Raw genomic sequence first — 72,089 nt, forward strand, 5'->3', positions numbered from 1 at the left:
GTCACTCTCTCAATTGATCAAATGTCATACGTCACCGCTTGAAGATTTGACGTTGAGAATCCTTTATGTAGTTAAGACGAAGCTGTGTCGTGATGATCGTACATGACTCCTGAGTGCTGAGTTTACTGGTAGTTGGATCAGAGTTGGATGGGGTGTGTCTCCTGCCCCAGACTACGTGCCATCTAAAAATAGATTTCATAAACAATTTCTACTATGCGGTTCTTGATTAACTAATAATCTATCTAAAATGGTTCACACAAATAATGCAGTTCATCTTTAATACTCTCATATTTGTATCCATTCTTACAAAGTTCTTCTATTTTAAGACTTCCAAGATTCTGACTTAAAGTGACACATTGTTCAAAGTTCAAAGATAAGACTTTACTCAATATAATTACTTAATTAATACATTTCAATTAAAGCTTTATCGTGACCTGTTTTATTGTCACACTTAGAAACATACACATTTATTTAATTACTTCCAAATCTCAAGATAATTATGAGAATTAACTCACCGTTGGTGCTCTTTATAAATGCTTGAGAGAATTCATCGTAATGAAGAATTTGCCTGTCATTACAATTGCAGGTCTTTCCTTTTGCCTTGAAATCACTTGAAAACAAACTCTTGAAATTAATAACTCATGTAGAGAAACTCATGTCGAAAAAAAGTCAAAGAGGCCCTTGGAAAAGGTACCTGTCTCCTCTATAGGCTAGGTGTGTCTGTCTCAAAAATCCTTACTACTTGCCCAGTGCAAGGAGCATGATTAAATCTAATTTGTATTTAACCACCTGGATATTTCCTTCAAACAATGCCCATCCTGGGCTGAATAAAACTAAGAATTTACTTTGAAAAGCCTTTCCTCGGCTGAAAGAAATGAGGTATGTATTCAAACTAGCTCCAATATTGTAGACAAACCACTTTCACACTATAAAGATTAACCTTGGTCACACCTAGTGCACACATGTCATAATGTGAAGACCCTTTCACACTCGAAATTTAATCTCTTCTTTATCTCCTATTACTAATCTTCACATACACCCCTATACAACACCACACGATGGCACTTCTACTTTCCTCCTGTATCCATAGAAACAAAATAAGTGAATACAATCTCACTTCCACTGTGACATTTTACCCCCCAATCTAAAATTGTATTCACTAATTTAGAAAGATAAGCATTAATTCGTCCTTTTTGCATCATATGCTTATTTTACAATAAAATTATCATTTAGGTCTCAAAAGAAAAATAAAAACACATATGTATCAAATGTACCAAATAACAAAATCTACTTTATCTTTTTCATGACACTGCTTTAATTTGTCATTTTCTTCATTAATTCTGAAAATAAATCCCAAATGAGCTTTATTCTGGGAATTTTATTTTTCACATTTGTTTCTCAACCTATTTTCAATTAACGTTAAGAAGACACTTTTTTTTAAACTTGTGTCATTTCCCGACGTTCCTTAATTTATTTACAAGCGGCTGAGGAGATCTGCCCCTACGTTATCACTACCTTTTATTGACACTAGTCGAAATCGATAGGGCTGCAAAGCTAGTGCCCATCGCATGACCATTGGGTTGGCTACTTTAGTACGATGAATGTACGTTAAGGACTGGTGATCGGTTTCGAGATCGAACTGGTTTCCATAGAGATATGTCTCAAACTTCTTGACGGCCCAAATGATCGCCAAACATTCTTTTTCGATCACGGCGTAATCCTTTTCACTATCCTTCAACTTTCTACTAGCATATGCGACTGGGAATTTCTCGTTAGCATGCTTTTGTAACAAAACGGCGCCTATGCCGTTGTCGGATGCATCTGTTCTCAACACAAATTTCTTTGTGAGGTCGGGAAGTCGTAATATGGGAAAATTACTCAATTTGGACTTGAGAGTATGGAAAGCTTGCTCTTCATTCTCTCCCCATATTACCTGATTTCGTTCACTGTTTTTCAACTTGTCAGTCAAGGGGGCGGCGATTGCCGAGTAGTTCGGAATGAACTTACGATAGTAATTTGTAGTACCTAGGAATGATCTCAACTGTTTCTTAGTTTGAGGCTTACTGATTTCGTTGATTGCAGTTACCTTCTGCGGTCTTGGTGCTAGTTCACCTTTACCTATGACATGTCCTAGGAATTCTACCTGTTCTTGAGCTACATGACACTTACTTGGTTTGGCAGTGAGGTTAGCAGCACGGAGTCGCTGGAAAAGCTCTTTCAGTGCCTGTACATGTTCTGACCAAGTGGAGGAATAGATTAGTATATCATCTATGTAATTGAGTGTTCCATGGAGACCCTCGAGGGCTTTCCTCATAAGTCTACTGAAAGTCGCCGGGGCATTGACTAAGCCAAACGGCATCATGGTGAACTGAAATAAACCATCGGGTGTTAGGAACGCAGTAAGGTGCTTGGCTGACTCTGACATGGGGACCTGCCAGTAGCCCTTACTGAGGTCTAATTTGGTGAAATACCTGGCATGTGATAACTTGGTGAAGAGTTCTTCTTGGTCAGGGATTGGTTCGGCGTCAAAGACTGTGATTTGATTGAGCCTGCGGTAATCAACGCAGAATCTGTTACTGCCATCCGGTTTCTTAACTAACACTATGGGAGAAGCAAATGGACTGTTAGAGGGTTCAATTACTCCAAGTGCAAGCATTTTCTGTACTTCATCTTTGACTGTCTGTCGGAGAGCGTGAGGAATGGGGTATGGTTTGCTCCTGCGTGGTTCATCCTCTGTCAGTTTGATGTCATGGTGACCTAGTGTAGTCCGGCCTGGAAGATCTGTAAGGGTATCTTGAAATTCAGTTAGTATTTGATTAATTTCTTTCCTTTGGGTAGAGGTTAGATCTTGGTTGATCGTCACATCGGCTACGGTTTCCTGTGAATCAAGAGGAAATGGTTGGAGTAAAGCTTTGTTAGAAAGAGATGTCTCTGTTGTATCCTCTTCGCATTCTATGACGGCGGTAGCAACTATCTCTGGTTCTGTGAGGGTCATTAGTGGGTGAGAAAGAGAACTTACCTCGTCTTGTCGTACGTTATACTTCTTCAGAAGGTTGATATGAAAGACCTTCGTCTTGCCATTCAGATCTATCCGGTAGTCAGATGCACCGATTTTGGCAATCACGTTGAAAGGTCCTTTCCACTGAAGGAGTAGTTTGCTTCGATCTGTGGGGAGTAAGAGAAGGACTTTGTCACCTGGTACAAAGGAACGTACCTTACTCTTCTTGTCGTACTGTTTCTTGTAGCGAGTAGCTGACTTCTGGAGTGATCGATGAGCTTCCTGGCATGTCTCTTCTAACCTGTTTCTTAATTCTAATACATACTCATATGTTGTCTTGGTTTCGGCTACGTCCACATTACCTGTCCATAGTTCTTTCAAGATCGCCATTGGTCCACGAACCTTCCTGCCGTAAAGAAGTTCGAAAGGAGAAAAGCCCAAGCTTTCCTGTGGAGATTCTCTAATGGCAAAAAGCAAAGGTTCAACGTACCTGTCCCAATCTGATGGACGTTCAGCGCACATGCGTTTCAGCATCTGTTTCAGTGTGCCGTTGAAACGTTCCACTAATCCATTGGCAATGGGATGATATGGTGAAGTGGTTATCTGTTTGATAGAGAGAAGTCTACTGATATGGTTCATTACTTCAGACGTAAACTGAGAGCCTTGATCAGTTAGCATTTCACTAGGAATACCTACTCTTGTGAATACACTTACTAAGGCTTCAGCTACCCGTTCAGCTTCGATACTTGGTAGTGGTATGGCCTCTGGATACCGAGTTGCGTAGTCTACGATGGTGAGGATGTATCTGTTCCGGCGTTCTGTCATGGGCTGTATTGGACCTACAATATCAACTGCAATACGTTGAAATGGAATTTCTATTAGTGGCATGGTACCGAGAGGAACCCTGGTTACTTTACCTTTCGGTAGGGTGCGTTGGCATACGTCACATGATTGACAATACCTGGTGACATCAGAGGTGATTCCTGGCCAAAAGAAATTGGTTAATATTTTGTCAGTAGTCTTCTTGGCACCTTGGTGGCCTCCAAATAAGGTTTCATGAGCTAGGCGCATCACTCGAGTTCGAAGTGACTTGGGCACAACTACCTGGTGGAAGACACTGTCATGTTCAACATTAGGGGAATGAAACTTGCGAAATAATATACCATCTCTGTAATAATAGGAAGAAGTTGCATTTCGATTATTAGTTTTCTCTTGTTGGGAATCTGCTAGTTCTCTAGCACGACGAAGTGATTCGTCAGTCTGCTGAGCGTCCTTAAGTTTCTCTGGAGTGACAACATCCTGTAAGGGTTTAGGAACTTTAAGTGGTCGAAGTGGTTTACCTTCATTCTTGACTTGATTCCTAGTTTGAACAGCATTTGCCTGTGTCGTTGGAGTCCAATTGAGGTCTGGGTGATCTGGAGGGAGGATGTCTTGCACGTTACCTAGAATAAGATCGTACAAGGGGTTCTTCATGCAAAGTACATCAATTGTTTTGACTAAGTAGGGTGTATCAACATGGATTCTTGCAACTGGAACTTTCCTTACAGTCCCATCTATTAAAATACATGTGGTTTCCTTACCTGTCATTTGTTCTGGAAGTACCAAACTTTGACGGATCACAGCACTGCTGCAGCCGCTGTCCCGAAGTACTGAGACCTGTTTATTTCCAACAATACCTTTTGTTACTGGCATTCGTTTATCTATATTTACTTTGCTATTACATGCGGCACTTACAATTGGAAGTGAATGACCACATTGAAGGGTGATGTGATCTTGGTTATCTGGCAAACAACAAGAATGGAGTGATTGCGGTGAATCATTTATCTCCATACATGATGCTACTGGGTCGAATCTAACATCTGTGTGGGATGATTGGTCATTTAAACTTGGTTGGCCTGGTAAGTATTCATAATTATTTGTCCTAAGCTCGTTGGGCACATAAGACATAGCATGACCTTGATCTGTCCTAAATGGTGGGGCTTCTGCAGACAGTGACCTAGATTGCTCTGGGTATGTCCTAAACTGCTGCATATGTGGACTTGCATTGCTATCAATAGTTTGGTTCATATTAGAAAAAGCAGCACCTAGTCTAGGTCGATTGTAATTACAATTCCTTGCGAAGTGTCCCGGTTTGTGACACAAATAACATGTCTTTGGCATGTTAGGACTGGTTTGAGTGTAGGTCATAGGTTTTACTGTACAATTTCTGGCTAAGTGTCCATTTCTGTGGCAATTGTAACATTCAATTGGTTGATTTGCGAAAGCACCTTTGGGTTCTGAGTTATAAATCTTACCTTCGGGTTTCTTTACAAATCTATCCTGGTTTCTGATTTGTCTAGAACCTGACTGAGTGAACATACCCCCACGGGCTGTTAAGTATTGTTCTGTTAGTTCAGCGGTAGTCTCTAAATCAGAAGGTTGTCTTTCCCTAAGGAAGAGTGACAGTTCTTTACTACAACCATCTACAAATTGTCCCTTTATTATGAGATCTCTCAACTCTACGAAATTCTCCTTTATTCCAGCTAACTTTATCCACCTATCAAAATACTTCCCAATTCTGGCTGCATATTGGTGACCAGTCTCACCCGCTTCTGGTTTACTAGTGAATAACTTATTCCGAAATCCCTCTGCTGTATAATCATATCTCTGCAGTAAGGCTGCCTTAAGTTCATCAAAGTCACTAGCATCCCTATCTGGTAAACGAGAATAAACATCTAGAGCCTTTCCACTCAAAAGGGCGCTTAAATTCATTGCCCAATCTTCTTTCTTCCAACCTTGCCCTATCGCATATCTCTCAAAACGATGCAAATACGCATCAATATCATCTTTTCCATCATTAAATGCTGGGAGTTTAGGGGTCCTAGCCGAACTTCGATTACTACTAGACTGACCTCCTGGGTCTGAAGTACCATCCTGCTTAGCCTTTGCTAATTCCAATTGTAGTTCTAATATCTCTTTCTCCTGTCTCTTCAATTCTAACAATTCCGCTCTCTCACCTCTCGCGTCTCTCTGAGCATCTTTCTGTTCTTTTTCTACATAATCTTGGAGTTCTTTTCCACTAAACCCAAGAGCTTGACCAACCCTCAAATATTTTTCTGGATCCATTTCAAACTTCCATACAAACAAAAATCTAACAAGGACTTTGGTTCAGACACACCAACCTTTACAAAACAATTCAAATTCTATCACTTCCTTAATCTGTAATGTTTACTACCTAATTCCTATGACTAATCCCTATAACTATAAATTTGCCTCAAGATTAATGAAAAACATTTTCATGTGACTGATGAGTGAATCTTAGCTCCCGGACATGCCCCCAAAAATTGTCACATGAAAATAACTATACTTTGCAAATTCACTCATCAAAGATAAACAAAAAAAAACTAACAGACTCAAAAGATCTATGTTCTATCACCAATACTGATGTATTTAATTATTCATAAGTCTTGTCTTGCTACCCTTTTCTTCTCAATACACCAGATTACAAACAAACATCAATCCAAAGTTTGTTTTACTATTCTTCTATGACTTTATAATATACCAGAGTACAAACCTAAAAAAAAATATATAACAATAAACTGATTTACGAAATGAACCTTTTTAAACTTGAAAAACGAACCGCATTATAACTCTCACAAACTAAGATGGATTTATAGTCTCTCAAAATGACACCGCTCAAAATCGTTCCAAATGTTTCATAGTTGTGTCACTCTCTCAATTGATCAAATGTCATACGTCACCGCTTGAAGATTTGACGTTGAGAATCCTTTATGTAGTTAAGACGAAGCTGTGTCGTGATGATCGTACATGACTCCTGAGTGCTGAGTTTACTGGTAGTTGGATCAGAGTTGGATGGGGTGTGTCTCCTGCCCCAGACTACGTGCCATCTAAAAATAGATTTCATAAACAATTTCTACTATGCGGTTCTTGATTAACTAATAATCTATCTAAAATGGTTCACACAAATAATGCAGTTCATCTTTAATACTCTCATATTTGTATCCATTCTTACAAAGTTCTTCTATTTTAAGACTTCCAAGATTCTGACTTAAAGTGACACATTGTTCAAAGTTCAAAGATAAGACTTTACTCAATATAATTACTTAATTAATACATTTCAATTAAAGCTTTATCGTGACCTGTTTTATTGTCACACTTAGAAACATACACATTTATTTAATTACTTCCAAATCTCAAGATAATTATGAGAATTAACTCACCGTTGGTGCTCTTTATAAATGCTTGAGAGAATTCATCGTAATGAAGAATTTGCCTGTCATTACAATTGCAGGTCTTTCCTTTTGCCTTGAAATCACTTGAAAACAAACTCTTGAAATTAATAACTCATGTAGAGAAACTCATGTCGAAAAAAAGTCAGAGAGGCCCTTGGAAAAGGTACCTGTCTCCTCTATAGGCTAGGTGTGTCTGTCTCAAAAATCCTTACTACTTGCCCAGTGCAAGGAGCATGATTAAATCTAATTTGTATTTAACCACCTGGATATTTCCTTCAAACAATGCCCATCCTGGGCTGAATAAAACTAAGAATTTACTTTGAAAAGCCTTTCCTCGGCTGAAAGAAATGAGGTATGTATTCAAACTAGCTCCAATATTGTAGACAAACCACTTTCACACTATAAAGATTAACCTTGGTCACACCTAGTGCACACATGTCATAATGTGAAGACCCTTTCACACTCGAAATTTAATCTCTTCTTTATCTCCTATTACTAATCTTCACATACACCCCTATACAACACCACACGATGGCACTTCTACTTTCCTCCTGTATCCATAGAAACAAAATAAGTGAATACAATCTCACTTCCACTGTGACACCTGTTTATAATGAAAATGAAGGATTTCAGTTTTGTTAAAGTCTGTGAAAAATATTAATAAAATGTAGGTTTTCTAAATTTCAAGGGAGGGGAGGGGGAGCAACTGCTACCACTTCGGCGCACGGTTCTGAATATAGTAAACATAATCTTCATTGTTATGCAGGGTGCCTTACTTTCACATTGGAGGGGTGATTTGGGAGAGTCGTTTGAAATTTCCAAAGTGCACGTTTTAACTGATTATTCATTTACCGTTTCGTAGTTTTTAACATGAACATTAATAATGTCCTGAAAAGATACATTTAGGGTCTCTGCCCTCTAGATACAGAATAGTGTCTGATACGCAAATTTAACATATATTCAAACGGTTTACTTATTTCTTTTTACTTCTGTATAAGAAATACTATTTTGAACTTTCAATGTATCATTATTTAAAGCATGAAAATAATTGTCCATGCATGCATTATTAGTAAGATAGATTATTGTAACAGTTTGCTCTATGGGCTCCCCTCGTCTCAAATTGGGCGTCTTCAGCGAATACAGAACGCATGTGCACGGCTGATTTGTAGTCAATCTAGATTTTCAAGGATCACCCCTGTCTTAAAGAATCTTCACTGGCTACCAGTTCGCCAACGAATATCATTCAAGATTTTATTAATCGTATACAAGGCACTAAGTGGCCAAGCCCCTAGTTATTTTTCTGAGCTTTTACAAAGAAAAGTTCACAGACACTCTCACTACCTGCGCAGTTCTCATGATAATTTGCTCCTTCATATCCCCTCTCATAAAACAAAAATAAATTTGGGAGATGGTGCTTTTGCCTGTGCAGCCCCCAAATTATGGAATGGTTTGCCGCATGTAATAAGATCCTGTCCATCATTAGAAACATTCAAACTTGAACTAAAAACATATCTGTTTGAATAATTCCCATACATCTTTTTACCCCCTTTTCTTATTTTGTTCTAAAGCATTTCACCGGCTCTTAATTGCAGGGAAGTAGAATATGAGCACATAGTTTCTGCGCTATATAAATCATTATATATTATTATCATATTATAATTGTTTGATTTTTGAGGTTGTGTATCCAATTTGTTAACGATACTGATCAAAGTAATTATTTTCTATTCGCAAAGAAACTGACTCTGCTAATAAAATCTTTAAATTTCCAGTCAAACATCAAATTTTATGCTGTTTAGTGAGTACCCCTACCAATTAAGACGAATTATAATACTTCTATGAATCATTTACCATCCATGCGGTGAATATTATCTTATTAGAAATTTTATGTTAAACATTAAATGTTAGGTCTGTAGCAAGGGTCAGCATATCAGTGTTCATAATACAATTGTAGTCTATTTATTTCAACAGTGGTCTATGTATATGTCTGTGTGATGTTATACTACTCTGGTGTTTCTCATATTGCTGAATTGATAATAAAAAAACGACAAGAACGTTAAAATCCCGTTTCATCATTTTTATTATGATGTTGTGCAGTAGCAGTGTTATGAAAGAATCAAGCTCTATGATCCGAGTGCAGGAGAATGTGAGAATGTGTTAACAAAAATAACGAAACGTTGTAAGTACCGTTATCAAAATATAAATAGAAAATAATAAAGTAAACACCCGTGTTGATAATCTATTGCTTAGAAATTTCTAGCGAAGAATAGACTAACGTTTCATATAGATACATGCGAGTTCGGAGTGGACATCAGATCGTTAAAACAGACAGAAGTACCCAATGTTTTTACTGGCCCTAATGTAAACAAATTAGTAACTCAAATGAAATACCTAGGAATTAGAATCAAATTCCTGTAACAATCGTAGAGAAAAAAAATTAAGCAAGACGTCACTTAACAGTACCCATTCAAGAGATTCAGACTACATGCATAAGTAAACCACAGCACTGGTATTTTATAAGAGTTTGATACAAAGCATGTTTGATTACCATGATTACTGTGGTGCAATTTGGGGAAACGAAGGAAAAGCACTAAGTGATCATAATGATAAAAAATAGATCCCTTGGGTTTATTTAGATGTGGACAGGATGTAGATATTATTTGAAATTTTATTTAATGAATTGGAAGTTAAATGAATAAACATCCTGTCAATATGTAGCAATGATGTACTTTGGACCTGGAAGCTGCGGATTCCTATGAATATTTTTCGCAAATAACCTTGGGTCACAAACTTAAAAATGATTTCACACAAGTTTTATAGGAGTGTTGCTTTTGTAGATAGGGTTATCGGGGAAGATGGGTGATCATGTCACATCGTTGGAATAGATGTTATGTACATGTATTTACGTCACAGTATCATAGCTTCCTCCCTCAGAGGATAATGAGGAATACACGTAAATTGAGTTGTCAAGATGGCCAGCTGAAGAGCAACAATGCATGTAAAGCAAATACACCAGCCTCTAAGATGGCGGCGCTACATGACGTCAATGTATAAGTTCTTAAGTCAAAAGACAAGTGGTGTCATAAGTCATTTCGAAGTTTGGTTGATTAGCAGTACTTTAAGTCCCAATGTCTAAGATTGCTTGTAGCTCTAAAAGAGTTTTTGTGTATTATTTTACGCCGATTGGCTACAGTGGCATGTTAATGGTGTTGATTAGGATCAATATGCTTTCGGAACATGTTCTCTGAAGTATCTCGGATTTATTGTGTATTGGAGCTCATCCCTAAGAGTCGTGTCGAGACATTTTTCTGCACGGAATCCTCAAAGCTCAACCTCAATTGTGATAGGGGAAAGAGCACACTCTATCGCTAGATCATTGAAATGCAGCAATACAGTCAATATAATCTATAGACAAAACATCGTACTTTCATTTTCGACCATTGACAAGACATTCAGTCGTACTGTTGTAATGTGTTTAACGGCATGGGCGACTGAAAGCAATCGATCAAATTCTCATCATATTCCTTCTATGTGTTAGGCACTCATCGATGATGTCTTCTAGAAACGAAATTTGTATCACAATCTGCAACTCTCTTTTGATATTGAATGTTTCCTTATTACTAGGATTTTAGATTGGTCAGTATCACCCTGATCTCAAATGGCTTACCATATTTGGTGCTTGTTTGCTGTTCTCTTCCTTGGTAATGGTAAGTCGAATTTAAAAGATTTAAATACATACATACTGGCTTGTAGCATTTCTCTTTTTAGTAAATAAAGGCTGTGAATATAATAAACAATATTTCACGAGGAAGTAATCCAGTATCCTGTAAGACCATTTGAATTGAGGAATTCATTTTCCCTCATAAAAAGCTTGCTATCATTCCTAATTACATTGTTTGATTTCATCTGAGAATGCGCATAATAGGCATATGCATCTATAGATGACGTATGAACTGCATTATTTATGAATGAATATAACGTTCACTGAGGGTAGAATCAGCAAAAGGCGAAATATACACGTACATGACGTATAATCAATATAATAATTTATGTATGATATAATTCAAAGTGCCCGAATGTAAACCAGCTCTTAGATTGTGGTCACTATTTATCGAAATGGTTTCTCTGTATACAGGTAAAAAAAAATGATTAAACAAATCTGCAGCAGAACTCGAAAAAAGTGCAATTGTGCATCCTTTTAGGTTAAATATAATGAAGGGTGCAACTCTGCACCTCTTGATAACCTAAAATTGATACCCATCTTGTAAAGTATACTATGAATTAGCAATTCGTCTGTTATTACCAATAATTGAAAATATGCCTTCCCAATCCATTTACAGGCTCCCGCTCTACCATATCTAGAGCCACGATTTCTTTTCAACCAAGTCAGACCCTACCCGTCAAAGGAGAAGATTTTACGATGACGTGCATCTATTCGCCTCCTACGTATGATCGTACGGTACATTGGACACACGGTGGCAGCCAGGTTGCTTATGAATCGTGCACTTCTGCGGGTAGCTGTACATCTAACATTCCCAATCTTATAAAATACAAGTTAATGGCAGATGACCGCAGCACATCGCTTACAATAATCAATTTGACTACTGGTGACAATGGGAGATACACATGCGATGTACTGTACCTACATGGACAACGTTCAGCGAATGAAATACTGGAAGTACTATATCCAGGTAAGAACAAAGGAGAGTGTAAAACATGTAAGCGACATTCAATTCAATGTTACTTAGATCGGGTTAATGAAAGATGAAAGAACATAAAAGACAACGTAAATGAAAGATCATACTATGAAATTTAATTCAAAGTCAAAAGGTTACACACTCAATAAATTTTGCAATCTTCTGATGAAAAATACAAGATAGTTCCATTTATTTTCGTTTATTGGTAAATCACCATTATGAAACGCTTAAAAAATAAATAAAAGAAATGAGATGAAATAAAAACGTGATTTTTACCAACATCTCTGAATATTTTATATTTTTGTTGCGAATTTCAAAAATATCAAAATCAAAGTCCTGCATATTTTCAAAATCTTGCAAGACATTCATCATCGTGGATGATATTGGTGCATTTCTATGTGGAAAATTTAAGGCAACAGCCAACCCAAAATCCCCATCCTACTACCGTAATTTCATACTTGTGCAATGCCGCTGATTCCTATTTGCTAGCTATAACACGTTTATTTTTATACGACTAAATGTCTGTCGTTACACATTCCTGTTGAGCAGTGTGTTTCTGATGAAAATTCTCAGATTAGCCATACTTAAGTGAAAAGATACACGACTATTTTTAAATAGAAATAAACTTCACTCTGTATAATAAAATCATTCCTGTCTCTTGGAAAAATGTTTAGTATAAAGTATACAGTTTCCATGAAGCCCAGTCAAGAGTGTATTCTCGTGTCCTTACCTCTGTCCATGCTATGGACAGCGCCAGTGCATTCCGGTAGTTCTTCACAATCTACTTAAGATAGCAATTGAGATCTATGCGTTGAAATGTTTGATCTCCCTTACCTCATAGCAAAGTGTTAAGTAATCAGTATGTTATACGATGCTGTATAAGAACGCCATAAAGATTACAAAAAAATAACCAGTCAATTATAATAATCATCGAAGCATATGAACAGCAAAGTGAGAAGACTTGTTGGACATGAGTTTTAAATATACCCTTTTTTGTCTTTAGTGTCACCATCAAGGGTCGTCATGACTGATACGCAATCGGGCTGGCAATACTTGGATAACACCAGTATAAGTGTAACTGCTGGAGAGCCGTTTGGTATCACATGTGAAGCATATCAGGCAAGGCCTCCTGTGGTACTGCAATGGGTAACAACTAAGGGCGTGTCAGCTGTTCATCACGATCAGTCGGATGTCATCCAAGATGGATCTTACATCTCTCGAAGAACTTTGATAATCACACCCACCAGGAACGATCATGGACAAATTCTTAGCTGTATTATATCACACCCAGAACTACAGAAAAATATTAGACGCTCAGTTAGTCTGAATGTTCATGGTATGAAACATTCATTAAATCATATACATGTATTGATGTCACAGTGAGTCTAAAAAAATATTAGATTTTTAGTCCTTGCTAAGTTTCTTAATATTCCATTTATGGAAAATAACCTAATAATTGAACCAATAATGCTGCAATATCACGTGCATTTCAGATCCATTTTCTAGTCCCCGAGTCCATTTAAATGTAATACGAACTGGCTGTTTCTAAACATCATTTTGCAGTAATCATGGTGATATGATATTGTACACAATATCTATTTATTTCTCATTTATTTAAACATCATTCAATTCCGAAACCGCTTTTCACAAAAGGGCATGTTCGTCTAGCATTCAATACTTCCTTTATATATCCCTCTTTATGTTCCTCTTATTTTATATCTTGCCATATTTACAGTTCTGCCGGCCAGTGTGCTGCTCTTTCCGACTGGAGGTAACCAGTCACTCTCAACAGTCCTATACGTTCAAGAAGATTCACTGACTTCAATCACCTGTAAAAGCATCGGGTCATTCCCAGCAACCGAACTATCATTTTGGCTTATAGTTGATGCCTTTGAGAGGACTCCGATCCTTGCAAATGTCTCGAGTAATAGGAGTATTTTAGACGACACTTTGTTTGACACTGAAAGTACCATTACCATAAGACCAGATGCCACGAAACATGGAATGCACATTGTATGTTCCTCGTATATGGAGGACGCCTTCTTTGTTAAATTACTGACAGCAAGACTAGTTGTTTACGGTGAGCTGTTATCCCTCAATGATTTTATTCTAACAATTAATATTTTTACGGTAGAATTGTTTAAAGAGTAAGATCATTCGATGGAAATTCATGTAGTATAATTTGCAAACCTGAGATGTATATTGCAATGTAGTTTCTCCCCTGTAGTTCTTTATGACACGAACTCTCTATTTCTGTTATTGACGATTTAACGTTTATTTTGTTTTATTCCCCCATAAACTGTCCGGGATATGTTCAAGACCATGCTTATTTCTTCAGCTGAAGTTTAACTATGACCAATGGCTTTATGTTTCTATGAAGGGCTACCGGTCGATGTCACAATATCTATCCCAGGTGACATGTTTGAAGGTGCAGAGACCAACATAACCTGTAGAGCTCTTAATGGATATCCTGCTCCTCTCATCCATTGGTACATCGGATCAAGAAACCTGACAGATAATTCATCGCTGGAGACTTCATTGAATGCAGCTGATCGATATGATGCTGAAAGCACTCTGACTCTGATACCGATGATGTTTGACCAAGAGGGGCGATGTCATTAATGAAACAATAATTTTTGGTGGATTATTCAGATATTGCCATAATAAGAAAACGGGTAAATGAAATTATAATCGTCAACAAAATGTAGATGGATAAAAGCAGTTTAAATCAACAATGCCCCATCGCTATGTTTAAACATGCTTTATCATGTCCACACGCATATTTTGTTCAAAGAAGGTCGGGAGTAAGGGAGCAAAGCGACCAAGCTTGTCATGGAGACATTTTTTGGCATTTCGCGCACACTTTTCGTAAATGTTGTGAAAATTGGAGTCAGTAAAAATGTGTCACTTTCGAAAATTTCGTGAGGGGGGGGGGGGAGGTCGCTACGTGCGGCTATGCACTTAATAAATATGAAAATGGCAAAATCTTGAAAACACCAAAAAAGAAACCCAACCCCCCAAAAATCGCCTTTGTTATACAGGCTACCTTACTCTTATAATGAAGGGTGAAAGTTTTTCTAAAAATTCAAGATGCATATTTTCATCTTTTTGTTTATTTTTATTTCGTAGTCTCTACATTTTGACCTAATGACTGACAAACCCATTCAATTTCAGATTATTTATTCAACCAATAATTCTAAACCTCAATTAACGTCTATGACGTCATGTTAATCATTTCAAAGAAAACATACACTTTCTAAATCTTACAAATACCATAAATAGTGTGCCAACGCCGGAAAACCCCTGAACAACAAATAACAATCTTTTTTTATTTGTTAAGAAGCTATGAAAACTACGTATTTACCATCTTTGCAGAGGCTTGAAAAAACAAAATCCAACATGGTCAATAAGTCACGGAATAAGAGATAATTTATATTCATTGGCGATTCGTGATTTATTAAAAAAAAATCATGAATTAATTTATTTTGCTCTTAATTTATCATTACTATTGATTTTATGCTAAATGATTTATACCTGATTTATTGTCTATATATGCTTGTTACATGTATGTTATATTATATTGTTATGTAGAAGAAAAATCAAATCAAACATAAATGTGAATAATCATACGTGCATAACAGGTTTGGCAACTCATTCGATTAGATGTGTGGTGAAAAATTTGGACATATATAATCATATTTGGTTTAGTAAAATAAAATCGTAAAATTAAAGAGGAGCCAATGTCTCAAAATTAGCTATATGCCGAAGCAGACTTTAAGGGACGAGGGAAAATTTGCATAATGACAGGACGAAATATGCTTTTGGGACACCCGATAAAAAGATAGACCTTTTGGCGGGGAAGTAGAAAGTGTCAGTACATTCATTATATTCATATATCTATATAAGTCATAATGACCTCTTAAATATATGTATATATATATATATATACGATGAAATAACGAAGAATGTCCCCCGTCACGGAAAGAAAATAATAATCAAACTAAATGAAGTATAGTCAAGGAATGCTCAAATATTTCAATATTTGAGCATCCTTTGACTATTCTCTATTTAGTTTGATTTTATATATATATATATATATATATATATATATATATATATAAATTAATGAGGCAAAGTGGTAATGCATTGCACTTAGTTTATTTGTTTAACTGAGTTTATTTTGAAGTCCAAATTTTCGACGTTAAACACACGTCTTCAGGGATACAACAAATTTCGCAGTGACAAGAACTGAAATAATAACATTCATGATTGTGGTAGTCATAGGACCGCGCACAAAACAGCATAATTATCATAATAATAAGAAAAATAATAAGAAAAAATATCGCGTGAGGACATCATTGTCACAATCACATATTATGACGCCACCACAATCATGAAACTGCAAGAATAGAATGGATAAAGGCTTATATATCAAGAAAATAAATTACGATTAAGGGAGGTGACAATCACCTCCTAAATCACTCTATATTGAAATCAACTGTTAATATGTATGGAGGAGAGTAGAGCAATAATAATAACAATAAACCTATGAGAAATTTTTGAAATTATTAATAAAAAAATGTATTTGTCCAGCCGAGACAGATCCTTGTTTAGGCCATACTGAAAATTTCGGCTATGAATAATGGCTCGAAGTTAAGCGAGTTTCCTTCCGCTGAAAATAAACCCTTTATGTGTCCACCCCCTTTACCCCCCCCCCCTCGCGGCTTATTAGGCATTTATGTGTCTGATTTGCCTTTTATGTGCTATGTGTTTGTTCTTGTTTTTTATTATGCAAGTTCCTTTCTCGTTTTGCCTTCGGAATTTCTTTACTATCCTTACATCCGCCATACCGTGGTGACCATTGTACCTTATAATCAGTTTTACGATTATCTATACTTTGCGCTTGCCATTATCTTTTCTGGTGTATAAGCATTTTATTTATAGTATCGCCAGAGATGAGTAATAAATGAACCTGACCCCCCCCCCCCCCAAAAAAAAAAAAAATGCACAAGCTTCATAATCGCAAGATATCTAAAACATTTTCATTTTTTATCTTTTACCTTCAGTTCAAAGGGAAAATGTTATGTACATGATTGGTTTAGTCAATTGTCCACTGACATTGATATGAAATTAGCAATGCGCCCTTCCCCCCAAAAAAAAATAAATAAATGAAAATAAAAATAAATAAAAAAATCACGACCAAGAAAAATAAAACAGTAAAAATGAAAATAAGTGAAAGGGGCAAGTGAAATATTATTCTGGTTTCATTTCAGTTTATATTTGTCACAAGATGGATGTCGCGTACCGGAGGAAGTTGTTGTAGTTTCTCAATTTGTTGTGATACTGTTTATGTTTTATCTTGTAATCGATTTTTATTAGATTTCGCGTACCGATTGAGGGCGCATTTTATTATGACTGATCATGGGAAGCGTGTCACTTGCCCATAGTTGTTGCTTAATTTCTTCAATTTGGTAATACGAGCCCAATGACGTGAGTAGTATTTGTTTATCTTGAAGTCTATTAGTTATGTTATCAGATAAGCCGAGTGTCATGCTGAAATATGGTTCTTAAGTAATGAAATTAACGTGTCAAAATTATGTAGGCCGAGTGAAGTAGTTCAAATGAAAACGCCGCATACGTGTATATGCATGCATTCCGTAAAGGAAAGCATACAGTCGTGCGTGGCGTAGTTGTGTTTCGAAGGCAAGCAACTTGAATTTGGCGCCTTTGGGCACGTGCTGAACGCATTGTTAATTGATATGTTAACATATGGAAGCAGTAATCATAGACGCCTTTTAAAGACGTATTTAGTTTACTAGGAGCAATTACCCGTGGCAGCACAGGGGGTAGGAGTCATTCTTCTTTATCAAGGTGTGTGTGTGGGGGGGGGGGCAGAGACATGTATGTACACCTAGACTGCCTATTTACACTGAAAGCCAAACAGTTTTTTGAGGAAATATATTTAAGTAACTGATTCATAGAATATTTCTCTTTCAATTAATATAGATATAAGGTTTAATCAAGTTTAGCATCTAGGTTTGAACTGGAGAAAGAAATTTAATAATCATGACACAGATCCATCTATTTTTTATAAAATTGGAAAATATATTAGAACACGATGCATTCAGCAAGCAGTCATACTACATTTGTGTTTTGTTAATCACCCAGAAATGAATAAAGTTTAACATTTGAATTGGCGAACATAATACTAAATATAGTTAATTTATTTGTAAATGAATTTAAGAGACATTTAAATTTTGTTTAATGTGTGTAGCAAGGAAAGAAAATACCAGTGTTACAAATGTGCAGAACTGAGAATATCTGATCAAATTTGCCCTTCAATAAAAGGGTTAATAGCAATTAACAAATAATAATAATTTTGGAGTTTTGGATCTTAGAACTGAGTTTATTGTCTGACTCAACCAAACAACTTCATCAGGTTGGAATTAGGATTTAATCCCTTACTGCGGCATCAACCATTCAAAATAAATGTTACGTTTTACGTCAAAATTTCTAACCACCGAACTGTGTGCAAGAGAGCAATGACACAACTTGGCCGTGTGCTTCAGGTAACGGAATCTGTTACAATATAGGATTAAATTTAAACGATGTGTTAGTGAAACTGGGCAGGTTGCTAGGTCATTGGATTGACCTATTTATCAATAATAATAATAATAATAATCCGCTTTTATATAGCGCTTAATCCATCGGAACGACGTTTCTAAGCGCTTTACAGATATATTATTACCCCGGTCATCGGATTCAATCAGTCATCAAGAAAATATATCTTTCTCAAAGATTCATCATGAAGGTTTTATCTCCCGATTTCACTGATGTTGACATAGATTCTAGGCCAACATATAATATTCTCATTTCATTCTCACCTGATCGGCAAGCAGGTGACAGGGAACTTATTAGTGAGAATTGTTTGTATGTCCAAGAAATCGAGAGACAAAACCTTTGTGATGAAGTTTTGCAACATGTACCGTCGCAAGAAATACCAAAATACACATTGGTCATTTCACGCGCTTGCGATACTGCCGCTGCAGAGTATAGGTGCAAGTGACGCGTGTAGCGGTATCCTCAGCGGTGCCTAGTATTGGATATAACCACACGCGTGTGGTCGCATGCATGTGGCTGTATACACTCCAAATGTGAACTGCCCTGTAATATTCATTGACAATACGATTATTACAAATATTAAAGAAATCTAACGGGTGATTTCTGTAAACTATGTCTAAAAACATGATTGACATTGATCATTAAAATTCTAACCATATATTATCCAATATTGAAATCCAAACATGGACACCTATCTGATCCATTGAAGTTTAAACTGCTAATGATCAGCATGATCGGTGGCCGCGGAACGGTTTTGAAGGGGGGGGGGGGGGACTCTGCATCCATACAAAGAATCATAATAATATGGTAATTTTAACGTTTTTGTTCACGGTTTGGGAAAAAGCGCGGGGGCTGAATTCCCATCAGCCCGTCCCCCGTTTCCGCGGCCGCTGATGCTGATGTTATTTCTAGTGTGTGTGCTTTATTTCAGATTGTAATTTTGAAAAAAAAATAGTTTATCACCAGCACCAGCTGTCAACGTCTAACTCGAACATTTTGAAATAGCAGTAATCTATACGATCGTGCTGCGAAGGGAAATGGCGACCTCTTGGACCATATCACTCAAGTCATAAATGTTAAACAGCACATCACGAAACCGAATCAGTTGAAAAGGAAACCAGTAGGACTCGTTTGACTTAATACCAGCGATTCTTTCCCAAAAGTGTATAGCATCAGGGAGTCTCATCAAGTTTGACTTGATAAGAGTATATTTGCCTTTGTTGGATTTCATGTCGTTCTGAAAGCAAGTCTTCGTACAGTCAGATTCGATATGACAAGCGCTTTTGAACATACTGTGGTTCTTGTTCTAACGCTCTTCAGTTGTGGTAGGTTTACGTCGGTATATCTGTATTTGACCCATTTTCCGTTAACGATTAAACGAGCACCGTAATTTATAAAAGGTTCTCTATGTGTACATTGTAAGTACCTTTACATGGCTATTACAACACATCTTCATGTGCTCACATTCCATATGCAAAGCGGCTTACTGACATTTTTTGGAGAACAATATCCTTCGATTCCTCTAGAGGATGACCAAAGGACAAAAATATTCCCAGCCATTATTAAATGGTGAGCATCTGGTGATATTTGCAACACCCCTCCTTCTGAATAGATACTCGTGGCCTCAATTAATTAATGATGCATTACAGTCATTAAATGAATAAATAGTGAAATAAATCGATAAGTGGATTAGAAATAAAAGAAGATGAAACGATTGAATGATCAGTGATATTAACAAATGAATAATTCATAATGATGCCCCTTAAACTCACTTAAAGCAAAATGTTTTGATTGCATAAGTTCAGGAGAAATGACGCCAAATGAAATATCTTAATTTCCAAAATATTATCTTTCAATCTCACAGAAACAGAAGGGTTTGGTGTGTTGATCAACAGAGGCAAGTATCTTCCAGTGATTGGCGAGGATTTTACATTGGTGTGCACGTACACACTACAAGCCAGAAATATGGAGATCACGTGGCAGAAGGATGGTGAATCACTGGCAACATGTGATTGTAGGGAAGATCGGTCCTGTGGGTTTACTGTTCTAGACCAATGGAAATTCAGCTTGGTGGCAGACGACTCCAGTGCTAATCTTACGATAAAACAACTGGTTGGTGAAGATAGCGGCCATTACAAATGTTCTGTTCGCCAAACTGCCTTTCCCTACATTACAGTATCAAGGAGCGTGCTCGTAACACCATTACTACCAGGTGCAGTAATAGTTTAAAAAATAATGACCAAATTCAAGTCAATCCAATTTGAACAATGAAATCTTTAGACTAGAAATAGTACATGCACGATATTTAGAAAATAATTAATCATACAGATTACTGAAGTATGTGAAACGCGATTAAACTCTGCTTAACTGAACGCTAAGAAAGGAAATAAACTAACAAAGCTAAACGAATTCATCAGCACACAACCCTTACAACCATGAAATACTTTTTATTATATAATATATGTAATGTGTTCATTCATAATTAGATAAAAGCTTTATCGACATCCACAAATACATGTATATACGTACTTTTATTCAATGTAACATACTTCAAGAATAGATAATGAATAATATATATGCTGTAGAAATCAAATCGCATATTTTGAAAGGAGCGTAGCTCTCAAAAATGAAAGAAAATGTCACACTCTTCGTCAGTGCCCATGATGTTACAAAAAAAGATAATTCAAGATTTGTTTCTTCAACAGTCGTGAAAAGACGTGTGTTCATTGGCATCCGGATTGTGAAGCTCATCTTTCTAAGAAATCAATAAACACACACACCCCACACACATTGAACCTATTTAAATTGTGAATAATTGTGTATAGCTCTAATAGTACCTCCTTTTCAATCTTCTTTCACAGCTTCGCCTTCAGTAATCATAGTTACCGATAGATCAAGCCGTCTTTGCTCCGATAACTCCACTAGAACGATACTGGCCGGGGAGCCAAATGTGCTAACATGTACAGCATCGCAAGCAAGACCTCCTGCAATCCTTAACTGGATTGTACCAGATGATCTTACTTCCAACCAACAAGATCAGACCGATGTCGTTAAAGGCAACAGCTACACGTCTCAAAAGGTTGTTACAATCACGCCCTCTGTGAATGATCAAGGAAAGCACATCAGCTGCTTTGCGTCACACCAAACACTCCAGAGTGATCGTCAGTGTATTGTATTCCTAAATGTTCACGGTATGTTAACGTAATTCATGAAAAAGAAAACCAAAAACAAAAGTGATTTTCATGACATTTTCCTGAGCAGTGCTGAGATTAGCAAATGATATTGTCCTGTTCAAATTAGTCTGTATTTTTTGTAATTCAATCCATGTTCTCCTATAAAATTTAACCCTTATCCATCGTTACACAAGACATGAAATGGTATTTGCTTTAAGCACAGACCGATTCAAATTGACATACCGTATATCGCAGATTCCCCCATCTTTATTTCACCTTTCCTATATAGTTCTTCCATCTAGCACGACAATCTTTCAATCTGGAAATGGCAAAGACTACCGGACATCACCAACATTTATTTATGTTCAAGAAGGTTCTTCGGCTTCAATCACCTGTCAAAGTATTCGATCACGACCGGCAGTTAAACTGACATGGAGCATTGACGACCCTGATATTCCTCCTAGAAATGAAAGTCTGTCGAAGACTCAAAATCCTGTAGACGGCAGTCTGTTTGATACCAAAAGTACTTTCAAGTTGCATCTGTATAGGAAGTATCAAGGGTTGATTCTCTGGTGCTATGTTTATCTAGGTGAAGATTTTGTCGAACGACAGTTTGTTACAATATCAACATATGGTACGTGGATATTTCATCTCTTATATATATATATACATGCATATATGTGTATGTCTCTGTTGGCATTTTACAGACGTGTCGGGACATTTACTAAAATAGTTCCTAAGCTATTATTAGCAGGGCTCGAACCTCGAGCCTTTCACCCCGTATCTTTCCACATTTTCTACCTTTTATTACAGACGCAAAACACAACAGTGCTGACCGCACAGAAACGGTGTTAGCGCTAACGACATGAACAATGCGCTAACAAATGCCCTATTACAACCGGTAATGTGGCAGCGATGCCCAATGTTTTAATCAATGCATTGCGTACACATTGAAATATGTTTTGACTCCACAATCCGAAAGATGTGACTGGGCATACTGTTAGCGCTCTATTAGGCTAACAACGCTTCTGTGCGGCCGGCACAAGGTCATTTTTTTAAATGCTTTGTACTGGAACTAATACTTTCAAAAACAAATACCAGGAGGTTTTTGTGCGCACGTGTGTGTGTGGTATTCATTGATTTAACAATTTGATTTCGTTTCGTTGAGGTTGATATATTAATGATCTTCTAGAACGGACGTTTTCGGAAAGCAAGATATGGTAATTGATTAGGCCGACATGTGTATTTTTCTGTAAAAATAAAGCTTCATCAAGCAGATAACCCATGTCCACTAATGATTTTCATGCTTTAATAGAACGTGTCACTTTTCCATTTCTCTTAACATGCTACAGCACCACCGGATGAGGTCGTTATGACTTTACCTGCTGAATTAAAAGAAGGGATAGAAGCCACCGTGATCTGCAAGGTTGCCAATGGGTACCCAGCTCCTTGCATTTATTGGTACATAGGATCAAGAAATGTGACAGGTCATTCATCCCTGAATATTAGTGAAAATGATGCAGGTCGATATGACGCTGAAAGTACTTTGACTTTCATACCAAAGAGGTTGGACCATGGGAAACATCTCCTATGCCTGGCAGTTCTACCTACATTATCCACCACTTGGTCTGTGAATGATAGCATGGTTTTATACATAACAGGTGCCTTGTTTTTCAGTATCGTATCAATATGATTTTCGATGTTTTCCAATTACATTTTTGAAGCAAGGAAGTCCATAGAGTGATGCAGAATGTAAGGATATGTTTGTAACTTTTGTGTAGTATCTTTCCGTTAACTTGATTTTTCGAACACCTATAGCTTATTCATGTACGACATAACTGCATATGTGTCACTTTAGTTATTCGTCTAACAAACACACACCTAATGATCAAACATTTTGAATTCATTCTTAATTGAATTTATCCAATAAGATAAATATAATCTACCTGTTTGGTCTATAGACTTTATACTTAAATAGACTACTTAGCTAACTATCAATTATTTTTAAATCAATTAACTTTAAACAGCAGTGAGACCCGATTCACCTTCTTGGTTCATAGTCAATCAAAACCAGACGACATCTTCGACTATCCTCGCAGCCTGAGAACCTAGGTGCGTCAGAGCTGGACATGCATAAATAATGTCGGTAGGTCGAATCAGCTTTCATTTTATTTCATTTTATTGGCATATTTCACAAAATGGATAACAGAATATCAACACAATGAAAACCAATGCATTTGATAGTAATGCTAAAGAATTCCGGGGGGTAAAATAATGAATTTCATTCATTCATTCCGGTTTATTGTACAAAATACTTCCTTGTTAAAACAGTTGGGAGACTGATACACACGAAGATTACAATGTATACATAAATTTCATTGTTACATAAGTGAAATGAAGTAGTCAAATAATATAACGTAACAATTAATTGATTGACGTTGGTATATTGCACTTTCAAGGTAATTCTAGATGTGAGCACGTTACAAATTTATTTCCAAAGATATTTATAAAAGCTATAATATGGTAATGATAACTGAAATGCATGCACTAAATTCAATAAACAAATCTATAAGTTGGGAGAAGGTTAAGATTGGGATATAAAATTAAATCGTAAAGTGGAAGGTTCACATTGAGAAATAAAAATGGAATTATGTTTTTAATATATATATTTTAATGCTAATGTAAGACATCTGACATACGGAAAAGGAGGCCTGGAGTACGGTAAATTGTATCATTATAGATTATATCATTATTGTCACTGTATATAAAAATATCGTCACTATATTTATTATTATAATCATTACCATTTAATAGTTATCATTTGCATAGAGATCAATATCGTTATCATAATCATCAAACACATAAGGCATGAAAAGCTAGATAAACTACATGATGTAGTATTATATTGCATGCATATCCAATTGGCCTACGTTTGAGTTAGATGTTATCAAAATTGATGAAAAGTGAATAAAAAAGAAACATCTATATTCAATTAAATCCTCAGGAATTAAAGAATTTTATATTCGTATTTAATTGTGATATTGTATACGGTGTTTAATAGCAGTAAGATTTCTTTTAATGTAAAAAGGTTTATGAATACGGAATTTATTCATTTATCAATAGTTAGAAACATCAAGTGTTAACTTATCTAGTAATTAAGCATATGAAATAAATAAAAAACGTGTGTGATTTCAAAAAAGGCAATTATATACTTTTTAGAGATAAACAGAGATGGATATTCTTGGCAAACACAATATACTGATTAATAGCATAAAACTACATGTTGGAATTTAGCATTCTAGTTAAGGAGGGAATCGCAGAGTTCTTGTATCGTTGGGTTTTGCAACGTGGCAAGTGGAGTAGATGAGCATTTCTTAATCCTGAACTACGATTAGAGATGCTTTGACGAGTGACCGGTAGCATGACACGGTGGCGATCAGATTTCAGGAGACCGCGTCCAAATCGCAAGAAGGTCATTCCTGCGCTCACACAACATAGTTAACTTAAAAAGAGCAAGCCGTTGTGCATATAAGAGGGGAGACGGGTACCCCGGGTACAATGAAACAAAGCGCACGTTTTTGGATCCGTTCAGTTTAATGACTAAGTTTATAACAATAAATGAAAATCTGCAATGAAGGAGACGGGACACACACAAATTCAGACTAAATTGTTTTGAGATAGCCAAAGATAATAAGGCAAAAGCATGAATCGGATTCACCAATACAGCATGATGGGAGCCATCTTACCCTGTATGCCCTCTACTTCTAGTGGATTAAATGGATTACACCACAAGATACCACGAGACTGTATTTATATTTACAAATATACAATGCATTGCTATGTGGAAATATTTATCAAACAACATACCTGTTTTCTAGTGATTTGCTGTAGCGCATAGACCGCAAAAAGGAATTCCATGTTGTCTGCAGTAATATCTGATAGGTTTGTAATATATATCGTATATACAGATCTCATCATAATGTTCCCCAGTTCTTTTCTTTTTTTTCTCTGCTGGTACTAGAAGCCATCACAGCCAACAAGTTGTGGAAATTAATTCGGTAGGAATAAAAAAACAATGTTTTATATTAAAATGACTGGTATGCAGTTGCGTTTAGCTAACATATGGGTAGACGTGACTTCCCTGATCTAAGTTTTTCAGGGGTCACCAAATGGATAAAATATTTCTATAGAAAAAAATGAATTTATCAAAGTCATCTCATAATAATCGCATGTGTCAAAGATTCAAGCAATGGTTGGTCATGTTGGTGTTATGGTTTGCACCAGCTGAAGATCAACAAGGCATGTAAGGAAAAGCCATGTAAGATGGCGTTGCGATGATGTCATTGCATAAGGTCATCCCGAAGGATATGCGTCGTGGCAGTTCTCTGGACGCCTTCCCAATCCATTGTATGCTCGGTTAAGCAACCTCGACATAAAACCGGCTATGGGGAAGGAACACACTCTGTCGTCCGAACAAATGCAGCTATATATATGATATATGAAATATCGCACTTTCATTTTCGACCGCTGACAACCTAAGACATTAAGTCGTACATGCACTTTTGAAATGTGCTTAACGGCATAGGCTAGCGAAAGTAAGGAATAAACCTCACCGTCATCATTATTACATCAATGTGTTTGAGACACATCGGGAATGTCTTAAAAACAATTTTTCTCACCTACTGCAACTATCTTACATTCTGATAATGAATGTTTCTTTGTTGCCAGGATCACTGGATTGGACATTATCACTCTGATCTAAAATGGCGTACCATATTTGGTGCATGTTTGCTCTTCTTGTGTTTGGCAAAGGTATGTCGAATTTGATTAAATTTGAATAAACTTGAATCTATACATATTGGCTTGTAGCGGGTTTTTTTCCTTCTCTTTGTAAAGGTAGGCTGTTAATAAAACTAAGAATATAGAAATAATGACTTCTTCCGTTACTGTATGATTATTTTCAGTGAGTTTAAGGTCAAAGCAGACTGCCGACAAAAAACATATTTTCCCATTCATGCTTGCCATTCGCAGGATCAAAAAAATATGGACTGTGTTACGCATTTAAGGTGCACGAAGGGTGTTATCCTTCGCAAAATGGTGCAACCTGTAGCAAAACGCGAACAAGTGCAAGTTTGAACCCCTTTTGTCACGTTTGAGTCAAATATGAACGTGAATCTTGAAGGGTGCAATTTGCAGCTCTTGATACTAGTCTAAAAAAGATGACGGTCTTGTAAAGTTCTATGGATTAGCAATACGTCTATCATTACCAATCATTGACAATATTCCTTACCAATCCATTTACAGGCTCCCCCTCTACCATGTCTACAGCCACGATATCTTTTCAACGAAGGCAGTTCCTACCTGTCAAAGGAGAAGATTTTACGATGAAGTGCACCTATTTCCCTCCTTCGAATGATCGCACTGTCAAGTGGAAACACGAAGAAACGCGAATTGCGTCTGAGTGGTGCACAACTGCGAGTGAATGTACACCCAATATTTCAAATCCTACAAAGTACAAGTTAATGGGTGATGACCGCAGCACATCGCTTACGATAATCAATTTGAACACTGGTGACAATGGGAGATACACATGCACTGTATTTAACCTACATGGAGAACGTTCAACGACTGAAATACTGAAAGTACTAACTCCAGGTAAGAACAAAAGGGAGGTTGGACAGCATGGGGGACATTTCATTCCACCTACCTAATATTGTTTTTGTTTAAGCACGCACGCTATTTTGCGACGCATAACATTTTAATCTTAGCAATTTTTAAATGATAACCATGTTCTTACAGAAAGATGAAAAAACCTATCCCTATGTAGTAGTTGCATTAACCACTATGAGCACGATGTTATAAAATCAAATATCTACGAATGGGTAGGCCTACTCATCCAGTATTGTACCATCATTCTTACCCACTGAAAAGAATTCGTTGTGAAAGCCCAAACCCATTTTACCTAGAGCTCATGACTATTCGCAGTTTAAAACAGTAAAAAAAAACAGTAATTTGAACAAGTATTCCAGTGAAAAATAAGGGTAATGCCGATTTTTAACAAGTGTGAAACCAAACTAGAATCCCGAACGCTAATCACAATCACGAAGTCAAATTCTTCTCCTGAAGGGAAATTCCAGTAAAATTTCACCCAAATTACGGTACAAATCTTCCGTGTGAAAGCTCCGGTGATTCTAAAGACGAATCCAAGATTAACGCGTGAAAAGGCTCATGATCAAACTGCAAAGATTCTATCGACGATGCTTTTTGTTCACCAAACATGTGAAAGATGATGTGATTGTAGATATTTTTAGTTTTACATAACCCCCGTCACCTCCTGCTTTCTGTATCATTTCATAAAACGGGCTCTTTCCGACGTGTTATTTGTAAGAAGTTGTTAAATATGAATACATAGACGGGGCATAAATGTATGTGGCAAGGTTAAACATAATATGAATAATATGACTGTTCTATTACTTTTTATTATTTATTTGTTTATTCAGCCCTTTGAAAATTTTGCATGAGTTCATACTCGCCAACAAGAAAATCATTCAGGGATTAATTATTTAAAAAATGAAATGGTAAGGAACTATTTGGGATGAGGGTGTTTATTTGTAATGTCCTGTGTTTTTCTCCAGTTCCACCCTCACGGGTTTTCATGTCTAACGCCCACTCGGGCCGGCAATACTTGAACAACGCCAATATAAGTATAACTGCTGGAGAGTCATTAAGCATCACCTGTGGAGCAAATAGGGCAAGGCCTCCCGCAGTACTGCAATGGCTAGTACCAGAGGACGTGACCGTTGTTCATCAGGATCAATCTGATGTCATTCAAGACGGATCTTACATCTCCAGGAAAGCCTTGACGATCACACCCACCAGAGATGACCACGGAAAGATTCTCAGCTGCATCGCATCACACCCGGAAATACAAAGGAGTCTTAGATCCTCAGTTCTTCTGAATGTTCATGGTATGTCTCTTTCAGGGAGTCAATACGTGTACACGTATTGAAATCAATCCTGGATTTTTCAGTCTTTGCAAAATTGTGTAACACTCAATTCATCCACAATAGCTTAAGCATTGGACAAAATATGCTAACACTTTACGTCGATTTAAGCTCCATTTCAATCTATTTACATGCATATCTACAAAATGACGAACCAGCTGTTTCCAAGCATCATTCCGCAGTCCACACGATTTTTATTTTTTTTATATTGAGATCATCTCTTGTTTATTTACACGCAGTATCATTAAGTTACAAAACTGCTTTCCACAAAGGGCCTGTCTGCATATCACACAATGCTTCATTCTTCGTTCTAGTACTTTCTCTTACGATTCTTCTCTTTTGCCATGCATACAGTTCCTCCTTCCAGTGTGCTGCTCTTTCTAACTGGAGGTAACCAGTCCCAATCAACAGTCTTATACGTTCAAGAAGGTTCACCGACTTCAATCACCTGTAAAAGTATTGGGTCATTCCCAGCAACTGAACTATCATTGTGGTTAGTTGGTGACTTTGGCAGGACTCCGATCCATGGAAATGTATCAAGTAATAGGAGCGTTTTAGACGACACTTTGTTTGACACTGAAAGTACCATTACCATTAGACCAGATGCCACGAACCATGGAATGCACATTGCATGTTCATCGAATATGGACGACGCTTATTTTTTTAATATACTGGCAGTTAGACTAATTGTTAATATGTCTATATGATGTAATATCACGCTTTTTTTCTCATATTGTTGGATTATTCAGCAAAAAAATAAAAACAAAACGGATATTTAAATAAAACCTGTCTCATCATTCTGGTTTGTCTGTTGTTGTGGATGGGGAGAGTTGACAAGAGTTACTCAAGTAATAAGTACCATTAAAAAAAACATAGAAAACATGTGAACACTCTTGTTAACAACCTCAGTGATGATCTTGCCACATTTAACTAAAGATTAGTGAAGAATAGATTGGCGGTGAATATAGACAAACGCAATTTTGTCTTGATTGGGAGTATACTCGATGTATTTTTATAGTACCTGATATAATAAAACGCATGTATTAAAATGTAAAGGTGTCGACCTCTGAGAAGGAGCAGCGATGAAGTCAGTAAATAAGGTCTTATTAAGTTAAATGGCAGGTGATGTAATAAGTAATTTCAAAGTTGTGTGTATGTGTGTGTAGGGGGAGGGGGTCTGACGAGGAGTTACTTAACTCGCATAGTGTCAGATTGGTTACAAGTTGATAATTTATTGTGTATCATTTAGTGCCGATTGGCGACAGTGGCATGTTAAGAGTTAGCGGTGTTGATTAGGATCAATATGAACTCTACACACAATAAATGTGTTAAGGAACAGTTTCACTGAGTCAACTATGATTGTGTACGTTTTGGAGCCCATCCTGAAGAGTATGTGTCCTGACGGTTCTCTGGAAGCCATCAAACTCCATTGTTTGTTATTAGTAGGTCAAGCAAATCTCAACCTCATATCGGATAAGAGAAAGAGCACACTCTGTCGCCAGATCAATGAAATGCCGCAATACACTTAATATGATTAATATACATAACATCGTACTTTCATTTTCGACCGTTGAAAACTTAAAACATCATGTCGTTCTTTCGTAACGTGCTTTAACGGCATGGATGATTGAAAGTAATCGAACAAATTTCATTGTCGTCACTATTGCCTCACTGTGTTCGGGACACACCGTGGATGTCTTCTAGAAACGAAATTTGTCTCACCTACTGTAGCTGTCTTACATTTTGATAATGAATGTTAACTTGTTACCAGGATTATTGAATTGGATGCTATCACTCTGATTTCAAATGGCATGCCATATTTGGTGCTTGTTTGCTCTTCTCTTCTTTGGTAATGGTAAGTCGATTTCATAAGATTAAACTCCATAGGCCTACATAATTGGCTCGTAGCATTTCTCTTTGTAGTAAATATAGGCTATGAATAAAGTAAACAATATTTTATTCTGTAAGAAAATTTGAAGTGAGGTTATGATCCACTGCATTCAGTCTGTCTGCAAATGCCCCCCCTCAACCCCCCCCCCCCCCGCTTCCTTCCATTCTTAATTCTGCTATTTGTCTCAGAATGCCCCAATGAGCTTATGAATTTGGAGAGGACGTATTAACTGCATAAAAAACGGAAACATTAGGTTCACAAAGGTAAAATCCGACAAAAGGGCATGGAACATGATAATGATTTGTATAAACTTTAACAAGGACCAATTGTAAGCCTGTTTAATTAATATGTGCTCATGATTCATCATCTAGAGCTGTATAAGTTTTTTTTTTAGTAGAAATGTATAATGAAAAAACAAAGAAATCTGCAGCAAAAAAAAAATAAAGTGAAAATTTGCACCCCTAGAGTAAAATATCCGTTCGAATCTTGAAGAGCTTACTTTGCACCTATTGATATTATAAAACAGATGCTATCATGTAAAGTACTATGGATAAGCAATGAATTAATCATTACAATGATTTTTAAAAGAATTCCTACCTACCCAAACCATTTGCAGGCTCGCCCTCTTCCTTGTCTTCAGGAACGATTTCTTTCCAACCAAGGTTGTCCCTACCCGTCAAAGGAGAAGATTTTACGATGACGTGCATCTACTCGCCTCCTTCGACTGGCCGCACCGTACATTGGAGACATGAGGGTATCCAGGTAGCTTATGAATCATGCACTCCTATGAGTATCTGTACAACTTCTATTTCCGATCCTTCAAAGTACAAGATATTGGGAGATGACCGCAGCACATCGCTTACAATAATCAATTTGACCACTGATGACAATGGGAGATACACATGCGGTGTTTTTAACACAGGTTGGCAACGTTCAGCGAATGAACACTTGGAAGCACTAAATCCAGGTAATAACGAAGGTGCAAAGCCATATTTTTCATTACCAATTAAACACAAATATTGAAATCAAATTCCTGCACACTTTCAGGATTGGTCTAATCATACGTTTCTCGCTAATGTGGCTTTTCGCGTATTTGTATGCTTATCAGGACAGTTTATTGCTACAGGAACCCATCATCCTCATCTCGTCAGTGTCATTTCATACAAGGGCCATGCTACCTATCTGCTTGTTATTATAAGAATATACACACGTTGAAATTCTTGTTAACGTTATCTATAAATTCTTGTTGAGATTTTTTTTTAAGGAAAATTCACAGATAAGTTTTACATGAAATGTTAAGACACACCACTCTATTTTGAAATAGGAGTAAACTTTACTCTCTATAGAATTATTAATATTTCTGGGAGAGAATATTACATATGAAATACATAATATGAACATGACATAAATCGAATATTGCAGTGCTTTTCACAATGCCACTGACATTCTTCAATGATACACAAAGTTTGTGATGAAAGCCATTCAAGAGGGCATTCTTGTAGCTTTACTACTGCCCATGTCAAGGGCAGCACTTGAACAATGCAGTCGTATAGGTATTCACTATCTACTGAAGATTTGTTGAACTATTAGATGTCCCTAGTATCAAAGAAAACTCGTGAGTTATAGTGTTAAAGACATGCAAAAGAAACTAATTAAGATTGCAAGAAAACCAATTAATGATATGAATAACTGAAGCATAAGACATGTAAGAACAGGAATTTAGAAGAATATTACATTTGGATTTTAATCCTGAATAAAAACGCTTTCTTTTCCTCCAGTTCCACCAGCAAGGGTCTTTGTATCTGATACCCAATCGGGCTGGCAATACTTGAACTACGCTAACATAAGTATAACTGCTGGAGATCCGTACATCATCACCTGTGGAGCAAATCGGGCAAGGCCTCCTGCAGTTCTGCAATGGCTAATACCAGACGATGTGACCGTTGTTAATCACGATCAGTCTGATGACATTCAAGACGGATATTACATCTCTCGTAAATCTTTGACAATCACACCCACCAGAAACGATCACGGAAAGATCATCAGCTGCATCGTATCACACCAAGATCTACAAAGGACTCTCAAATACTTAGTTACTCTAAATGTTCGTGGTATGTATTTCAACCTAGGTTTTCAGTATACTTGCTGTTTTTTGTAATACACTGTTAATCCAAAATAGTTTGAATAAGCTGACATTTTGCGTCGAACCAGGTGCTTCTAAGCACTATTTAGCATTTTAGGGATAATGAGTACATTCATTGACTAATCGTATCGTCTTCTGATTTTTGTTATTGCATGGTATCATGAAGTTTCTAAACTGCTTTCCGAAAAGGGCCTGTCTCATATCATACAATACTTCTTTCCACCTTCCTCCCTCTTTCCTCCCTCACCCTTTTTTTTCTAATTTTCTAATGCATACAGTTATGCCAGCCAGTGTGCTGCTCTTTCTAACTGGAGGTAACCAGTCCCAATCAACAGTCCTATACGTCCAAGAAGATTCACCGACTTCAATCACCTGTAAAAGCATCGGGTCATTCCCAGCGACCGAACTATCATTTTGGTTAGTTGGCGACCTTGACAGGACTTCGATCCCTGCAAATGTATCAAGTTATAGGAGTGTTTTAGACGACACTTTATTTGACACTGAAAGTACCATAACCATAAGGCCAGATGTCACAAATCATGGAATGCACATTCTGTGTTCATCCTATATAGACGATGCCTTATTTGTTAAAATGGTAGCAGTTATACTAATTGTTTACGGTGAGTTGTTATCCCATAATGATTTTAGAACCAAGTATTAATATTGGAAAAATGGAACTGATAAAATAGTAAGACTATTCAATAAAAATTCTTGTAATATAATTTGACAAACCTGACGAGAATTGCAAGGCAGTAGTTTACTGCTTCCACTTCTACTCACGGTTCTAAATATAGTAAACATAATCTCCTTTGAAACGCAAGGTGCCTTACTATCATAATAAAGGGGTGCTTTGGGAGAGTTGATCGAAAATTCCAAAGTGCAGGTTTTAACCGATTATTCATTTACTGTTTCGTAGCTTTTAACATTAACATTAATAATGTCCTGAAGAGGTACATTTAGGGTCTGCCCTCTAGATAAAAAAATACAGAATAGTGTCTGACACGCTAATAACATATATTCAAACGGTTTACTTATTTTATTTTTTACTACTGTATAAGAAAATACACACAATTTTGAACTTTCAATGTCTCATTTCAGTTATTTGATTTTTGAAGCTGTGTATCCAATTTGTTAACAATACTAATCTAAGTAATTATTTTCTATTCCCACATGAACTGACTCTGCTGATAAAATCTTTAAAATTTCTTTCCAATCAAACATGATTATTAATGCTGTTTAGTGAGTACTCTTTCCAATTTATAGGAAGTATAATACTTCTATGAATCATTCACCATCTATGCGGTGAATTTTATGCATCTTATTAGAAATTCTATGTTAAACATTAAATGTCAGGTCTGTACCCATGGTCAGCATATCAGTGTTAAAAATACAATTGTACTCTCTTTATTTCAACAGTTGTATATGTTTATGTGTCTATGTGATGAGATATTAGTCAGTTTGTTTGTCAAATTGCTGGATTGATAACAAACAATAAAAAAGATAAAAAGGACGAGAATATTAAACACCTTTTTCATCAATTTTTAGTATGATGTGCATTAGCAGGTTAATAAATGATGAAGCGAATGCAGGAGAATGTGAGAATGTGTTCATAGAAATAACGAAACGTTGTAAGTAACGTTATGAAAATATAAATAGAAAATAATTAAGTTAACACTCTTGTAAACAATCTAAATAATGATCTTGCTACAGTTTAGAAATAGACTTGCCTTGAAAAAAAGATAAATGAGAGTTTGGAATAGGCATCCGATTGTTAAAACAGATAGCAGTACCCAATTTTACTGGTCCTGATGTAAGCAAAAGAGCAACTCAACTGAAATACTGATGAATTAGGATCATATTCCTACATGTAGGTACTGGAGCAAGCACAGAGAATAACAAGACGTCACTAAACAGTATCTATACATTCAAAAGCTTCCAACTACATTCGTATCCAAGCCACAACGCTGGTAAGAGTTCGATGCAAAGCATGTTTGACTGATGTGATACAATTTGGGGAAACTTAATAAAAACACTAAGTGATATATATATTTAAAAAATAGATCCCTTGGGCTTACTTTAGATGTGGACTGGATGTATATATGAATTTGAACCGATAAATTTGAACCTATATGTAACGAATTAAAAGTTAAAGGACTAAATCATCGTTTTGATATGTAGCAATGATGAACTTTGAACTTTAGAAGCGGATTCCTATACGAATACTTTTGCCAAACAACCTAGGGTCACAGAGTAAATTGTCATTTCACAAAAGCCAGCTTTAGGAGTGTTGATTTTGTAAATAGGGTTGTCGGCGAAAATGGGTGATCATGCCACATTTTGAAGATAGACGTTATATATTTTACGTCACAATCTCATAGCCTTTAGAGGATATTAGGAATAAACGTAAGCGGAGTTGTTAGAGATGCGCCAGCTGCAGATCAACAACGCATGCAAAGCAAACTCATTAGCCTCTAAGATGGCGGCGCGACATGACGTCAATGTATAATCTCTTAAGTCAAAAGACAAGTGGTGTCATAAGTCATTTCGAAGTTTGGTTGATTAGCAGTAATTTAAGTCCCAATGTCTCAAACTAGCCGTAGCTGTATAAGATTTTTTTGTGTATTATTTTGTGCAAATTGGCTACAGTGGCATGTTCAAAGTTCACGGTGTTGATAAGGATCAATATGAATTTTAAACAAAATGCTTTCGGAACAGGTTTTCTGAAGTATCTCGGATTTATTGTGTATTGGAGCCCATCCCTAAAGAGTATGTGTCGTGAAATTTTTCTGCACGCAATCCTCAAAGCTCAACCTCAACTATAATAGGGAAAAGAGCACACTCTGTCGCTAAAACATTGAAATGCAGCAATACAGTTAATATAATCTATAGACCTAACATCGTACTTTCATTTTCGACCACTGACAAATTAAGACATTAAGTCGTACTGTTGTAATGTTGTAATGTTGTAATGTGTTTAACGGCATGGACGACTGAAAGTAATCTAACAAATTGCCATCATATTCCTTCAACGTGTTTGGTACACATCGATGATGTCTTCCAAAAAACGAAATTTGTATTACAAACTGCAACTCTCTTATAGTTTGATATTGAACGTTTCTTGGTTACTAGGATTTTAGATTGGTCAGTATCACCCTGATCTGAAATGGCATACCATATTTGGTGCTTGTTTGTTCTTCTTTTCCTTGTTAATGGTAAGTCGAATTCAAAAGATTTAAATTCATACATATTTGCTTGTAGCATTTCTCTTTGTAGTAAATAAAGGCTATGAATGGAATAAATAATATTACGCGAGGAAGTCATCCAGGATCTTGTAAGACCATTTGAAGTGATGTTATGGCCCAATACTGTCTGTATGTATTCATTTTTCCATCATAATTTTTTTTTTACATTTTTTGATATCATATAAGAATGTGCACAATAGGCCTATCCATCTATAGATGACCTATGAACTACATTAAATACATATAAATAAAAATACGTTCACAAAGGGTGGATTCAGCAAAAGGTGAAATGGACACGTACATGACATATAACCAAAATAATAATTTATGTATGATATAATTGAAAGTACCCGAATGTAAACCAGCTCTAAGATTGTAGTCATTATTTATCGAATTGTTTTCTCTGTATACAGGTAAAAAAGAATTATTAAACAAATCTGCAGCAGAACTCGAAAAAAGTGCAATTGTGCATCTTTGGGGTTAAATATCATGAAGGGTCCAACTTTGCACCTCTTGATAGTCTAAAATTGATATCCGTCTTGGAAAATATACTATGAATTAGCAATCCGTCTGTTATTACCAATAATTGAAAATATTCCTACCCAATCCATTTACAGGCTCCCGCACTACCATGTCTACATCCACGATTTCTTTCCAACCAAGGCAGGCCCTACCCGTCAAAGGAGAAGATTTTACGATGACGTGCATCTATTCGCCTCCTTCGAATGATCGTACAGTACATTGGACACACGGGGGCAGCCAGGTTGCTTATGAATCGTGCACTTCTGCGAGTAGCTGTACATCTAAAATTCCCAACCTTACAAAATACAAGTTGATGGGAGATAGCCGCAGCACATCGCTTAAAATAATCAATTTGACTACTGGTGACAATGGGAGATACATATGCAATGTAATTTACTTAAATGGCCAACATTCAGCGAATGACATACTGGAAGTGCTAAATCCAGGTAAAGGATATGGGAAATGTAAAACATAAGAGCGACATTCAATACAGTCTGACTTAGATTTGCCTAATAAAAAATGAAAAAAAAAAAAGACAATGTCAATGAACGTTCCTACTATAAAATATAATTTATACTCAAAAGTTCGACAATCAACAAGCTAGACACTCAATATTGTGATTTATTTTCGTATATTGGTAAATCACCTACCATTCTGAAACACTGAAAAACAAATCTTTTACAGTGCTCATCAAACTAAAGTCATAAGATGATATACAAATGCGATTTCTACCAACATCCCTGAATGTTTTATCTTTCCTTACCAATTTCACAAATATCAAAATCAAAGTCAAGCATACTTTCAAAATCCTTCTTAGGAGACATTCATCACCGTGGATTATTTAAGTGTATGTCTATGCAGACAATTTATTGAAACAGTCAACCCACCATTCCCATTATACATGTACGACCGTCATTTAAAAATTTTACATGGACCTGTCTCCTATTTGCTAGCTATAAGACGTTTATTTATATACGAATTAATGTTTATCGTTACTCATTCCTGTTGAGTGGTATGTTTGTTAATGAAAAAAATCAGATTAACCAAACCTTACGTAACAAGACACACGACTAATCTGAAATAGAAATAAACTTCAATCTGTATGATACAATTATTACTGTCTCTGGAAAACAAAGTTTCGTATAAATGAAAACTAAAACATAAAAAAATGCAAATGATATTCTTCAAAAGTACATACAGTTTTTATAAAGTCCAGTCAAGAGGACATCCAGTGGCTTTACCTCTGCTCATGCCATGGACAGCGCCAGTGCAAATCCAGTACATCTAATAGTTCTTCACAATCTACTTGAGATAGCAATTAGGATCTATGCGTTGAACTGCTTGATCTCCCTTACCTCATAGCAAAGTGTTAAGTTATCAATTTTTTTTGTACGATGCTGTATAAGAACGTCATGAAGATAAAAAAAGTCAATTATATTAATCATCGAAACACATGAATAGCAAAGTGAGGAAACTTGTTAGACATGAGTTTTAAATAATATCCTTTTTTTCTTTAGTGTCACCATCAAGGGTCGTTATGACTGATACGCAATCGGGCTGGCAATACTTGGACAAAACCAGTATAAGTGTAACTGCTGGAGAGCCGTTTGGTATCACATGTGAAGCATCTCGGGCAAGGCCTCCTGTGGTACTGCAATGGGTGATACCTAAGGGTGTCTCCGCTGTTCACCACTATCAGTCGGATGTCATCCAAGACGGATCTTACATCTCCCGGAGAACGTTGATAATCACACCGTCCAGGAACGATCACGGAAAAATTCTTAGCTGCATTACATCACACCCAGAACTACAGAAAAATATTAGACGCTCAGTTAGTCTGAATGTTCATGGTATGTAACATTCATGAAATCATATACATTTACATGTATTGATGTCATCATGAGTCTAAAAAATATATTTTAGTCCTTGCTAAGTTTCTTAATATTCCATTTATGGAAAATAACCTAATAATTGAACCAATAATGCTGCAATATCACGTGCATTTCAGATCAAGTTTCTAGTCCCCGAGTCCGTTTAAATGTAAGAAGAACAGGCTGTTTCTAAACATCATTTTGCAGTAATCATGGTGATATGATATTGTACACAATTTCTATTTATTTCTCATTTATTTATATATCATTCATTTGCAAAACCGCTTTCCACAAAAGGGTATGTTCGTCTAGCGTTCAATACTTCCTTCTTTATATATCCCTCTTTATGTTACTCTTATTTTATATCTTGCCATATTTACAGTTCTTCCTTCCAGTGTGCTGCTCTTTCTAACTGGAGGTAACCAGTCTCAATCAACAGTCATAAACGTTCAAGAAGATTCACCGACTTCAATCACTTGTAAAAGCATCGGGTCATTTCCAGCAACTGAACTATCATTTTGGCTTGTAGTTAATGCCTTTGAGAGGAGTCCGATCCTTGCAAATGTCTCGAGTAATAGGAGTATTTTAGACGACACTTTGTTTGACACTGAAAGTACCATTACCATAAGACCAGATGCCACGAAACATGGAATACACATTGTATGTTCCTCGTATATGGACGACGCCTTCTTTGTTAAATTACTGACAGCAAGACTAGTTGTTTACGGTGAGCTGTTATCCCTCAATGATTTTAGTCTAACAATCAATATTTTTCACGGTAGAATTGTTTAAAGAGTATGATCATTCGATGGAAATTCATGTAGTATAATTTGCAAACCTGAAATGTATATTGCAATGTAGTTTCTCCCCTGTAGTTCTTTATGAAACGAACTCTCTATTGCTGTTATTGACGATTTAACGTTTATTTTGTTTTATTCCCCCATAAACTGTCCGGGATATGTTCAAGACCATGCTTATTTCTTCAGCTGAAGTTTAACTATGACCAATGGCTTTATGTTTCTATGAAGGGCTACCGGTCGATGTCACAATATCTATCCCAGGTGACATGTTTGAAGGTGCCGAGACCAACATAACCTGTAGAGCTCTTAATGGATACCCAGCTCCTCTCATTCACTGGTACATTGGATCAAGGAACCTGACAGATAATTCATCGCTGGAGACTTCATTGAATGCAGCTGGTCGATATGATGCTGAAAGCACTCTGACTCTGATACCGATGATGTTTGACCAAGAGGGGCGATGTCATTAATGAAACAATAATTTTTGGTGGATTATTCAGATATTGCAATAATAAGAAAACGGGCAAATGAAATTATAATCGTCAACGAAATGTGGATGGATAAAAGCAGTTCAAATCAACAATGCCCCATCGCTACGTTTAAACACGCTTTATCATTTCCACACGCATATTTTGTTCAAAGAAGGTCGGGAGTAAGGGAGCAAAGCGACCAAGCTTGTCATGGAGACATTTTTTGGCATTTCGCGCACACTTTTCGTAAATGTTGTGAAAATTGGAGTCAGTAAAAGCGTGTCACTTTTGAAAATTCCGTGAAGGGGGGGGGGGGGTTGCTGCGTACTGCCATGCACTGAATAACTATGAAAATGCCAAAATCTTAAAAAATAGAAGAAAAAAACTCAACACACAAAACACACACGTTAATATTATACAGGCTACCTGAAGTTACTCTTATAATGATGAAGGGTGACAGTTTTTCGAAAACTTCAAAAAGCATATTTTTATCTTTTTATTTATCATTTCGTATAATCTAAATTTTAACTTCCTGACTAAAACCCCCATGTTATTCATTATTAATTATCTTGATTAGGATATGAAGAGATACCTTTACGTGGTAGGTCAGACAATATTGAAAAAGGCGATGCGTAAAATTTATTTATATTGGAAAGGTTACTTTTTATTTCACCTGTGAAGACAAATTAAAACAAATGTTGAATTATCTATGTAATACTAAATGAATTATTTAGTGGATCAGGTTGTATAAATGTTCTTATTACACTGCTGATGAAAGTAATTATCTTCTATTGAAACAGAAACTGACCATGCTGATAAAACCTTTTCCATTTCCCCCTCTCAAACATGGGACTCTTACATAATATATACAATATATATTGTTTATATATAATGTATAATATACATATTGTTTATATACAATTTATAATATATGTATTTATTTGTTTATCCTATCTTATTTTTTATTCATAAAATGTACTTATAAAAGGGAGCCTTTACCTACAAGTTTTGCTTTTTAATTGGTCCGATTCCCTTTCGATTTCATAGTATTATTGTATTATAAAATGATTTAAATGTTATATTTTGTAAAAATGTATATTGAACTATCATTCTAAATGGTGAAAGGTTGAAAGAGAAAATAAATAAATTGAATTTAAATTGAATAATTACCCCTAGCATTACAGCCAAAACTTAAATGAACCCATGATACTTAGGTGGTTCTTATTCACCATCTATGCAAGGAACCTTATGCACCTTATTATAGATAAAATATTAAATGTCAGCACTGTACCTAGGATCAGAATATCAGTATTCACAATATAATTAAGTCTCTATATTTCAACAGCGGCCTATGCTTTATGTATGTGATGTGATATCAAGCTCTTTATTTCTCACATTGCTGGGTTGATAAAGTATTCAAAATAAGAAAAAAAATAATATTAAAATCAAACCTGTTCCTCCTTAATTAATAAGATGCTATAGTGCGTGAGGACGTGTTTATGAAAAAAATGAGGTTCTAAAATATTAAACGTCTTACCCATAACCAATTTATTCAAACGTTGACACATAAGTAAATCTCAAGATACTGAAAAGATGGAAACACAGTATAGGGGATATATATTGTAAAATTTTGGTAGAAAAAAGATCAAACTGTTAAAGCGTTCGACGAACATCCATTGAGTGACAGCAATAAAATGAGATTTTCCAGATCTTCCTGTCCGTTGTGTGGTTTCTTTTCTAGTTTTAAGAGGTAGGTGTAAAGGAGTAAATAGTAAATTCTACAATTCAAATTAGCAAGTTAAATTAGTTTAGAAAGAAATGTAATTCAGTCAATTATCAATATCAATAACCAATTTTATTTTGAACTAATTTGGAGAAAGAAAGTAGTCCAAATAACATAAAAATAACAGTGATCACACATTAACTTTTAAGGAAATTAGTGGAATCTGCCACCCGTTTGTTATCTTCAACGAAAAACTGAGTATATTATGCATTAATTCATGTATTCGAAAAAAAATAGTATATTATGCATTAATGTACTCGGAAAAGTACTAAAGATCTGTCTCCTTTTGTCTCGCATTCAACCTTGGGCAAACTAAATTGCACACTCTGTTGGTTAGATGTGGACAAGCCGATAGCCATAAATTACACAATAAATGTTAACAAATGGAAACTAAGTAGAGTATAAAATGATTACTTTCGATTTTCGTGGCTGAACTTAAATGTACGATCTCATAGCCAATAGTGTAATTTGTTCAATGCAGTTTCGGACAACTTGGGAGTATGCATTTATTTTTTGTCTATTACAGTGCGATTGCTAAGCGAATTCTTATTAATATGACCGGAAGGATGTGAACATTCTATCCCCGTATCTGGAAATGGCATCTTATTTGCAGTTCTGCTTCATCATTCTCTTGTGCGGAAAAGGTAAGTTGCATATCCTGTTCATATAGTTCCAAAACATCTTTTTTCTGTCAAGAATTTCGAAAAACATGCGAAGTATTGAAAAGAAATACGGAATGCATAAGGTTTTCCTCCACAAATGTACTGATGATTGCACCGTTCTTACAAAAAAAGTAGTCTGAACGTATTCCGCATGATCTACAGCTGATTCAGATATTTTCTTGCCACCAAATACATAATAAAATTGCTGTTACGGATTTTTATTTCGAAATGATGATACCTCTTGCTTTCACCATTAAATGTGGAATTTACCTATGATGAAGAAAATATATTGTATTAATTTCTTTGCAGACTCCCCATCTGCAACTTCGATTTCTCTTCAACAACAGACCCTACCAGTCTCCGGAGAAGATTTTACAATTGAATGCAGGTATCCACCTTCTTCATATCCTCGCTCTGCACAGTGGAGACACGAGGACATCCAGGTTGCTTCTCAATCGTGCACTTCTACGAGTAGCTGTACAACTACAATTCATAATCCAACAAAGTACAAGTTAAAGGGAAATGACCACAGCTCATCGCTTACAATAATCAATTTGACAGCTGGTGACAATGGGAGATACGCATGCGATTTTATAAACAAAAGTGGAATATGGTCGGCTGATGAGACAATACAAGTACTAGATCCAGGTAAGAAAGTAAAACAATTGGACAGCATGGGCGACATTCCATTCAAATTGTCTCAGGCTGTTTGGGAAAGAAAATCAAATGTGGAAGACAGCGTCAATAAAATAACGTCTAATTCTGTTCATAGATAATGGCCTCGCTCAGTGATTCCAAGAAAATAGGGGAAGGAGGGGCAATTTGAGCCACCACCCCCAGGCCAATAATGAATGAGTCAGACATTGTGGTGGTGTCATGTATTGATGAGCCATTGCATAGCCCCTTACCCCACCACATTTTTTTCAACTAAAATGACATCCAATCAAGAGGGCATTCCGATGCAAGTGCAGTGCAGTCGTAGTTATCCTCAATTAACTGAAAATAGCTATTAGGACCAATGACTTGAATTGTTAGACCTTCCTAGCCTTATAGAAAATCTTAGTTTATTTCTACATACGATATTGTAAAACACACACTAGATAGTCATTAAGATTGCAAGGAGAGCAATCAAAGTAATCATCGAAGCAAGAGAGTTTGAAGAACTGTTTGACTCGAGTTTAACATCTAAATAATTATCTCCTGCCTTCCTTTTCCCAAGTTCCACCATCAAGGGTCTTTGTGTCTGATACGCAATCGGTCTGGCAATACTCGAACAACGCCAATATAAGTGTAACTCCTGGATTGCCGTACAACATCATCTGTGGTGCAAATACGGCGAGGCCTGCTGTAGTACTGGAATGGCTAATACCAGAGGACGTGGCCGTTGTTCATCAGGATCAGTCTGATGACATTCGAGACGGGTCTTACATCTCCCGGAAATCTTTGACAGTTTCACCTTCCAGAGAAGATCATGGAAAGATTCTTATCTGCATTGCATCACACCCAGAACTACAGAAAAATATTAGACGCTCCATTAGTCTGAATGTTCATGGTATGTATCATTCATGTAATCATATACATGTTTCGATGTCATCATGAACCTAACACATCTTAGATTTACAGTCTTTGCGGAGTTTTTTAATATGCCATTTATGGAAAATAAGCTAAAGTTTGAACCACTAATGCTGCAACACTACGTGCATGCTATATCCATTTTCTATATAGGCATCTGTTCAAATGCAAGACGAACCCGCTGCTTTTAAAAATCATTTCTCAGGAATCATGGTAATATTATTCATCTATCATTTGTTTATATTTCACTAGCCGTTTATTTACAAAGGATTTCATTCGCTTAAAAAACTGCTTTCCACAAATGGCCTGCCTGCCTTGCATACAATACTTCTTTTGTTATATCTTCCTCTGTGTTTGACACCTCTTTTCTATTACGTCTTATTTACAGTTCTGCCGACCAGTGTGCTGCTCTTTCTAACTGGAGGTAACCAGTCACAATCAACAGTCCTATACGTTCAAGAAGATTCACCGACTTCAATCACTTGTAAAAGTATAGGGTCATTCCCAGCAACAGAGCTATTGCTTGCGTTAGTCGGTGACTCTTACAGGACTCGGATCCATGCAAATTCCTCAAGCAATATGAGTGTTCTAGACGGCATTTTGTTTGACACTGAAATTACCATAGCCATAAGACCAGATGCCGCGAACCATGGAATGAACATTGTATGTTCTTCGCATATGGAAGACGCCTTCTTTTTAAAAGTACTGACAGCTAGACTAGTTGTTTACGGTGAGTTGTTTCCCTCAATGATATTAGAACTATGAATCAATATCGACATCGGTAGAACAGATGCAAGAAAAAAAAGTATGTTCATTCAATGAAAATTCATGTAGAATAATTTGGCAAGCATGAAATAAATTGCAAGGTAGTTACTTTCATGTACTAAAAAAAACGATTTCACCATTGTTGTTATTAATGATTTAACTTCATTTTGTTTGATTCCCCAATAAACTGTCCGGAATATGTTCAAGACCATGCTTATTTCTTCAGCTGAAGTTTAACTATGACCAATGGCTCTTTGTTTCCATCAAGGGTTACCGGTCGATGTCACAATATCTTTCCCAGGTGACATGTTTGAAGGTGCAGAGACCAACATAACCTGTAGAGCTCCTAATGGATACCCAGCTCCTCTCATCCACTGGTACATTGGATCAAGAAACCTGACAGATAATTCATCACTGGAGACGTCATTGAATGCAGCTGATCGATATGATGCTGAAAGCACTCTCACTTTCATACCGACGAGGTTTGATCATAGGAAACGTCTTCTCTGTCAGGCACTTCAACCTAATACAACATCTACTGCGGTGTCCAAGAATAATAGCACGGTTCTGAACATATCAAGTCAGCACAGAGGGGCGATGTCAGTAATGAAACAATAAATCTGGTGGACTATTCAGAGATTGCAATAATTACAAAACGGGTAAATGAAATAATAATCGTAACGATACAACAGTTGAAATGAACAATGCTTTATAGCTATTTTATACACGCTTTATCATGACCATACGCATATTTTGTTCAAAGAAGGTTGGCAGTGAGCGAGCAAAGCGGCCAAGCTTCTCACGGGACATGTTTTAAATTTCGCGCACACTTTTGATAAATGTTGTGAAAATTGAGTCAGTAAAAACCTGTCATTTTGAAAAAAAAAAAATCATGGGAGAGAGGGGGGGGGGGGGGGCTGCGTGCGTACGGCTATGCACTTAATATGAAAATGGCAAAATCTTAAACAACAAACCCCCCTCCCCCCAAAAAAAAGACCCTTGCCATTGTTGTACAGGCTACCTTTTTAAAATCTATTTATTTATTATTTCTACATTTGACTTCATGACTGAAAAGCCCATATTATTTATCAATAATTATCTTGATCAGGATATGAAGAGATACCCTTAGTTGGTGGACAGACTATTGAATAAGCGTTGCGTAAAATTAATTTATATTTGATGGATTACTTATTTTACCTGTGTAGACAGAGTTAAACAAAATGTTGAATTATCTATGTATTACTGTATATATTTAGTGGATCAGGATGTATAAATTTTTTAACAGTGTTAATCAAAGTATTTTTTATCTATTCAAACAGAAACTGACCATGCCAATAAAACCTTAATTTTTTCCCCTATCAAACATGGTACTTTTTACTTATTATTACCCCTAGCAATGCAGCCACAACTTAATAGAACCTATGACACTTAGGTGATTATTATTCACCATCTATGCAAGGAACCTTAGGCACCTTATCATAGGTAAAATGTTAAATGTCAGAACTGTACCTAGGATCCGAACATCAGCATTCAAAATACAATTGAGTTTCTGCGTTTCAACAGCGGCCTAGGCTATGTCTATGTGATGTGATATCAAGTTATTTTTTTCTCTCATTGCTGAATTGAAAAAGTTGCCAAAAATAAAAACAAAATTATATTAAAACCTGTTTCATCATTAATTGATAGAATACTATAGTGCGCGAGGACGGGTTCATATCCCCCCCCAAAAAAAAAATATTAAGATTCTAAAAATATTCAACGTCCTACCCATAACCAATTTATTAAATGTTGACAAATAACAAACTCTCAAGATACTAAAAAGATTGGAAGTACAGTATAGGACATATATATTGCAAAATTTTGGTTGGAGAAATAAAACTGTTAAAGCGTTTGACGAACATCCGAGTGACAACAATAAATTGACATTTTTTGAGAATTTCATGTCTAATGTGTGGTTTCTATTCTATTTTTAAGAGGTAAGTGTAAAAGAGTATAATAGCAAACTCTACAATTCAAACTAGCAAATTAAATCAGTTTAGAAAGAAGTGTATTTATTCAGTCAATTATCAACCAATTTTAATTTTAAACTAATTTGGAGAAACTAAGGTCTCAATAATTTAAAAATAATAGTGATGAGTACAATCCGCTACCGTTTGTTATTTTCAAGGAAAAACTCAATTAGTATATTATGCATTAATCAATTCGGAAAAATTCTCAAGATTCCTCTCCTTTTGTCTCACTTTCAACCTTGGGCAAACTAAATTGCACACTCTGTTGGTTACATGTGGAAAAGCCGATAGCCATAGATTACACAATAAATGTTAACAAATGAAAACTACATAGAGTATTGTTGTGTTGGGGTTGGATCGATTGCACTTTAAATTTTAACCAGACTTAAATGAAGGAGTCAATACAATGCCTGTACAGTTCATATATACATTTATTGAAGATGAAGATGATGATAACAAATAATACAGGAACATGAGTAAGTCTGAAAGTGACTATACTTTCTAAACTCCAATCTCTAATCTATCTGTATGCTGGAACAATCTCTGAAGTAATCTCTAACAATCTGATTTAGGTTCAGAAGTGAACCCCTTATGTATTGGTCTGGTCTAGACTCTTTACGATCAAACAGGTGTTGGTCAACCTTGGACGCTTGACCAAAACAATCTGTACGTCATAACTTTACTCTGAATTGGGGGAGTTGACCTTTTATGGAGAACATGAAATGTAGTGAATAAGAAACTCATAAATGTGTGAGCGTCAGAAGTTTAGCTGGAAGAAGAATGAGTAATACTTTCTAATGTAAGTTGGAGCTGGTATACTTCCTGTAGAAGTATTGATTAAGTATTGAACATGTATTGATATAGTATTGAATATGTGAGATATGTCTTATCATCACATAACAGTACAGCATGATTACTTTCGATTTCGTGGCTGAACTTAAGTGTACGACATCATAGCCAATGGTGTAATTTGTTCAATGCAGTTTCGGACAACTTGGAGTATGCATGTATTTTTTTTCTATCACACTGCGATTGCTAAGCGAGTTATTATTAATATGACCGTAAGGATGTGAACATTCTATCACCGTATCTGGACATGGCATGTTATTTGCAGTTCTGCTTCATCATTCTCTTGTGCGGAAAAGGTAAGTTGCATATCTTGTTCATACATGTGTCTTGTTGCCAGAGTCGAGTTCTACAAGTTAGGATAGGTGGTTACCCTGGCTAGGCCGTCGGGATTTTCCTGAGGGCCCCTTGAAAAAGTCCTTTTTTTAATTAACGCCGTAATTTAGGGCGTTATAACGCCGTAAATTAGGGCGTTATAACGCTGTAAATTAGGAAGAAAAAAAAGGTAGCGGAAATCAGCCACCATATCTTTGTTATTTGTTGCAGTATCGTAACATAGAGTTTTGAACACTTGAATGTAAGCATGGTATTGAAATTTGTATATCTGTTCATCAATATCACTTCATTGAATTTGGTCCTTACATTCACAAATGCATCCATTCATTTGGAAAAGATCATAGGGTAGCGATTATCATCTATTTGTTTTTTTGTGTGTGATCCCCTTTATCAGGCATCATTTTTGTGGAGCCCGAAAATATTGTCTTTGTATATATTTGGGGGATACTAATGTTTCAACTTCAACTTTAATTTTAGGTATATGAACCTTTTTTTAGCCGAGCAAATCGGCAGGACACTTTTAATTGATCAAATTTTATTTTCCAGGAAATTCCAGTTTCGTTATCCCAGAAATGAATTTTTACCTTATTAAGTTTTTGTCACAATTGTTCTGTTCTCATCCTTGGCAGTGAAAGAGTTCTAGTATTTAGACTAGTTTTGTTTTGTATGATAACAATAAAATGATTGTATTACATTTAACCAGTGATTGCGGGAGTTTGTTATGTTTATGAACCTAAAATGAAAGTCACCAGATAATTAATGTTCGTACAATTTCGATACACCCCAAAATACTTCAAAATTTGCTAAAAATAAGGATGATATATCTTATGGCTTATACTAATGTACAGATGCGATAGGGTGGTTAGGGAACTATGGACCTCCCAAAAATTTTATACGACCTTGAAAAAATAAGGACAGGAAAGACAGAAGAGGGAAGTCATGTTAACTGGATACTATGTCATAAGCTATTAAAGTTTTTAAAGTTGTTTTATTTTGCTCTTTCGCAACTTCTAAAAATAAATTTGCCCGATATGCCATATCAGACCCCCTCAATTTCATGGCTCATTACGCCATGCCCAGGGACATACACACACTTCCAGGACATAATGAATGTGATATTTAAAGGTATTGTTTAACTTTGTGAGCAGCCAATTTAAAAAATCTCAAAACCAAGATGAAACATGTGTACAAGTGCATGTATTAGAACTAATAAACCCTGAAAACAACCATTATTGAGAATGAAAAGCTAAAACTACAAGGCAAACCCCGATTTTGTAAATAGGCGTCTTATAGACGCCTAGATAGTACACATAAGAGTATGGGATGAAATTAAGATGGTGTTTCCGGTCACTTTATATTTCAATTTTTGAAGCACTAAATAATTATTTTTGAACGCAGTTTTTTCTGGGCTTCATTTTTGTAACATATCACAGACACAGGTGACAAGTGTGACCTTCTAGCTCAGATTTTTTGAAAGTCAAACCAATGTTAACCAATCACTTTAAACAAAAGAGTAATATATAACAATATGAAAACCATTTCCGGAACAGACTGCCTTATAGTGTAACTCGTAGTTTACGCTACTTACATGATTTAATATCTTCATTAGCTCCAATTTAAGTATTAAGCAATACTCCGAGAAAGTAGGATGAAATAATCTTCACCACATCTACAAAATTTACCCTCTTACTCTTAAGGTCTTATTTACCCACCCAAAAGGGTTCTTGTAATATGTTTCGAATGATTTTTGAACATCACGCGATTCACATCCTTCATTATATGGTTTTATATCATCTGGCGAAGTAATAAATAATTTATACCGTGATAAAAAATAATGATAAAAATCTAAATGACTGTGGTAAGCCATTAATTCATACATATATATGAAAATAAATAGTGCCTAACACAGAACCATCAGGTACACCACGAAAGATACGTGAAAGGGAGGATGTTTCAATGCCGCTGGGACAGACCAAATAATACCTTTAACATGCATGTACGAGTGATAAACACATACAGCTTTCACAACTCTTTATTCAAAAGATGTTGTGAAAGAAAGAGATATCATATGAATTGTCGACGAAGATTTCATCAAAATAAAACGTCATGCCTAGGCCTATGTAACTTCTTATGGATATATGAAATGGGCAACAGTTTCAAGATGTATAATCTTTGTATCTGTCTGATATCAAATCCATTTTACCTTCATTTATATTACATTAATTGTCTGCTTTCAATAAATACAGGTGTCAATGGTGATGTTCAGGTTCCCGATGGTGTTGTCTATACCGAATTGCAAAGAACGGCAGAGATCGGAACACCACTTGTTCTCACATGCCGGTTCTATGGAACGCCAATCGCGGTTTACTGGAAGAAAGGGGTCGACCCCACGACGGCACCAAATCTGATCACTTATGTTGAAGGAGAATCTGCTTCCGGTTCATGTGTAAATGACAGATCATGCAATATCACAGGCGACTACTCGCTCGTCATCAGAAGCGTCAAAGTTTCAGATCAAGGCTCATACATATGTAGGGTATCAAACTACTTGGGGATGTTAATCCATAACTTTACCGAAGTAACTGTCTTGGGTAAGTATTGTGCTTTGCTAAAGTAAATATATGGACAGATGAATAGATACGTAAATATTTATATATGTTATGTAATACAAACGATTCGTAGTTCGTTCTCATTAGGAATGAGTAATTATTATCAACACTTATTTTTATTAGAATAATCAAGTGCTTGTAGTAGACATTAAATATGTGGTCAATCAAGATGAGTATAATGTATTGAGAGTTATCAACGGTTAGTCCTTTCTGTTCCTGACTTAATTTTATGTTCTCTTCATAGATTTAAGAAACAGTTGAAAACGTAGTTGTGTCCAGGATAGATGTAGCCTTTTAAGTGTTGCAAATTGATCTACAGTGTAAACGCTATGATATATTGTACTATGTATAGCGTTCCTAAATGCCTTATTATTATTATGTTATGTTGTTTGCATGTGTTGTGACTTTGTTGTCATGTCAGATTATTGGTAAGGCACAGCCTTCTATCAAGCCTGCTCCATTGATACCCATTCCTGCATTTGATGAACCTTTTACTAGGGTTCTTGTTGATTGTGTCGGACCCTTACCCAGAACGAGGTCGGGTCACAGATTTCCCCTGACGATTATAGACTTGTCTTAATGTTTTCCAGAGGCGATACCCTTGAGAAGTATCACTGTCAAGACAGTGGTACAGGCATTAGTGCAGTTTTTCACTCGGTATGGTTTGCCTAAGGAAATTCAGTCTGACCAAGGGTCAAATTTCATGTCAGGAATATTTCAGCAAGTTATGAAGGAGTTGGGAATAAAGCAGATCAAGTCCTCTGCTTATCACCCACAGTCCCAAGGAGCGTTAGAACGCTATCATCAGACCTTGAAGACCATGATTAGGGCTTATTGTGAAGACTATTCCGATGACTGGGATAAAGGGATCTCATTCCTATTGTTTGCAACTAGGGATTCCCCTAACATGCCTAATGAGACCACAGGTTTCAGTCCATTTGAATTGGTCTATGGTCATGAGATAAGGGGTCCCCTAAAGCTTATCAAAGAGAGGTTTATGGTTGAGGATGATGATGTAAACCTTCTAGACTATGTGTCAAAGTTTAGAGAAAGGCTCTCAAACGCTTGTGATGTGGCTAAGGAACACTTGAAAGAGTCACAGGGGAAAATGAAAGCTCAAGCTGACAAAAATGCAAAAGAGCGAAGTTTGCCTGGAGACAAAGTGTTAGTGTTGTTGCCTTTGCAAGGTGAGCCCTTGAAAGCTAGGTTTAGTGGTCCCTACATAGTCAAAAAGAAATTGAATGATGTCAACTATGTGATCAGTACCCCTGATCGAAGAAAGTCTCAAAGAGTTTGTCATGTAAACATGTTGAAAGAATACTTTGAGCGAGAGGCTAGTCAGCCAATAGGTACAACACAGGTCAAAGAAGAAAAAAAGCATGTAGATGTACATGAAGAAGAATCCTATGGAATGACAGATAATGAATTGTCTTATACAGATGTATCTAAGAACGAACCATGTGGTGTAAAGTTGTCTAACTCAGAGATGTTAGGAAATATGGATGAGGCATTAAAACACCTGCCTGAAGATCAGAGAAATGATATATCTGGCCTGTTAAGAGAATATGAGAATGTATGTAAAGACAAACCAGGTCGTACACCTTTAACTGTACATGATGTAGAGGTACATTGTAGGTGATGTAAGACCTATCAAACAGAATCCTTATAGGGTCAATCCAAGCAAGTTGGAAATGGTGAATAAGGAAATACAGTTTATGTTAGATAATGACATAATCGAACCGAGTCGATAGCTGGAGTTCCAAATGGTTCCAAAGCCAGACGGCTCTCAGAGATTTTGCATTGATTACCGAAAGGTAAATGCAGTTACTAAGACTGACTCGTATCCAATTCCTAGGTTAGAAGATTGTATTGATAGGGTTGGAAATTCTGCCTATATCACAAAGATAGACTTGCAGGATATTGGCAAGTGCCACTGACTGACCGAGCCAAAGAGATATCAGCCTTTGTCACACCTGAAGGCTTGTTCCAATGCAAAGTCATGCCTTTTGGAATGAAAAATGCACCAGCAACCTTCCAAAGGTTGACAAATCAAGTAATTGCCGGACTTGACAATTGTGTCGGATACATAGACGACATCCTAGTGTACAGTGATACATGGAATGATCATCTGGATCATTTGAGAGCACTGTTTGACAGGCTGGATAAAGCCAATCTAGTAGTGAATCTGATGAAGAGTGAATTTGCCAAGGCGAAGGTCACATACATGTATCTTGGTCATGTGGTTGGTCAAGGGCAAGTGCTACCAAGAGAAGCCAAGATACAAGCTATCTTAGACTTCCCAATTCCCACAACTAAGAAAGAATTGCTCAGATTCTTAGGTATGAGTGGCTTCTACAGGAAATTTGTTCCAAATTACAGTACAGTGGTTAGTCCTCTGACAAACCTGCTGAAGGCAAAAGTGAAGTATGTTTGGTCTGACGAATGTCAAAGATCATTTGAGAAATTAAAGGCCATTTTGGTGAATGAGCCTGTTTTGGCAGCTCCAAACTTCACAAAGCCATTCAAAGTAGCAATGAAGATAAACAAGGCATCGAAAAACCAGTATGCTACTTCTCTAAGAAACTCAATCGGTTTCAAAAGAAGTATTCAACTATTGAAAAAGAGGCCCTGAGTCTCGTACTAGCCCTTCAGCAGTTTGAGGTGTATCTAACCAATGGAGAGATTACAGTCTATACAGATCATAATCCTCTTGTGTTTTTGGAGAAATTCAAAACAAAGAATCAAAGACTGTATAGATGGAGCCTAATGCTCCAACCATTCCCTTTGAAAATTGTACACATAAAGGGAAAGAATAATGTAATTGCTGATGCTCTTTCAAGATAATAAAAGTGAAATTATTCATGATTTTGACCAAGTGTGTCATTTGAAGAAAATGTCTTGTATGTTCATTTATTTAAATATTTACCTATACATATATCTTTGTACACGATAACTGTAAAAAATTTATCAAGATGACTTTGAACAGTTAAAAGAAAAAAAAAGTAATCTTAAAGAAACCTTTACTACGGTAAAGCTTTCTTTTCCCCGGTGGGGGAGGTGTTATATATAAGAATTTTGAAAGCAATTACATTTATCTATTAGTTATTTCCTCTTTAAGGATAGCCAAGAATGATAAAGAACATCCCAGAATGTGTTTGTAGAAGCTTTTGTTAAGCAGGCCTCTGCCTATTTAAAGGCCAAGGATTATTGTTATTTGTGAATAGAGACTGCCAAACAATAGTCTTAGCTATTTTTTTGACACATGTGTTGATTTCACTCAGGTCATTCAAGAGTCTTCTGGAATTTGACTGCTCCTGAAAGAAGGAGAATGTTCTTTTAAAAGACAATACCAGAGGCTTCCATAATAGTGAATACTATATAGAAGCCTCTAGAATAGAGAATTTTAGAATGATCTAGAATAGTTGTAATTAGTATATAAAGCTGCCACATTCTTCAAGGATATCATCACATCACATTATATGAGATCACTTCACCAAATCAGAGCTAAGAGTTTCACTCCAGACCTTATTTCCATCTGGAATTTTTATCTTCTGTGGAATTATTTGCACACCCTCTACATAACACTTCCCTGAATGAACTGTTTGCTGTTATTTTGAGAGAGGAATTCTCAGTTCTCTTCGAGATCATCAACTTGTTTTATTGAACGCTTTTCAACCCATGGATTGCTGAAATTGACTGTTAGTTATCATCAACATTGTCTTCACGGACACTTCAACTCATTACAGTGACTCTTATTATTCATCGTACTTCAACATCAGTTTTATCATCGCCATCGTTAATAAGGAATCTTCCCAGCCTACCTGGAATATATATTGGATTATCAGAGTGAACTATAACCCTGGATTGTACATTAGACACTTCAAGAGATTGATGTAAGATTATTTGGTTTTATTTTGTTTAAGTACATGATCATTTTCCTGTAATAAAAAAAGGGAAATTAAATTTAAAATCTTCTTTGTACGGTGGCTGATTTCCGCCACTTTTTTTCTTCCTAAATTACGGCGTTATAACACCCTAAATTACGGCGTTAATTAAAAAAATAATTTTTTCAAGGGGCCCTCAGGGATATCCCGACGGCCTAACCAGGGTAACCACCTATCCTAACTTGTAGAACTCGACTCGAGCAACAAGATAAACACCTGCTTGACCCGGCGCATGCACATTTAGGGGGCTCAAATTAACAAAATTAAGGAATAAAGGGCTATTTAGACCATTTTTTTAATTTAAAAAAGTATTTTTTCCAAGGGCCCCCAGGGATATTCCGACGGCCTAGCCAGGGTAACCACCTATCCTAACTTGTAGAACTTGACTTGGGCAACAAGATAAACACCTGCTTGACCCGGCGCATGCACTTTTAGGGGGTTCAAATTAACAAAATTAAAGGGAATAAAGGGCTATTTAGATCATTTTTTTAATTAAAAAAGTATTTTTTCCAAGGGGCCCCCAGGGATATTCCGACGGCCTAGCAAGGGTAACCACTTATCCTTGTAGAACTCGACTCGGGCAACAAGATAAACACCTATAAAAAAACAAGTCATATGATTTATTGGCATTTTCACAATTATAAACATCACTCCAATAAGTGCATGATAAACATTCTTTAAATATTGATAAAGTTGAATCATTAATAACACGCTTTTTTTACAACAGGCTTTGCATGATTATCATCACATGATATCGAAAACACTGGAAAGTAATCTGAAATTTCTCTATAGATAAGTGTTTTTCATCTTGTACAGTATTTGTAAAAATATTATCAATCATTGATGCTTTTTTGTCAGTAATTGGAGATGGTTTTGATATTAAAGGATATAAATTGAATGAAAACATAGTATCTAAAAATTCATTTGTTTTATTGTGGGAACCATAGTTCAATAAGTTTATATTAAAGTCACCACAAATATAGATATCATTTCTTTCTCTTCCCAGTGTTTCTAGAACATTTTGTAATTTGTCATTAAAGCAAGATATATCAGAGTCTGGTGGACGATAAACACAAGCAATAACGGTAGGTTTGGGGTGGTTATCAATTTCAACAAATACCATTTCATAATTAGGTTCAGAACAAGTATATTCAGACAACAAATTGTAAGTAAGATTATCTTTTAAGTACAGAGCAACTCCACCACCAGTCATGGAAGGTCTACATTTAGAAACAAGCGAATAACCATCTAATTTATACATTTCTATATTTGTAGAAGTACTTAACCAAGTTTCAGTAACAGCAATCATATCAAATTCAAAGTTTAATGATGATAAAACAATTCCCATTTCATCGAAATTTTATTCAGGCTTCGAGCATTTAAGTGAAAGATAGAAAGTTTTGACTTAACATTGCTTAAATGTCTACTGAATTCTTCACAAAATATATATTCACATGCACTGTCAAGACGAATGTCTGGATCAGAAAATGCATTAATATCACTTTTTTTCATTGAAAATGGATTTGATTTCAATTTCAACAAATGCTCGATATCAATCGTCTTTTTAAAATTAAAATCATGAAATAAGGTCCAATGAAATTCACTATCATCTTCAACAAGATTGAATGAAAAAAATAGTTGCACAACAATACTGAAATAGCCATGACTGAGTAGAGAAAGGAGTAGAGCTCTCACAATGAACACACACACTCATTCACACAAAATAATCTCTAGTTCAAATAATACAATCACTCTATAAGGCGGCTTGTCAAAGGTGTGCGTGCGTTTTTACCTTTATATTCTGCGGCGAACCCGCTCAGCGTGCCATTGTCCATTTTTCTTTCCTACGGGTCAGTGCTCTTGCCATTTAAGACGACAGCGTTCCCTTTTGCAGCGAAAACGGAAGCGTGCGCTTTTATCTTTTCTTTTGACACCCCCCGGTTGGCTCTCCGATTAGATGTTTCTGCATGAGCGCCCTCTATGTCCACAATATCGACGTCTTAGGCAAACTATTAAACGAGCGATCTCTGGTCACTGATCTGGATATCGTTGTGTCCTTGTATCGGTGTGCGTAGTTCAGTGGGGTGTATATTTTCAAAAGTTACGCTTTCACATTTTTTTGATAATTTTTCGTTTCGGGTTTCAGTATATGACAAAATTCAATAAGATTTAGATTTCATTTCTTTAATAGAACAATTAAGCTTTAGACCTTTAGCACGAGCATGTTGTTTTATTTTGAAGAACATACCGTTAAGAAATTGAATTTCTGAAAGTAAGTGTTCAGGCGAGGGTAAGATTTTTTTTTCATCACACTGAGCCCGCACAGTCAGCATTCAGTTGTCGGGTGAAAAGGAAAGATATGGAATTGACCTTAACATCTTTGTAAACGAAATGCAAAACCCCACGCAAAAGATGCAATATAAATCATACCTGGGTCCAAAAATGATGGCGTTTAAAGCAATACACTGAAACGCTACTGTGAAAAAAAAAACACTAAAAACATAAAATGCAAACGTTTTTTTGTGGAAAAAAGGCTGAAAACTAAGGGCAGCGTTGAAATTCAAATTTGAGCTTAACATAGGTCTATGTTTAATTTAGCCCTCTTGTCAATTTGTTTTTGCTGTGAAATGTCCTTTTTTGAGGACTCTTTTTTTGGCGATTTTGCCCCCCCCCCTTGTGGAAAATCCTAGATACGCCACTGCATTTGTTTAAACATTTGAATTCTAGAAACTTATATATTCACACATAATACAGATGCCGTGCAAACAAACGAATAAAAATATCATTTATTTGAACTTTAAAAAATAAATTGGATGCTCAAGCTGTCATATCGGTCATTGTAGCTTAAATGCACAATTCTTGAGTTTCATTGCCCGAAATTCAGAACAAAAAGTACTTTCGTTACTTTTTAAGACCATTACAAACATCTTTACCTTCGAACGAAATCAAAAGCACTTAAAAATGAATATTGAAATTATCAAAGTTGAGGTAGTCTTGACCATGAATAGAGTCGAGTGTTTATAAAGGAATTATAGCGTCTTCTATTAATCCCATTCTACACTTTAATGACCGATGGAAAATATCGCGTGAATCAAAATGCAAATTAACACATTTAAGTGACTCCGACATGATATTGGACAGGAAAATCTGTATTTTTTTACCTTGGATCCGTCTTTATTCTCTTATATAAATTTCCCCTGTGATCTAGAGTGCTCCGTGACCTAGTGTTCTTGTTTACCATCCTGGAGCCACATAACCGAAAGGGTCTGGGGCTGAGGCCTCCACAAGTACCATGATTTTATGCATGGTGACCCCACCCCTTCAACCCAGTCCGCTGGGGGAGGGGACTTAATTATTTCTTTCAATTTTCCTGTTCTACTTATAATATTCAATTTTGTCAACTTAATTCTGATGGCTTCTTTTTTCATCCAACTTAATTTCTTCCTTTGAATTTTTCTAAAACTTTTCTATACCTATTCTTTTTTAACCTTCACGTTTTGACTTGAACAATACGTGTATATTGCCGTTGATTTCTTCTTCCTATCAAATATTTAAATTAATCTGCAATGTGTGTATGTCAAATTATTGCAAAATAGATTCCCAGTGTCTAAGGTAAACATAATTTACCGACGTAAAGTTAGTAATACGAAAGCCTCTTTGGCCTACTTTCCCTTCCAACTTTGTACTTCACCTGTTAATCGTATAGCTGCATTCTGCATAGCTTGCATATTTAAATATGCACCAAAAAATAAATTAACGTACAGAAAATGGTAATACCTCGGTAACATTTGCTCTACGGCGGCCATACAGCGAGTCGAAAACAGCCGTTTTATTCATTTTATTAAAACCTATATTTAGCAGGTCCAAAAACTGTTAAAATGACTGTTTTCGACTAGCCGTAAAACAAATGTGACCGAGGTATTTAGCATACGAGATCAACAAGAATGGAGTGCATGCTGGTGCGGATCCTGCCGGAGTAACACAATACAATCCAATAAGCGCCGTATTTATTTTGAACAATAGTTGGGCTCTCAAAAGTATTGCGGTCTATTTGTGACCTCTACTAAAAGAAGTAGTGGGTCTATATTCTGCACATGGAGGGTACAGTTATGTAGTGAATCCCGGGGGGGGGGAGATCATCCGGCCCGTGTGCCCCTCCCCCCCCCCTTTGAGAGCCATTATCAATTTTGCTAATGTAATAAGCTATTTTTACACAAGTGTGCCCCCTTTATTTGAAACTCACAACATGTATTTTAATGAGAACATGTCGTTCATACACAAATGAGGACCTTCACTTTAGCCTGGTAAACAGAGAGATGGTAGGCAAGAAATATAACTCAAATGTTCACATTAAGAGTAGACCTATAAAAGGGAAGTTACATGGTTAATCAAAAATGTGTTGATAAAATATCAGTCGAACGTTATCTGCTTCGCCAAATAAGTTTTATGTAATATTGCTCTTTATGAAGGCAAGCATTAAACTACATTAAATGCCGAAATGTTAAGAAATATAATGGAAACCATATCAAAATGCACATTACGAAAAGAAACAAAATCAAGGTTCTAGTATGGGGACAAAACGAGAACAAGAAAACTACCCATTTGATGCTCATTTTAATTCCCCGAAAGCCGGACATTGAAAATGACATGTGCCAGCGCATTGCAAGCTGTATTTAACGGCTTACCCCATTGACAAGGTAGTTTTAAATTACCCCATTCTTGATTGGGGAGATTAACGTATATTCTTGAACATAGAGGTGGTCTGACGGTTGCGGATTTCAATAGAAAGATTGGTAGGGGTATGTCAAGGGGAGATTATCACTTTGTCAGCGCGGGTGACTGTCTTGATACTTTGATGTTCCCCGATGTGCCTTCTATTCGAAAACCGTGTTTGCAACTAATCCCAATTATGAGACTATTTGGAATCAAAATGAAAGCCTAACTGCACCCTTTTCATAGATTTCGTTGAAAATAAAATACTTACGTTTTAGGTAAAATTGGAATATGAGAAAGGCGCTTCATAATATGTAAACCAAATAGTGTCACTTTTAAGCTTTATTCTTTTAAATCAAATTTAAAAATATTTGTAAAATAATCTCACAAGCCTAATCTAAATAGTGCGAGCATGAAGCGCGCTAATTTATAAATTTTTATTTCATGTATTTTGTCCTAAAATAGCATTCTGTCAATGCTTGTGATCCTAAACGAGATGAATGAATTTAGTACGCATTGATCGTTCTGATAAAAAAAGAATCTGTTAACGGCTGCTTTTAATTATTTGTAAATGAAAACGTTACATATTTCAACAATCAAATAATGCGAGCGCGAAGCGTGAGCTGAAAATATTTACTTTTCTTCCTGAAGAATAGAAGTTCTAAGCAATCTTTGTAATCATGAAAAAGGTAAATACATAACTAAGCAAGCGAAGCGAGCGCGAGGAAAATTTGAGATTTGTAGAATTGTGAGTGGATATGGATCACATTTAAAAAGGAACATATATGATTCATTATTATTACTTTGAGTATTGACATAGGGCCGGGAAATTCTAAGAACAATATTCCATCATGTGAAAATTATGACTGTCTTCCTATTTCTCTTCTTATCTAATCGTGAGATGAAACTTTTTGATATTCCATTCTGAAAAAGGGACAATTTATCAATAAATTAATTCACTAATCTAATAAACCTAATCAGAGTGCGAAATCTGTCAATATATTTAAAGCACTTTTGTAATTATGAATAAGATGCCTGAGTTGATATATTTTCAACAATCAATGTGCGCGCAAATCGCCAGCCGAAAATTGTTGATAAACTGTCATAAAATGGAGATTTTAATTAGTTTGTAATATAATTAATATTGAAATTTTCATAACTCACCAATCAATATGCGAGCGTGCAGCACTAGCTAATATTTTTTACAATCTGACATGAATAGGGATATTCTGATAACTAAAATGGAATACAGGAAAATAATAGGTACCTGACAAATCAAATTTGTGAGCGCGCGCAGCGGAAGCAGAAAATGTTGATATTCAGACAATAAAAAAATAAAGTTTTACAGAACACTTTTTAAAAAATGAAGTTCGACTTCCGATTTGAAATATGTTATGTATATTGACTTCAAAATTTGATATTTTGAGTTCCATATGTGTAAATCACCTAAAAGGCAATGCAAGCGTGAAGTAGGAGCGAAAATTTTATATAATGACATGACATAATTTTTTTTTAATTGTTTTCCCCTCATCTTATTTATTCAATCGTTTTCCTCTTCCTATGTTTTTTTCTCCACTCTTTTCCTCTTTTTGTCTTTCTTTCCCCGTTTTGTTTTTGCTCCGCCAATAGAGGGAGGAGGGAGGGGCGGGCCCCTTGCCCCCCCCCCCTAGATCCAACTCAGGAACAATCTAACAGAAAGTATTAAACAAGCAGATTCAAGAGAGAAATTCAAATCCATGTTAAAACTCTTTTTTTTTGGGGGGGGGGGTAAATAGCCTTTCCCGCCGCATTGGAAGCCCCCTATCGTTTTCAGCCTAATGTGAACTGTGCAACTACTTTAATTTTTGGTGAAATTCATTCTTTCTTTCTATTTGTTCCGTAGCGTTTAGATACATATTTTGTGCTTCACTTGTAAGTGGTATACAAATAATGTAAATTCCTATTAATGGCTTGCGGTTCCCGATCTCCTTATCGAAATCAATATTAATGAAAGGGCACAATATTGTTCTCGCTCTAATGGAGGGGAGGGGTGTCAGTGTTCTATCAAGCAAAAGACGTAGGCCTATATGTGCATAAGTTCATATCATTGGTGTAATGATAAAGAACCTGATGAATTCTGATTTTGTATATAAACGTTATCATAAAGTTAATATATACAAATGACAATCAATATGATTCAGGCGTACACCGCTTTAACTGATATAACATGCATCCAGAAATCGAAATATCCGATGAATTTAAAACGTACGCAGCAGGAATGCCACGCAGTTTGGATGTTACAGCACTCTAAAATTAGAATAATCTCGTATTACAAATGTCAATTTTGCTAAAAATGCACATAAACTCATAACTTGATAGACTCTGGGGGATGATATCGTTGATATTAAAAAAATCGCATCGACCTCGATATGCAATCATTTTTTATACTGCATCGGACTTGACATCCCGCTAAATCTTTTCCATAATTAGATTGCTATCTATTCTCTTTCTTTTTAATCTACATATAATCTATGTCTTGCAGGATCATGATATGGAAACCCTTTTATAACAAACATGATAAAGGAAAAACGCTTCTCAAGTTATACATGGTTCATTGCCGCAAATATACCAACCATCTTCGCTTGTTAATGTTTAATCATCAACATTATCACTGATATTATTATTCTTATTATCATGTCCATTAATATCACTTCAAAGTTCTAATTATCACCATCATCATCACTGTTATCATCATCATTCATTCATTATCTATTTCCAATCGTTCTCCAGTATCAATTTTATAGTTTATATCATTAAAAAAATATGAAAGATAATGGTAATGATTGTGGTGATGTTGGTAATCATGAACATTAGATCCGTTATGTGAGATAATTTATGCGATTTTACACGCTAATCGCTCATCGATGATGGTGAAAGAAATCTTTTAAATAGCACAACAGAAGTCGGGATGGTAGTTACTGCATACACGTACTTTAAAACACTACATTATTACAAAAGATTCCCCATCGGGCGGGCCAACGGTCTTTTGAAGTAGGTTTATCTATTGAAATTACTACAATAATCACGACAGCGGATATGAGGAATTAAAGACTGTGAGCGTCTAGCTCTCCCATTGTTTTCTTTGGCGAACCAGCTGAGCATGCTATTGTCAATGATTCTCTACTATACGGGCGAGTGATCTTGCTCTTTCATGATCATAGGCCTGGGCAATGACTAAGAACAGTTCGATGAGTAGCAATGGCAAGCAATCCTGAAAGGTCAATAATGTTCAATTCTCTTGATGGAGAAGCTTATATCATGGCCCTATTTGCTTTTGCTTTAGTTTAGGTCAGTAAGTGTACTAACTAATATTAGTTATAAATAAATAATCATATTCCATCTATTTTAGAGTAATGATCTAATGCTAATATATCACTCTACATATCTCCCTGCAGCTTACGGCCCCATATCTTCACCCGTGAAGTACAGAATTTGCCAAGCTTAAATTATTGAACATAATGGCATCCTAGTATTGTAATGATGTAATCACTGCAATATAGATAAAAACATTAATTTAATTCTACTCACATTGATTTTACTTTAGAACAAACTCACCCCCTCTTCTATTTCTTCTGTTTCTCCGTCGTTATTCTTCTTTTCCACCTTATTATTCTTCTTGTGCTCATCCTTCGCCCCCTTCTTCATCTACTCTTCTTACTCCTCCTTTTCTCTATCTTTTTTTCTTCTCATATCCTTAGTCGTCTTTCATTATTCTGTTTTCTCCACCTTATTCTTTTCTGCTGCTTCTTTCCTTTCATTCCTCCCATTTTTCTACGTCTCTCTTCTTGTTCTTCTGCCCACCTGCCCTTCTTATAAGTCTCCTGCTGCTTTTCCTTCGTTCTTATTCTTTTTTCTCTTGCATCTCCCTTTTTTTCTCTATCTTTGTTTTTCCTCTCCATATTCTTCCTCATCTCTCATTATTATTCTCATCCCTTTTTACTGCTCCCCCATTCTACATGTACGTCTGCTTCTCCTTGGTAATTCTCAGTCTTCTCCTCCTCCCACCCCATCGATTCATGAAGATAAAATTATAATGAAATAATAGAAATGTTAACGAAGATAATACTTATAATAGACAAATGAAGATGATTGCGATAGTAACAGCGGTGATGACGATATCGATAACTATGGGAGGTTACAGACCATGTACAGCACAAGGTATCAGGAGCAATTTTAAATATGATTACATGACGATTTCGATACGAAATATTCATCATAAATCTAGATCTAGTACATTAAAATACACTTATCTTTGTAGAATAATGAAATCGCCGCTCAATATCGATAATTCTGATGATCACTAAAACATAAAAGCATACGTGGTACAGTTTATCATAATATTGCCTAAAAAATATCTGACATTTGATGGAATTCTGTGCTTATATCGCTCATTTCTCAGCACTTTTACGATTTTCTTTCACAGGGCTATTTGGCAAATATTTTTCATTTATACAAACAAACACTTCGTTGGTAAAATTCATTGGATTCTGATCGAACTGATTTTGTGATCGTTACCACAGTTGGTATTTATCTTTAATCCCGAACATTACGTTTAATACGTTAAACCAATTAAATGAAGTTATACTTTAGTCTGTTATATGTTGTTATTATATTGTACTCTCATGCCCCGAGAGGGGATCGATAGTGTAAATAAAATGTAAATCTAAATCAGGGGTGGATCCAGCCTCCGCCAATAGGGGGAGGGTGATTTTTTCACCCATATTTTCCCCGATCGGCCGCCCAAGGTTGATATTTGTTTATTTCTTTGAATTGGTTGTCCCATTAGCGTAATGATTATTAAAGTTATTTTCTAAGTCTTCGCCTCATCTTATTCACTCGCCTTCCTCCTCTTATGTTTCCCCTTCTTTTTTCTTCTCTCTTTTTCTTTCTTTCCCTTTTTTTTGCTCCGCCAATAGGTTGGGGGGACCCTATGTAAATGTAAATCCAACCAACAATTGGGTCTATACAACATAATGTCTAAAGGTGGGGGCGGATCCATGACAGGGGGAAAAAATAGGTTCGCTTTCAAGGGGGGGGGCACTTTTCTGTTTTGGCTGCATTTTGCATTACAAATTTTAATTGTGCCTCTCATAATGGGGGGGGGGGCAAGGGGCAGACCCCCTCCCTCCCCTGAATCCCCCAGTGATAGAAGGGTACCGGAAATTTGAGGATGCTGATTCATTCATGGCATACAGTTTTCAAAATAGACGACAATTTCGTAAATATCCAGTCCACACGCATGCGTACTCTCATTCCGAAAACGCAAGTCATGAATTTTGGGGAAAAATGTTTTTAACCCCCCCCCCCCACCTGATCACGAATTCTGCGAGAACACAACTCTGCTTTCTCATGAATATTGATTTCGATGCAGAGGCAGAAATCGGGATGCGCACGCATTTGGTCAAACAACAACCAAAAAAAAAGATTAATATTAATCGATGACAGTCGTTTTTAACACAATCGGACATTGACGTCGAGGGACATGGAATCGCTTATCTGGAGAACCCCTTTCAAATTTCCGAGTTTTTTCCCACTCTTTCAACTGTATTTCCTCCATTTTCTTCACCCTTCCTCTTTTTCCATCCCAATATTATTTTCTTATTTCTCTCTATTTCCCCTTCGTTTTCTCTCCCTTTGACTTCTTAGTTTTCTTTTTCCTCTTTCACAATCCCTTTTGATCCCGCTTCTTTAAAACATGGAGATAAAGAAAACTAAGAGACAATATGTTATCCTGGGGAAATGGTTGCCCGTCAAAAATTTTAAGAGACTATTTAAAACAGTTTCTAATAAATCTTTGTAAATCTTTGATCTTCTATGCCTAATAGTGTCAAGCTGTTCCGGTCATATTTATTTTATCATTCTATTTCCTTCTGTTTTTTTTTTTGGGGGGGGGCTCTCGACACTTGTTTGAGATGCGAGTAATAATTAATATTCTAAGTAGACGTGAATTCTACGAATGGCTTTGGCCTACGGAACGAAAATATGTGGAATCTTATTTTCCCACCTAAAACATCATGAATTGACTCTCTTTCAATTGCAAAAAAGAGGTTTTCATGGATATTGGAGCAAATTCGTGTGATCAGTAACGATTTATGACATTTGCGTGATTTTTATTAAGCTACCGTGGCTTTATGAATGCACCCGAACTTCCATTATAGATGCGAACCACAGTAGTTCAGAACAGTGACCCGAACTCTCGATCCGACAGTCAATATGAACATGATGAAGGCACACATTTGTTTTGGTCGTAGAGGGAGCTATTTAGAATAGATTCTTCGGCCTTTCGACAGAAATTAAGACTTGCAGGAAAGACGAACAAAAGAACGGTGGCATCAAAGGGCTTTTGATGGCGGCCGTTCCTTTGAAGGCAAGGGAACGTTGGGCGGAAAGCCGAAGCAAAAACCCGGATGCGGGAAGAACGATGAAGAACGGTGCATGGACTTTTGACAAGCTACCTAAAATGGGGGTAAAAAAATACTACAAATATGAAAATTGTAAGTAACGGGCATTGACAATGTATACACATTATCATCGAGAGAGAACAATACAGTTCCATGTCAAGATTGAGTTTATTTTAGATTAGACATCACAATTTCCTCAAATCACTTGCAGACTGAATCCTTTTGCGAATTGTCCTTCCGTTTGTGGCTTTGACAAGAATTATTATGCGTCCATCTGAAGACCAAGCAGCATCCAATTTTTCATTTTGTTCAACTTCCTTTTTGGCTTCCTTTAGTAACAGTCGATTCGCCGCTGTGAGATCTTCTTCAATACCTTTTCTCTTTCCTCTCAGTCGTTTTCTATTCCTAATCATGAGATTCCGAGCGCGATAGGAGGTGAATTTCACGATGATGGGTCTTGGTGGGAGTGGTTTTCCATCTGTAATGGGTTGACGTGGAGGACCAACTCGATGTGTCCGGTCAATGTCATCTGGTTTCAGATTGAGATGAAGATCATGGTTTGCTAGATCCAGTGTCAGAGCATCTGTATCCTCCTGGGGGCTGTTCTGGGATGCCGTAGAGTCTAACACAGTTCCGTCGAGAGTATTGTTCTGCATCATTCAAATCTCGGTGAACAGACCGGATGTCTTCTATGATGTGTGATTGCTTCTCCTGGAGTTTATCTATGATGGAAGTCTTTTCTTTCACTATATGTTCAAGTGATAGGATTTTTCCTTCAGCTTTCTCCAACTTGTCTCTAAGGTCTACCATTTGCTTTGTAATGGCATCAGTAAGTGATGCCTTAAACAGTTTTCTAAACTCCTGACTGTTGAAATACTCCTTTACTTCCTCGCCAATCTGCTCACAGTTGTCTTTAGGGCACTTTTCATCTGAAGAAGCCATATTTCTATCTGATTTTCTCAAGTTGTAATTTGGCATGACTTAATACACATAGGCAGGGACAAAGTCAATGACCAAGGCACTTACTTTCTATTGAATAGTTATTCAAAGTCAAGTTATTCAGTTTGAGCACCTCTGTGTAACATTGAATAGGCTACTGGTACCTGGATGAGCTGAGATCAATAGGTGATTATAATAGGCATTATATGCTCACAATAGAATCAATTGTAGAAGATGAAGAGGAATGCCCCATAGAAGTGCTGAGATCAGTAGCAAAGAAAGCGTGCAGGAGCAAAACGCAAAAATCAGTATATGGGACCAGTTCTGTAAATCAGGGTCCAAAGCTAGGATGAAAACTCCAGAAGAAAACATATACTTTTTGCAATAAGTTCACTATATCCTCATGTTGACTGCCCTTAAGTTGTATCCACAGATTTAAATAAACATATCCATCAGCATTCTAAGTTCAAAATAGCTCAATAAGTCACAAATAATGTCCAAAACAAGAGAGCAGATCAGCTATCCATCAGCTGATATGTTCAACATTTTCAAAATTTTGTAGGGCTTTATTTTTTAAAGTAATGGTCACTGATGCGTGAAACGCCGTCGAATTCTGTGGGATGATACCTTTGGCAAAATATGCAGTTTTAAAATGTGAAACCGAAATGAAAAAAACAAACAAGGAAGTTATGGCCATTTAACTATTTTCCGACTTTGCAATAGAGGGCGCTATAAAGTTAATGCTCACTGATGTGTAAGAACAGTTGAATTATATGGGATGATGAAATAAGCAAACCGTGACCAGGGCAGGGTCCACAAAATCTATATATCAAATGAATAAGATTTTGGCGGAGGAAGAACCAGAATTTTTATTCGTCATTAGGACGAATTAGGTGATCTGTCTCTGATTTTCATGATGTTGAATACGACCACTATGTTAATTCATATCATCATCAGTATGATCATCATGATGAAAACTGATCTTTAATACCGTGCTAGATACCGGGGTTGAATATTCTTTAAAAGGAGGATATGAGAAAGTTGTGTCAAACCGTGCACCCGTGACTACTTGAGACGCAAATCTGATGCCGTACCGATTGAGCAACAGTATAGAGTATTTGATATGATATGAAAAATGTAATAATAATCTATTCTATTTTGCAAATTTTCACTTTTATATTTTGGAATTGTAATAAAGAATACTTTGCGAGATATCAAAAAGAAAGAAAAAAAAATCATGTTCGCCCCCGGACTCGAACCCGTGCCCCTAAGGCTGAAAAAGATGCAAGTCTGACGCCTAACCGATTGAGTTAAAATATTTCCCATGGACCTTACTCGTAAGCAAAATACGAAAATGCGAAACTCAATATTGCAAGTAAAATGTGGGCATGATGGGAAAGACAGCTCAGCGAAATCCGACAAGAAATGTACGCATACGGCTCTCGAAAAAGAGGAATGTGTAGTCCAGATTTTAGAAAATGTCATCTCCCTTGGAGATTACAAAAGGGGCAAAGATGACAATCTTCTATAAGTTACTATTTTCTTTAAGATGATCCGTTTCTCAAAATAAAAATACAGATTTTAATTAAGAAGAGTATGATCTTATCTACAACATATCGAAAATCGGGCAAAATCGATCAATCTTTATAAAGGTAAAATTTCAACAATTGATGACATAAAAAGCAAAATGGAATTTTCAAGTTCTGAGGCCAGTTTCATGACGCCATGCCTTTATTAAGGGTCAAATAAGACATGAAATCGTATCTACAATTCATCTTCTATCAGAACATGAAAAAAAGAATGGGGGCTCAACGGACTTTGTGACGAGCAATAATGAATTTTGTATAGGCATATTTTTCTCATTTGGCCAATGTGAGCGCGCGCGCAAGAGTGCTGTATACTTCAATGGAGGCTAATTGCGTTATCACTTGTTGATCAAGGTAAGAAATTTCTCAGAACTATGTCATCGATACATTGATATGAAAAAAACATGGCGATTCTATGTTGTGTAATGTTGTTACGCGCGGAAACGCGCACGTAACCGTGCACGCGCGCGTGTTTTTGAAAACCTTTAGATTACCTGAAACGTGCTCTACTTTAATTAAAAGGTGATTTGAGCATTTTAAGCGTTGGCCTTTACATGACCTTTGATGAAATCGACAGTTCAGTTGAGTCTTGTCCTGAAGTCGATGCGATGTAAATTTGGTCGATTTTTTTATAATTCATAATTGAGATATGATTGATAATGTTATTTTACAAATGGCACCTAGTTGGTCATGCATGAGTGATTGGAGCAAAGAAAAACACAAACTATAACAACATTATATAATACATAAATGTAAATATATCAATAAAATTAATATATCAATAAAATTAATATATCTAAATATACCCTGTTTGCATGGTTCAGCACCCACAACACGACACCAACCACAGACCCACTACCGTGTTTACACATTGACTCGGCTCGGGTGTTGAATCCGCGAGCCGGGTTGAACACTGCGAAGAAGGGATCAGAGATCGCGTTTATACGTACATATAAAAAGGCGAGTTCAACACGGCTCGCGGATCTCGAACGGAAGAAGAATTATGACGTCGCAAATTAAACGCGGGAGATTCACCGCCGGAATCGAATCTTGTCCGTGCGAACAACAACAATGCCAAAAGTGAAAGCGCGCGCAGTGACCTGGTCAAGAGAGTTCGACACGGCTTTCTGTTTACACACGAAAAAATTGCCGAGTCTGACTCGGCTCGCGGGTTGAAACCTACGATTTTGGCCGATCAAAAAAGCCGTGTTCGACACGGCTCGCGGATCACACTGATCGCGTTTACACAGCATAAAATTGCCGTGTTGAGCACGGCTCGCGTGTCGAACCCCCGAGCCGTGTCAGGTGGATGAACAAGCATGCAAACAGGGACTGGAAGCTAATACATGGACTTGGATTAATAATCACCATTGGACCGATGAATACTTTTATCAATGAAGAAATTTCCTGTACTTAGTCTCAGTCTTTTATAAATAAAATCAATTCTTAAGTGTAGATAACTGACCAGTGTTGATATGAGTCTATTTTCCTAATCAAGCATGTTTAATGATGTTTCATTATATTCCATATGTTTCTTTTTCAATATGTGTGGCCAAAAGGCTATAAAAAAAATAAAGATATTGGAAAATCCCAATGGGAGAGGGTAAAAAGAGTAAATTTCACAATTAAGAATATGCATCTGAATGCAAATAAACTTTTTACACAAAACCTTATATTTTAAGGAATTGAAAACTTGTTCAAATATCTTTTAAGGTTTTTGCTGATTTTTTTTTAGTTGACGACCATTACTACAACGGTATATGCCTTTAGTTTTGACGAAGTTGACATTTTGGTTGTTTTATTGCAAGAGCAATCAATTATTCAACATTCCATTTTTTACTAGCCCCTTGTTGAGGCCCTGGCGGCTGCTTCTCGAGCGAAGCAGAGCGCGAGCCAGGGCCTTTTGACATCTGAGCAGAATATCACCGACATCCTTGTGTTATTTTATTGTTTTTACCAATTTTCCGACCAAAAACTGGTCGGTGAAAATCATCCAATGAGAGCGCGGGCTGCTATGACATCATAATGAATATTCATGAAACATCTTGAATGGCAACCCGTGGATTCTTGGCGAAAAGTGACGACGAAATATCAAAGAGCATTGAATATGCCTCCAAAATGCTGAATAGTGACCGGTTTAAGGATTTGCAAAACGATGAAATTAAATTTCTACTGAAAGGGCGAGATGTGTATGCAAATCTACCCACAGGATATGAAAAAAATGAATATTTCCCCAATCTTTCATGTGATGGGTCTGTTACGGCTAGTACACAAAATATTCTCGTACTATAGTACCACTACTTGTAGCATTTTGTTGGCTATATCCCCTTTAGTGTCCCGCAATTAAATGAATCCCCTGCAGAATAGCTAGCGAACTCGAGTGGGGGACCTGGCTACTAGTATTTCGAACCCCGGACGAAACAGCTCTGACATTTCATAAGTTTAATAGGTGACCGGTAATATTCATGACTCATGTATATCCATTAGGAAGACGTTCCTCATGAATTTATAATTCAGCGCAGATGTCAAGAGGCCCTGTCTTGCTGCGCTCGCCAGGCCTAAGTAATAATAATAGTAATAACCAATTTTTATAAAGCGCTTTTCCCAGCATGCCCAGAATGGCCCAAAGCGCGTTACAGCATATTATTACCCAGGTCATTGGATTCATTTCAATCAAGCACGAAAAGTGCACAATTTCCACTCCCTCGGGAGCATTCCTTGCATTCATCGCAGCCACATTATGGCGCTGGCAAAATCAAAGATACAATATCTTTCGCATCCTACGGGTACCCATTTAGCACCTGGGTCGAGAGTTGCAAAGTGTGGATTAACGCCTTGCCAAAGGACGCTAGACCGCGGTGGGATTCGAACACACGACCCTCTGTTTACAAGGCGAGTGTCACCCTTATAAAAAAAAATGAATGGTATACCATTGACTACCATTTATCATACACCATTGATATACCATTGGAATACCATTCGCACAGCACCCACCATACACCAATGGTATACCATTCAAGCCTAAATGGTATACCATTCAAACTAATTTAAATAATTGGGACGTTACTATTACCATATTCATGAGCACCATTTACCATTCATATACCATTGATCAAACACCATTCACCATTGATCTACCATATGGCCACTATAGACAGGTTTACCATTGACTACCATTCACCATTCAGCCACCATTCACTGGCCTACCATTTACCATTCAGCCACCATTCACTGGACACCATTGGCCTACCAATTACCTTACACCATTCACCATACACCATTCACCATCCGCGTACCATTCATCGTACACCATTCGTGTACCATTCACTGTACACCATTCGCGTACCATTCATCGTACACCATTCACGTACCATTCAACGTACACCATTCGTGTACCATTCAACGCTCACCATTCAACTACCATTCGCCGTACACCGTTCACCATTGATTGACCATTCACTTTACACCATTCTACTTTACACCATTCTACCATACACCGTACACCATTGACCTACCATTTACAGTACACCATTGGCCTACCATACACCATTGAACTACTATTCACCGTACACCGTAGGCTTACCATACACCATACACCATTGGCTTACCATACACTGTACACCATTGACCTACCATTTACCATACAATACTGTCATACCATACACTATATACTATTAGTCAACCATTCAAATAACACCATTGGTCATACACTATAGACCACAAGTGTATATTCAATGGTAGACCAATGGTAGACAGTAGAACAAAGATGTGCAATGTATAGTAAGCCAATAAAGTACAGTGAATGGTAGACCAATGGTGAACAGCATATCTCTGGGGTTAATGGTAGGCTTAATAATGGATTAAGTATACACAAGAAAAAAATGAAAGCAGTTATTTCAAGAACGTCATTAAAATGTTTTTCACTATAAGAAGTTTAAGTACAGCATAAATGGCACAGAGTATTCACAAGTATAGACTTTATAATTAAAGCACATAAGTTATTAATATATATGACTTAGCTACTCGTTGATATCTATACTCTGTCAATCTTGTTATGAAAAAATAAACATGTATCAAGACAGATCGAGTTTGATTGAAAAACACAACAAATGAAGACTAACATTTCCAAGAATAAACCTGTTCTCTCTTATTGCTTTTTACATGGATTGAGTACTTGGCAAAACCACTGTTCTGCATACAAACCTTATACTTGATGTTAAATCT

At 36.4% G+C, this 72,089-nt stretch overlaps 5 protein-coding genes across 7 annotated transcripts in view; 4 read left to right on the plus strand and 1 right to left on the minus strand.

The window, feature by feature from the left end:
- The window catches only part of LOC121420251, a 7,742-nt gene extending 375 nt beyond the window's left edge, over positions 1–7,367 (minus strand). The window contains exons 1-2 of one of the 2 annotated variants that reach the window (XR_005970734.1): positions 516–7,367; positions 1–182 (exon numbers count right to left, since the gene is read on the minus strand). The exon at positions 1–182 is cut by the window's left edge and continues 375 nt beyond it. Coding sequence is in view for 1 of the 2 variants with exons in the window: in XM_041614822.1 (XP_041470756.1) it covers positions 1,475–6,103 (4,629 nt within the window). In the remaining variant the exon portion in view is untranslated. The other variant, XM_041614822.1, reaches the window with a different exon arrangement.
- Positions 7,368–10,849: 3,482 nt separating this feature from the next.
- Positions 10,850–14,604, plus strand: LOC121419583 (synaptogenesis protein syg-2-like). The gene is made up of 5 exons (XM_041614038.1): positions 10,850–10,934; positions 11,568–11,918; positions 12,928–13,260; positions 13,660–14,004; positions 14,305–14,604. Exons 1-5 carry the CDS (start codon positions 10,886–10,888, stop codon positions 14,544–14,546), a joined length of 1,320 nt encoding a protein of 439 aa, XP_041469972.1. The 5' UTR covers positions 10,850–10,885; the 3' UTR covers positions 14,547–14,604.
- A 2,610-nt stretch (positions 14,605–17,214) lies between these two features.
- LOC121420252 (nephrin-like) lies at positions 17,215–24,239 on the plus strand. The gene is made up of 6 exons (XM_041614823.1): positions 17,215–17,414; positions 20,410–20,757; positions 21,407–21,736; positions 22,008–22,352; positions 23,071–23,379; positions 23,746–24,239. The coding sequence occupies exons 2-6, from the start codon at positions 20,511–20,513 to the stop codon at positions 23,820–23,822; spliced, it is 1,308 nt and encodes a 435-aa protein (XP_041470757.1). The 5' UTR covers positions 17,215–17,414; positions 20,410–20,510; the 3' UTR covers positions 23,823–24,239.
- Positions 24,240–26,421: 2,182 nt separating this feature from the next.
- Positions 26,422–39,728, plus strand: LOC121420253 (synaptogenesis protein syg-2-like). Of its 2 annotated transcripts, XM_041614824.1 has the most exons (5): positions 26,422–26,530; positions 27,023–27,373; positions 28,354–28,686; positions 38,774–39,118; positions 39,420–39,728. In XM_041614824.1, exons 1-5 carry the CDS (start codon positions 26,482–26,484, stop codon positions 39,659–39,661), a joined length of 1,320 nt encoding a protein of 439 aa, XP_041470758.1. In that variant the 5' UTR covers positions 26,422–26,481; the 3' UTR covers positions 39,662–39,728. The 2 variants fall into 2 exon arrangements, with proteins under 2 accessions (XP_041470758.1, XP_041470759.1); XM_041614825.1 differs by lacking the exons at positions 38,774–39,118; positions 39,420–39,728 and adding an exon at positions 29,077–29,473.
- Positions 39,729–42,039: 2,311 nt separating this feature from the next.
- Positions 42,040–45,283, plus strand: LOC121419584 (synaptogenesis protein syg-2-like). The gene is made up of 5 exons (XM_041614040.1): positions 42,040–42,088; positions 42,416–42,754; positions 43,326–43,658; positions 44,067–44,408; positions 44,712–45,283. Exons 1-5 carry the CDS (start codon positions 42,040–42,042, stop codon positions 45,059–45,061), a joined length of 1,413 nt encoding a protein of 470 aa, XP_041469974.1. The 3' UTR covers positions 45,062–45,283.
- Positions 45,284–72,089: the final 26,806 nt, after the last annotated feature.

The sequence above is a fragment of the Lytechinus variegatus genome, chromosome 8 (genome assembly GCF_018143015.1).
Source record: "Lytechinus variegatus isolate NC3 chromosome 8, Lvar_3.0, whole genome shotgun sequence".
In the NCBI taxonomy this organism is placed as follows: domain Eukaryota; kingdom Metazoa; phylum Echinodermata; class Echinoidea; order Temnopleuroida; family Toxopneustidae; genus Lytechinus; species Lytechinus variegatus.

Bases quoted from the DNA above. Each gene is read 5' to 3' on its own strand.
- LOC121419583 (XM_041614038.1), top strand. From the start codon at position 10,886: ATGGCTTACCATATTTGGTGCTTGTTTGCTGTTCTCTTCCTTGGTAAT. The intron at 11,919-12,927 runs GTAAGAACAAAG...TTTTGTCTTTAG, and splicing joins ACTGGAAGTACTATATCCAG to TGTCACCATCAAGGGTCGTC. The intron at 14,005-14,304 runs GTGAGCTGTTAT...GTTTCTATGAAG, and splicing joins AGCAAGACTAGTTGTTTACG to GGCTACCGGTCGATGTCACA.
- LOC121420252 (XM_041614823.1), top strand. From the start codon at position 20,511: ATGGAGATCACGTGGCAGAAGGATGGTGAATCACTGGCAACATGTGAT. The intron at 21,737-22,007 runs GTATGTTAACGT...TTTCCTATATAG, and splicing joins TGTATTCCTAAATGTTCACG to TTCTTCCATCTAGCACGACA. The intron at 23,380-23,745 runs GTGCCTTGTTTT...AACTTTAAACAG, and splicing joins CATGGTTTTATACATAACAG to CAGTGAGACCCGATTCACCT.
- LOC121420253 (XM_041614824.1), top strand. From the start codon at position 26,482: ATGGCGTACCATATTTGGTGCATGTTTGCTCTTCTTGTGTTTGGCAAA. The intron at 27,374-28,353 runs GTAAGAACAAAA...GTTTTTCTCCAG, and splicing joins ACTGAAAGTACTAACTCCAG to TTCCACCCTCACGGGTTTTC. The intron at 28,687-38,773 runs GTATGTCTCTTT...CCATATTTACAG, and splicing joins AGTTCTTCTGAATGTTCATG to TTCTTCCTTCCAGTGTGCTG.
- LOC121419584 (XM_041614040.1), top strand. From the start codon at position 42,040: ATGGCATCTTATTTGCAGTTCTGCTTCATCATTCTCTTGTGCGGAAAA. The intron at 42,089-42,415 runs GTAAGTTGCATA...ATTTCTTTGCAG, and splicing joins CATTCTCTTGTGCGGAAAAG to ACTCCCCATCTGCAACTTCG. The intron at 43,659-44,066 runs GTATGTATCATT...TCTTATTTACAG, and splicing joins CATTAGTCTGAATGTTCATG to TTCTGCCGACCAGTGTGCTG.